At 53.3% G+C, this 69,624-nt stretch overlaps 1 protein-coding gene across 8 annotated transcripts; it reads left to right on the top strand.

Annotated features, from left to right (window-relative positions):
• Positions 1-10,726: 10,726 nt before the first annotated feature.
• ADCYAP1R1 (ADCYAP receptor type I) lies at positions 10,727-67,159 on the top strand. 8 transcript variants are annotated; one of them, XM_074367278.1, is made up of 18 exons: positions 10,734-11,400; positions 22,066-22,208; positions 23,629-23,734; positions 36,076-36,183; positions 38,796-38,816; positions 39,883-39,924; positions 42,390-42,499; positions 43,109-43,206; positions 43,674-43,806; positions 44,666-44,819; positions 44,957-45,088; positions 45,219-45,279; positions 45,854-45,923; positions 49,479-49,570; positions 56,131-56,211; positions 59,335-59,464; positions 60,768-60,809; positions 62,295-67,159. In XM_074367278.1, exons 2-18 carry the CDS (start codon positions 22,158-22,160, stop codon positions 62,481-62,483), a joined length of 1,620 nt encoding a protein of 539 aa, XP_074223379.1. In that variant the 5' UTR covers positions 10,734-11,400; positions 22,066-22,157; the 3' UTR covers positions 62,484-67,159. The 8 variants fall into 8 exon arrangements, with proteins under 8 accessions (XP_074223384.1, XP_074223379.1, XP_074223378.1 ...); XM_074367277.1 differs by having other exon boundaries at positions 10,736-11,400; positions 22,069-22,208; positions 56,128-56,211; XM_074367276.1 differs by having other exon boundaries at positions 10,737-11,400; positions 56,128-56,211.
• The last annotated feature ends 2,465 nt before the right edge of the window (positions 67,160-69,624 follow it).

The raw sequence follows: 69,624 nt of genomic DNA, 5'->3' as shown, positions 1-69,624 counted from the left end.
CCAGTGTCTGACCTTTCACACCTGCTCCTGGCAGCCCAGGCGGAGTAACTGACTTTCCACCTTGTAGATGGGCATTTCAGGCTCTGGGTCAGAGTCTTCTCCTCACCAGCCCGCAACATTGCCAGAAACCTCACGGTGACAGAGAATTGACAGTCCTCAGACCTTGCACTTGTGCCACACTGAAGGGCTATTTGATTAAACTTACAGGAAAAAAGGGAACCAATATACATGGAAGGCCTGCGCTAGGTCAGGGCCGTCTCCTGATTAGCTCACAGTCACCGGAAGTTGGTATGATCCTGTCAAGAGAAAAACGTAGCTAATTTATTATTGACTACTGCTGTGGTCTAGGCTTTAAGCAAATGTGAAGTAATCTGTAGATGAAGAAATAAGCTCAGAAGGGATAAGCGCTTTCTTAGCTTGCCTGATGTCACATAATCAGAAGGTGGCAGAGCTGGCGGTCAAACCGGGCCTGGTGACCCTCGCCACCTTCCACTTTGACCTCCCAGAACAGACACTGGCCATGTGCTGTGGGGACCCAGTTGAAGGAGGAAAATGTTTGCTTTCAAGGAAATGCTGGGCTGAGACACCCTGCTGGGGGACCTCCTGCCCTGACCTCTGCCTTCCTGAACCGCAGGCTCCTCCTGACCCAGAAGCTTTGGGCTTTTTCTTTTCTAGGCATTCACTGAAGTCACGTGTGTTCTTCTCTAAGTGCCCAGAGGCAGCCAGGACTTAGAGGTCCCCTTCCTCTCTCTGCCTCCCTCTCTTCCTCTTCCTTCCACCCAACCTAGAGAACAGCAGAGGTAGGGCAGATAAAAGGTGTTTCATAAATTCTTATAGTTTCATTAGTGACCGCTTTAATGTTCACCAAAAAACTTATGGTCTTGGTGGAGTTGAGTAGAGCTATTCTATTTTATAGAAGAGAAGATCAGCCACAGGAAGGCTCAAGGAAAAGGGGGGGCCCATCTGGAAAGGACAGATGAACCTATAGACTTCTCAGAGTTGCAATCACCTGGCCGAAGAAGTAAGAATGTGTAGCTCATATTCCAGGTGCTGGGCCAGCTGCACTACGAACGGGCAGTCCAGACAGGACTTCCTTACCTTTCTGTGAGTGAGCAGCGTGTGTCAGATGTCTTTAAGTGCCTACGGGGGAAGCCTCTGGTTCTGCTGTGCACCGTATTGACGGGAAGAAGGCAGCTGCCCCTCCATCTGGGAGATGCTAAAAAGAGAAGCAGGGAACACACAAAGATTCTGACCTATGTGTTATTTGGATGGTTACAGAGTTCCTCCTCCAAAAGCTCTAGGCTCACCAGGGAAAAACAGTGACCTATTCCAAGACACTAAAACCAGCCAAGCTACAGCAGAAGAGTAGGAAGGAGCGCAGGTGAGGGAAGAGCAGAAAAGTTGGGAGACCTGCGCCGTGTATGTGGCTATTATCAGGCTTATGAATATTCATCTGTATCAGCATCTCCATTTGTCAAACCACCAAGGCAGGCATCCCCACGGCTGTCTCTGCCTCCAACAGTCTTGACTCTGGGTCAGGTTAACCCCTGGTCCACCGACCTCCTTTCTGACTCTCTTTCTCATGATGAAAAGAGCTCAGGGTGGAACAGGACTACCTCTGGACAGAAGACAGCCCCCCCACCAACTACCACTCCCCCAGCAGCAAAAGGAGAGTCCATTTGCTCTGGGCTTGGAGAGGGAGTTCAGCCCAGGTCTTTGTAGCTGTTTCCAGAAGCCAGCGTGTCTCAGAGGTATGGGACTATTTTATCATTTTAAGGAATCCTACTGATCTTTTGGATTCTTTGAGGTGAAGCCTATTTTCAGAGATCTGTGGGCTCATGAGACACTGTTTGGAGAAATCTGTAGCTGAGATCAAGGCTTAGTCTCTAGAGGTCAGTCTGTGGCCAGGGCACGGGCTTCCTCTGGGATTGGGACTGGGGCCTAACTTGAGACAAGTTCAGGGTTCAGTGTTCAGCCTGGGTCAAAGGGCTGGCTGGAATTGAGTCGATTTTCAGTATAGAAGTAAAGTCAGTTGTCCATTAATTGAATCTCTGTCTCATATCCAGAATTCCTCACAAAGTACCACCATTTTATTCTGGGTCAGTCCATTTTCTTGAGGGATTCCTCCATCCTCTGACCTCTTGCCACATCCTCCTTTTAGCCCTGAGTCTCCAAGGGCTCAGGACCCAACTGCACTCACGCTCTGGGGTATAGACTTCAGAAAACGATGGAGAACCTTCTGAATCCCAAGCACTCTGCAGCCTGAGCCTGCCGTTGGAGGGGAGGGCAGAGCCAGGCCTGGCGCCGAGTCAGCCCTGGCAGCTGGATGGCCAGCTGTAACGGGATTAGGGCTGGCCATGCCCGCCCTCTGCATGCCACTTTCCCCTCCTGCATCCTGATTAGGATGCAGCCCTCAGCTCCACCTACTCAGCCAGCCTCGTTGTCTCTGCCAGTGCCAGCGCCTAGCAACCCTCACAGGGGAGCCCTTTCCCACCACCGTCCTGGCCCCTCTCCCTGCCCCTCAGCTCTGAACACCAGCACCCCTCGTGTTTTTATCACTGCAAAGAAGCCAGCACAGCAGAGCCAGCTGGTCTCACCAGATTCTCCCAATGACCGGGTTCCAAGAGTCTCTTCTGAAATTCTGGGCCTCCTCTCCTGGATCCCTCAGTCCAATCAGCAATGCTCAGGTTACATTCTGAGATCCCAGAGTTCCATTCTGGAATTCTCCAAGGCCTGGAGTCCATGCTGGGAATCCATGAATTCTAGAGTTCTAGGATTTTATGACGAGGCTTTCAGACCATTTCACTGTACTCTAGAATTTGGTTATTGTAGTACAGAGGGGTCTGTGGTTCCAGAAGTGGAGCCTGTGTCATGAATCAGGGTGACAGAGGTTAGAACACAATGAGGGCATGGGAGTTGCATTTTTATTCTCTTTAAATGAGAGCTTCTGAAGAGTACAGAGAGAAATGAAACCACCGCCTGCGAAGAGGGAAGGTGGGATTCACTCACTGATTCAACAAACACCATCCAGACCCTTTAGGTGCTGGAAACAAAGCAATGAACGAAGAAAGACCCTGCCCTCATGCAGCTTCCATTCTTTTAGAGGAGACAAGTAGTAAACAAATAGACATATTCGTATGCAACATGTCAGACAGTACTAAGTGCGATAAAGAAAAAGAAGGAACAAAGGAATTTTAATACTTTATGGTCCTTATTCTGTGCTAGATACGTTTTAATGCTTTACATCTATCAACTTATCTGAATTTTATAATAATGTTAAAAAGCAGATGTTACTATTTAGTCCCATTTTATAGATGAGGGAATTGAGGTGCAGAAGCTTCATAGTTTGTTCAAATGGTAGAGCCAGGATTTAAACCCAGTAGTCTGGCTTCAGAGTCTGCACTTAACCACTGTGTTATAATGTGGACAAGGGGTGGACAGTGATGGAGTGAGGACACTATCACACGGGGAGGGCAGGGACATCTGACCAGAGACATACAGAAGGCGAGACGGTGATGTATGTGCATCTCTGGGGAAGGAGCTCCCCTGGGGAGCGAGCCATGCCCTGTCTTCCAACATGAAGGACACGTGTTCTCTGTGTTTTAGGGCTGGAAAAAGGCTTCCCATGGGGATCTGGTGGGTGGGGGTAGGCTCAGAAAGATGCTTGTCTCTGTGGTCATCAACATCCTGATTGCCCACCCGGTCAGATTCTCCTATGTCCTCTCCTCCCTGGGCAGGCAGATGGGTCCCCTCCTTTCCAGAGAAGTGTCCCCAGAACATAAAGGAAAGAGCTGAAAGAGACAATTCCATGTGACAGGACTAATCAGGCTGGCTAATTATGAGTAATTAGCAGCACCTCTCCACCTTGTCAAGCCCTGGGTGGCCCAGTTTGCAACAGAGTGATGACTTCATCCCCCCAGGAAGGAACGGGGTGCGGTGGGCAGAGGCGCAGGGGAAGATGATCAAGCGTGCCCGACCATCCCCACATACCCAGCCTCCTGATGCTGCTCTCAGTCTGTCCTGCCTGCAAACATAGGCAATGCAGCGTAGAAAAGGGGGCACCGGGGACATTGGGATCGAGCTGAATGAGCTTGAGTCCTGGCTTTGTGATGGTGCCAGCAGCATCTCTGGACAGGTTACTTCACCTCCCTGAGACTTGGTCCCTTCATCTGTAAACCTGGGGTACTCATCATCCCTAATCATACAGCTTTACAATGATTCATGTAGCTAGTAAAGTAACCAAACGGCGCCTGGTACATAGTGAGTGCTCTGTAAGTGGTAGTGCTTATTGTGGTTTCAACTGCATCATCTGTTGCCTTGGATGATTAGAAAAAGTACTTTCCTTTCTCTGGCCTTGGCTTCCTCACCTGTGCCATGGAGGTAGGAGTTGGCGACTCACTTATTCAATCAAAAAAGATTTCCTGAGCACTGACTTCATGTCAAGCACTTGGATGGAACAAGACTGACGCGGGCTCTGACCTCAGAGAGCTTTGGTCAATAGGTGTTCCCACCCCATCCCTCACACGCAGTCTCTAGGTGATAGGGACTACGGTGGATAGGACAGTAAGGTCCCCAAGATCCCTGCCCCCTACAGACAAGCCCCTCCTCTTGGATGTGGGTAGAACCTAGAAGCACAATGGGATTTTACTTTCCTGCTCAGGGCTATTTGACAAAGGAGAAGGGATTTTGCCGAGGTTGTTAAAGTCCCTAATGAGTTGACCTTAAATTTGTCAGAAGATTTGTCAGAAGATTATCCTGAGAGGGCCTGAGATAATCAGATGAGCCCTTTAAAAGAGGGTCTAAAAGTCAAAGACAGAGGCATCAGTTTCTCTCCTGTTCGCCTTGAAGACGCAAACAGCATGTTGTAGAGAGGGCCACATGGGACCCTAGAAGCTGAGGGCACCAGCCCCACGCTCACGAGGAACACATTCTGCCAACAATCTTGGAACCCAAGCCTCAGATGAGACCCCAGTTCTGGCTAACACTTTGATTGCAGTCTTATGACCCCCTGAGCAGGAGACCCTACCTGCACTCCAGCCCTAGGGAAACTGAGACTGTGACATAATCAGTGTGTGTTGTTTTAAGCTGCTAAATTTCCATAACTTGTCATCCAGCAGTAGAAGCCTGCTATACAAACTCTGCCCCTGAGTGCACGCAAGGCTTTGTTTGGGTCAACCCCATCCTGCCAGTTCCAAATTTCTTCCCAGCCCACCCCACTCAGGGTCTAGAGCCCCCAGGGCCCCAGTAAATTCCCTGCAGACAATGCTCCCATCAGCCATGGCAAAGTATTGTTTCATCAGCTGCCAACCTGTTCCCAAAGTTGGTCGTCAAAGAATGTTCTATTTGCCCTACTTTTAATATAATTATCAGCATCATTTGCATGACACCGAGTCAGGGCTCAGCCTGTCACAGGCCCCCTATTATCCTGAGCTGCTTTTCTGGGAACGGCTGTCTCCATGCCTCACGCTTGCTGCCTCCTCCCACATGAATTATCTGTAATTTCCACACCTCCGTGCTTGCCGAGGCCCTGTGTAAAAGCCAGGCCCTGTGCTGGGCCGGGCGCACGGCTATCTTCAAGGCAGCCAAGTCAGGCTCTGAGGAAACTGGAGCAACAGCAAGTGGAACCTGACCCTGACTGTGGGACCTGCAGGGGAGAGGGGAGGGCAGGCAGAGGGGTGTGGGCGCCCACCCCAACAGGAGCCGGAACCCGACTGAGGGCAGTGAGCCAGCGCTCCGCAGTCCGAGGGCAGGGCATGAGCAATACGGCTCTTGAACACACACAATGTGGCCCGTTTGTAGGATGCCCAGGAGGGGGCGTTTCTTGCAGCAGCAGAATATTATACACCGACTCCAGAGTGTGCGGAAGGGGATGGAGGGGATGGGGGTGCAGGCAAGAAAAGAAAGCCCTGTGGAGACAGAATGGAAATAGTGCATCCTGCTTCAACCAGAGTTCCCTGTAGGGTATTCAGCTCCCAAGGGGAAACAGCTGAGTCCTTGGGGAGTGGACTAGGGCAGGTGAATGGGAAATGCCTCCCTCTGAGGAGAACTGCCTGACAGTGATGAACCTCTGCAGAGTGGCCCACTGCCTGCATTCAGTTCTGCAGGAGAGAGAACCCATTTGCGTAGAGACCTACTTTCACCTGGCAGATCTGTGGATGGAGCCCTCGTGTGTGCGCATGCTTGGACCCTATGTGACCTCACCTCCGGGCAAACATAATGGCCAGCAATGCTCATGTGCGTGTGTGCGTGTGCGCGTGTGCGCAGAGTATACTCATGTGCAGCAATAATACTGCGTATTTGCGTGTATGCTTATCCGGGCCGGAGGCTGCAATTGAGTACGCACTTGGCGGAAGGAGACAGGACATTTGGTTCATCACATGTTATCTCTCACTTTTGCTCCAGGCATCAAGGGCTCACCTCTTTCGACACCTATTCCCAATACACCCACACTTCCCAGGAAGTGTGTCTTCCCTTCTAAGAGTTATCATGGTTCAGGGGAGAGCTCTCAGGACTTGGAGTCCAGAGACCAGGTATGTGGCCCCATCTCTGCCATGAGTTAGCCTTATAACCTTGAGCCAGTCATTCCCGTTCATCTGTGAAATGGGGTGCTCAGTCAATTCTGCATTTAGAATTTAGGATTCCAAATCTCTGGTCGCCTGGTCCCCTCTTCCCTTACTCCCATAGTCCTCCCCTTGCTCCTCCTTATCTGCCTGTGGGGGACAGAACAAAGAGAACTCAGCTCTGAGGAGCCCCCAGGCAGCCCTGAAGACAAGTCTCCCTTCCTTTTGTACTCTAGGCTTCGGATAAGGCAGCTCCAAGGATTCTAGAGCTCCTGGAATGCAGTTTGAAAACCATGGCTCTAAGTAGCTTGGTGTTCATTGCCTTGGTTTCTTAGAAAATTCCAGTGGACTGTAAGGTAACTGAAAAGGTCCTAGAGGATATTGGTTTATCTGATGAGGATGCTGCCTCCTGGGTGAGACGGCAGAGGAAAGCGTGCACCAGACCTGCAGAGGCCTGCTTCCAGAATGGTGCTCTCCCAGGGGAGCCCAGGCCTTGCCACCTGGAACGTCCCTGCAGCCTGCGTATCTGCAGGAGAGGGGACCTTTATGAGGTAATGGGCTCGGCTTATGCACCTTCGTGGGACTGAGCCTTCCAAAGCCTCCCTGCTGCTCATCCTGTTGTGTCTCCCAGGCTTCCAGTGAGATGTGCCTGGGGCTTCTCAGAGCCCTCCTGGCTGTCTGACTCTAGCACAGATGCAGGAGGTGACCAGAGGGCCTTCATCATCAAACTTTCCCCAGTTTGTACAATCTGGCTCCTACTGGCTTGAGCAAGAAGTGACCCAAGGTCAGCATTTTGCTCCTCCATAGAGAGAAACCCATACTCCATAGCCTGCCATTCAAGGCCAAGACATTCCCCATATGTGAATTAAGTGGGCAAGTGCATGTAAGACAGCTATTTCCCATCCTTTTTGTATCCTGGAACATGCAGAGAATAAAAACATTTGTACAGCTCCTGGGGAAAGTGGAAGAGGCTGCTTATGTTACCCAGGGGTCTGAGGGACAGAACTTGGGCACACCCGTCATGGGTTCCGGACAGATGAGCATGTCACTTTGGGACGCGTGCAGGTAAAGCATTTAGCAGAGGGCCTGTGACGGTGGCTCTGAGCCTGGGCTGCACATCACAATCCCCCAAGGAGCTTTAAAAAAACACTTTTGCCCAGATCTCACTGCATACCAACTGTCTAATGATCGTGGTGGTGAGGAGCAGGCATGGGTACACTTCTAAAGCTCCCCAAGGATTCTGTAGCACCAGGAGTGTTGAGAAGCACTGGCTCAGGACAAGGTGAGCGTTCAGCAAATGTCAGCTATTTACAATAAAAATGCCTCTGTGTCTTTGAATGTGCTGTTCTCCTTGCTTGAGCAGCGTGAGGGCTGGGGTGGCTGGAGCCGGGTGGGGTATGTGGGGTGGGAGCCGGGAGACAGGGAGGCAATGGCTGCTCAGGAGAGATGAATGCTGGGTAGGGCAGCCTGGCATCCATCTCCCTCAGCCACATCTCAGAAAATTGAATTAAAACCCATCTTTTTCAGCTGCTGCCCGCCTGGCTGGCTGGCTTGGGGAAGGGAGCTGAGGCCGTGAGCACCTCAGGGTAGGGAAAAGCTGTTGAGGAGATCTCCAGCCTCCCACGTTAGGGGAGAGAAGGCAACTCAAGGGGTCCTCTGAGGGGAGACCATTCCCAGGGGTCCCTCGGCCTCCAGTCTCCCCGAAAGGGTGAGTGGAGCTGGCTGTCTTGGAAGAAGGTGATTCTGACCCTGTCCTTGGGGAGACCCGGTCTGGGGGTTCAGACCTGGCATAGCTCCTGCTCTAGGAGAACCAAGACTGAAGAGACCAGAGCCATACGCCTGCACAGGCAGAGGACAGGCAGGGGACAGTCCTAGGGGTGAAAGCACAGCCTGCTGCAGTGTGATAGGGGCACCCACCAGGTAGAACAATACTGAACTGGGCACCTGGACACAGGCTTTAGTCTCCAGTCTGATAAGTGTGTCCTCCGGCCAGTCCTGTAGCCCCTCTAGGCTCAGGCACTTCATTCATAGAGAAGGAGACTAGCCAGCCTTCCTGGATCCCAGCTCTGATGTTCATTTCCAGGCCTCACCCAGGCTGACGCTGCTGGCTAGGGCTGGGATTAGAAGCCATCTACAAGGGCTGCTAGCCCACGCACCACCTTGGAGAAAATTAGAGTCGCTCCCTCCAGGACCAACCAGAAAAGGTGCCCTTTTTGGGTGGACTCTGCATGCCTGGCTTGGTGGGCAGTGGTCTGGATTTCTACCCCTACCTGCCCCATGCAGGGCATGGATTGCACACTGGTACCTGGAGCCCTGACTGACCTCCTAGCTGTGGTCAGCTAGGCATCTACCATCTGGCTAGGGGCCTTGAAGCAAAGGGAGAACAGGTGAAGAGAATGCGTGTGAGCAGAGGACTGCGGGTTACCCGCCATCCACTGTCTGCTCAGGCAGAGAGGAATGGGTGCCCAACCTTTTCACTGCCCATTGTCCCACGTCTGGGACACAGAACAGAGAACAGGGGACCCAGACCCAGAGAGGGACCTGTAGAACTAACAGTATGGGAAAGGGAATAAAGCTGGCACTGAATGCAGACTCAGAGCCAAGGCGACCACTGACATTTCCAGGGAGAACTGGACTGCCTGCCATAGCTGATGCTGATTTCCACCCTTCCTCACTTTGTGCCTCCAACATCCCATGCTCCACGCTTACCTCCTGACTCCGAGACTCCTGGCAGCCTTTCCTTCCCCCCTCACGACGTTTCACAGTTTACAGAGCACTTTCACACACAGCATCTCATTTGATCTTCACAACACTGGAGTTGGAAGCAGATGGAGAAAGTAGGCTCTCAGGGGTCATGGGGACCATCTAGAAAGGGGGTGTATCCAGGTCCAGAAGGACTCTAGCATGGCACCAGGCCCTCCTCTCTCTAGAGTGGTCTCAGTCTTCACTGATAACAGAGAAGGACTGATATACTCCTCCTCCAGGAAGCTTTCCTGGACTGAAAGAAACAGAAGCCATGCAGACCATGGTGTAGCAGAGGGAGCCAGTGTTCACCGTGCAGTAGAAGGAAACCATCAACTGGATGAGTGGACCTTGGGAACTCCTTGCATCTCCCTGGGTCCTCAGATACTTCCTGTATAGTTTCCATTATGGACTCCTGCTCCATCAACCAGTCTCTCCTTCTCAGCTGGACTAGAATTCTGAAGGAAAGACTCAAGTCTATTTCCCCTCCCTCCTTCTTCCTGAGGCTTCCTCAACAAGGTGGCCACATCCAAAACCTGGGCCCACAGGAAGACTGGAAGATAACTTACTTGACTAAGGAAAGACAGAGCCTGGTTGCAGAACTGCAGACGGGGGTATGGAGAGAGCTCTTGGTATGCTGACACTTGGGGTAGTGACCAGAAACTGCAAGCAGGGGCAGGCGGAAGCGGTGGGTTGGCCAGTGGGGGTGGGCAGAAGGTAAGTGCTTGGCCTGGGAGTGGGTAACTGTTCTCAATTGGGCTTTGGCTCCACCACCAACTGGCTTTGTGACCTTAACCTGTTTAGTTCCCCTTATTAAGCCTCAATTTAACCATCTGTACTAGGAGGAGATTGAGCAGCACCACAATAACAGTAGCAACAGTAAGTAATTCATTGGTGATGAGATAAAATCGCTGAAAACATACTATGGGATATGTGAACCATTTTTATTTAATGCTGTTGTCAAGAGGTGTGGGTTAGGTACTAAGCTTCCCATGTACAGGTGAAGAAGCAGAGGCTGGGAGAAGTCACCTGTCCCTCACAGAGCTGGCCCTGACACAGCAGGGGCTGGAGCCCATGCAGTCTGACCCCAGAGCACCATCATTTTAAGTTGCTGTAGACCCCCCTCTAAGGCCCCACCCTCCCTTTTCTGGCCAAAGAGGCGCCGTTTTCTAGGGGATCACATTTGAGGACATCCAGGCAGGCACCCCAAAGCTAGCTGACCTCCCCAAGCCAGGGCTGGGGGCTGGGGGTGGGGTGGGGTGCAAAGAGAATCTCTAGGAGAGTCTGGGACTTGCCCTGTAAGGAAGGCTTCCAGGAGGAGGAGGCACTGGCTCTGACAGACAAGGAATCAGGAAGACCAGGCTCTGACAGAATCAGGAGGACGTGGGAGAGAGAAGGAAGAGAGTTTCTCACTCTGGGCATGTTGGGGAGGGCTGAAAGGAGGGAGGTGAGCCCCGGGGAAGGCCCGACTCTGAGCCCCGGAAGCCAAGCGACAAAGGGGGATTGTCGCCACCTCCGCATCCGCATCCTTGCCCCCAGGTCTCCGCGCGAAGCTCCTGTCTGCAGCGGGCGGGGTCCTGCTCCCCCCACCCCGCCCCCGACCTAACCCCTCCCCCGGGCGCCCATTGGCCTGCACCCCGCAGCCAACGAAGTGCGCGGGGAGGTGGGGGGAGGCGGTGGTCGGTCGCCTCGTGCCCCGGGCCTGGCTTCTCGGTGGAGGCGGCGCCTCTCCCGCAGAGCAGACCCGGCTGGGCGGGCTCGCGGGGCTAGGCGGGCGAGGGCAGGCTGGGGGCGCCGCGCCCGGGCCCCGGGCGGCGACTGACGGCGGCGGCGGCGGCCGCTCCAGGAGAGCGCGGTCCCCGCGTGCGCACACGCACACGCCGCCGCGCAGGGACCCACGGACACCAGCAGCTGGCGGACACCCGGACGCGGAGACCTGGGCTCGGAGACCGGGGCTCGGAGCGCGCTGTTCGGCGCGCACGCTCCCCATCCCCGGGCGGCGCTGGGCGCGGACTCGCCGCTGCGCGCCCTCCCCGAGGAGTCTGCCCCGGGCCGACCCGCAGCCCGCGGCCCCGCGGTGAGGCCCCGCTGGCAGCAGGTAAGGGCCGCCCGGCTGCCCCTGTTCCTCTGCTCCCCGTCCGTCCTCCCCCAACTCCAGAACCTTCGCCCCTCGGGGACCGCAGGACCCCTCCTCCAGCTCGGCGGTCCCCGCAAGCCTGGTGCTCCACCGACGGAGAGCCGGCCAGGGCCAGAGCGGGGCCACCTCCCGAATCCGAAATGAAGCCCTCTCCCGCCACTGCTTCCTTACAGCGCGACAGCCTGACATCCTCCCTCCCGCCCCCCGCCCCCCCCCTCCCCACAGCCCTCCCAATGTCTGGGATCAAGCTCGGGACGACAGATCTTTGCAGCCCACAGGGGCTGGGGTCGGCCTGGCTACCTTTCACTCCTCCCGGTGCCAGAAGCGAGTACCAGGGGCAGGGAAGGCACTGCGGCCAGAGGCATACAAAGAGACCTGTCTCCCTACTCCCAAGGAATACAGACGCGCCTACGCGGATCCTGATCGGGAAGGCGACGCTGGAGGGTCTTCAGGGGCCTGGGTACCGCAGTCCTTGTGGGATCTGAGGGGGTGGGCAAGCGATGTGCTGGGTAGAGGGTGGGGTATGGGCCAGCGTAGAATGGCTCCCTGTAGTGACACCTTGGGGATCGTTCAAAAGAGCATTATCTCTCGGTTTCCCGCCGCGCAGAGGGGCTGGGGTCGGGATGCGTGGGCTTCAGGGGTCCTGCAAGGAAACGCCCCAGGGGGCCTGTGGGAGAAACGCACCGGCCTCCCCTGGCTGAAGTGGGCCTGCTCGAGACCCCTGCTCGCCGTCTTAAAGGTACAGGCTCCTGCTGCAACCCTGAGAGACAGGGGCCCACATCCTGGTCAGGAAGGATCTTTGCAGATTGGGGGTGGGGGTGGGGGTGCGGAGCGGAGTAGTGTCAGAAGGGCCAGGGTGCTAAGGGATAGAGCTAGATGCTCAGGAGGGAGCCCAGCCAGAAGCATTTCACTTGGAGCTAGGGGTGGAAGCTCACCTCTGGAAGGTGCTCAGACCCGTTTTGAAAGGTGCTGGCTGAGGAATGGTGGACCCCTGTCAGTCCTCCAGATTACTTCCATGTCTTTAGTACAGATGCATCAGTCTCCTTTTCTTTACCTCCCCAAGCCTCCCTAAGAGAAAAAACACAGCATTTGTCTTTTCTGGTGAGCAGCCCTGCGTTGGGGGTGGCTAGGGGTTGAGAGGGGGCCACACAGTCTGTGGAGAGCAGCCTGTCTTGGAATCACTCTTGGGCAGAGGCAGACAAGCATCCTGAAGGTCAGGCTAGAGGCTTCTGAGTGGCTGTGGGCTTCTGAAGGGGATGAAAAACTATGCGTGAGCCTTGGTGGGGGGCAACAGCACCCAGATTTTCTCAGGGGGCCAGTCTGAGTTGGTGCTAGGTGAAGGTGGGTTTGGTAGAACCCCCAGTCCCAGATGAATCTGAGACTCCGCTGACCTTGGCGAGGGCAGGCAGAGCTGCCAGTCTGGACACAAGTCAAAATTTGAACATACAAATTAGAGCCAGAACACATTGGGCTAGGCCCTGGCCAGATCTTCCAACCAATCCATCAACAAGTGTGTGTGTGTGGTTGAGGGACGGGGGGACCAGAGAGGCAGACCTGGTGCCTTCCCTCCCTTGCCATGATTCTGTGTCTGGGACAAGACCCTATGATTCTGTTTGCCCCTATGTGCAATGAGAGCAGGTATCTGTGGGGAGCCTCTTGAAGGCCTCTTTCCTGCATTCTAAGGACTAATTAGGCTAAAGGATTCATTAAGGTTCTTTTTTTTTGTATAAGGTTCAGGCTGGCAGGGGGTTGATTGGAGAAACACTTTGGGATCTGTCCTTTTTCATGTGGCCACCCCTTCCTGACATGATCTTACTTTGGAACATTCCCTCAATTTGTGTTGAATAAACAAACACACAAAATGGATGTTTACAGATAAGTATATACACCTAAGAGGCTAGGAAAGACAAGAGCTAAGGCCACAAGGTGGCTTTCTTCCTGGAGACGTGGCCTCAGATTCAATGTCCCAGGTCTCCCACACCCAAGGATGAAGATTTCATTAACCTGGGGCTGGCACTGTTAAGCAGAGGACACCTTGTACTGTCTGCCAGAGGGCAGAACCAAGGTGTGCCAAGCGCAGAGCACGAGCTCCCCTCGGTGCCAGGAAGGCCTTGCTTCCCTGAGAGCCACCCAGCGTAGAGCTGACACCTGGGGGTACAGTGGGTTTCCTGTCTGGGGAGGTATGTGAGCAGAGGACCTCCGACAGGGGCTGCCTGGGGACTTCTGTGCTGGTGAGACTCGAGGCCCTGGCAGCCTCAGCTGCCTCTGAATGCAGGAATCTAAGATTTCAGGGTCTGAATGGGCTGGGCCTAGTGGTCTGTCTGCCTGGCAACCTGCAGGCTGGAAACTCTTCAGCTGTGGTGTGTTTGTACCGAGCCCTGGATGCCATCAGAGGCACATGGTGACAGCCACCCCCACAGTGACACACAAAAAGGGAGTGACACACTGCTGGGGAGGCATAAAGGCTTCCCATGACACCTTGCCAGAGAGCTGGGGCAAACAGGCAACAGCAGAGAGACAGTCGGACAGTGGGGCACACCCTCTCACACAGAACTGGACACACTCGGGGACTCAGACGTCTGCCCAACGAAGATCACAAAGTCTTTCTTAATGAGCGTTCAGATGCACATTGCATTGAATGGAGAATGTGTGTGTTGCGTGAGGCTGGAACGAGAGTTGGCAGCCTTTTTCTGTAAAAGAAGGCCAGATAGTAAGTATTTTAGGCTTTGCCGGCCATCCACTGGGTTACAACTGCTTCATTCTGCTGTCGTAGCGTAAAAGCAGCTGCAGATGATACTTAACGCAAATGAGCAGGGCAATGTTCTGATCAACTTTATTTATGGACATAAATTTGAATTTTGTAGTTTTCCTGTGTCATGAAATATGAGTCTTTTAATTTTTTTCTGATGATTTATAAGTGTAAAAACCATTTTTGGCTCCTGCCGGTACAAAAATAGGTGACAGGCTGGATCTGACCTGCCGGAAGCGTTTGCCAACCCCTGGGCTGTAGGTGAGTGAAGAGAAGAAGAGAGGGAACATAAGAGATGGAAAAAGAGAGGAACTTAGTTCTGGGAGCCCAAGCTGCCCTTGGATGCTTCCCTCCACCCTGCCTGGAGCTCATGGTGCCCATCTATTTCATGCCTGGTCCCAGCACCTTACTCCAGTGTCTATGTGATAAATCTCCCACACTAAGGACACCTGGAGACAACATTCATGCCTGAAAATAAAAGGGCATCATGTCACTTGAGCTCACCAAAAAGGTCCTGAGCCCCCATTCCCATTCAGCCTGTTTGCCCAGGTCCATGCCCACCTCCACCAGGAGGAAAACTACAGGGACCCACCTCTTACTTCCAGACAAGATTCAAACTCATGAAAAGCAGGATGAGACCTGAAACAGCCCAGGCAGGAGTGAGGGGCTTCTGTTCTAGGGCTGGTAGTTCTCAGAGGAGGGTGAGGCCAATGGATGTGGGTGCAGCCAGGGTGGGCTTCCTGGAGATGGTGGTAGGAAGTTGGGTTGGTTTTGAGGAATACCTGGACACTCTCATCCTAGCTCCATGCATTGCCTTAGCTGTCCTCACCTTTCCCCAGTGACAAATGGGTACTACAGAGGGGTGGCTGAAAAGAAAAAAAAAACCCAGCTCCTTTGTAGGCACCCCTGAATTTCCCAGCTTCCGATTTAAGGCTATGTAGTGAACTGGGTCCTGCCTTGGTTTCTTCCTATCTCTCTTGTCCCTTTCTGACATTTCCTTCCTGCCTTTTCCCTGGAGGGCTGGGCGAGGGACACTTTCCTTTCCCACTTACCCAAGTCTCTGAATTCTGACCCCCCTCTTTCCATTCCAGCTACCCTCCCCTCTCCAGCCCAGGCCCCCATCACCTCTACCCTGAATCCAGAAAACGGCCTCAGCATGGGTTTTCTGCCTGCACTTTTCTCCTTCCACTCAGCTCACCAGCCTTCTGAGGAATATTCCCTAAACGGGAAGCTTCTAACTTCACTGCCCTGCTTAAAACTCTGCAGTGCTCCCAGCACTCTCTCGTGGAACTAGGCTGCGGTGTCCCCAGCATCCACAGACTGGGACTTGCCTTCTACACTCTCATCCACCCCCACCTCCTGACATCTTGCTGGGCTTTGGACACCACCGAGTCACCTTCCCAAACCCAACCACCAGGCACCCCTTAGAGTTTTTTAGGCCCCCACCGCATGCCCTGCCTTGCCAGATGCTGGGGTACCTGAGAATCAGAGCTGGCCCACCCTTCCAGGGGCTCACACCCACTCTGGAGGAACTGTTGGTTAACAAGGGTCTGCACAGATGGCGAGATGCTCTCCATCCTACCGCTCCCTGAGTCTCAGCCCCCTCCACAACCCCAGCCTGCTTCCTGTTCCCCTCCCTCCTGCCCTCTCCCCCCACACTTCCCACTGCCTCCCATCACTTCCCTTCCCTCCTCACTCCTTCCCTCTTTTTAATCTTCTGTTTCCTCCTTGTTCTTCTACCCTCTCCCTATTCCTGGCCCTGGGGGAGGACTCCCAGGACCCCCGTGGGACAGGAGATGTGCCTAGACTAGCCAGCATGGAAAGGCTTTGCAGCATGACCTTGGGAAAGGCTCCTGGTCTCTTTGGGCCTCAAACTCTCACCTGTGAAATGAGATTTTACCACCAATTTGCATGTGTGCACTCCCACCCAGCCTTTCTCTGCCCTGAGCCCGAGGTCCCTATATGTAAAATGCAGGGCCTAGGTAGAATCATTGTGGGCATACTCTGCCAGGGACCTGGCTTCTGCCATTTGCTACGCACAGGACTCCGTGGCCAGGCTCTGAAAGGGGAAAGTTTGAACGCCAAAGGAGCATCAGCATTAAAGATTAATCCATTGATTGCCAGGACACCCCTCACTCTGGCATCAGGCTCTGACCTTTTTCAGCCTTCTCCCTCTGGACCCCTGTACTAGGAGGGAGAGGAGGAAGTGTGTGTGGGGAGGGGGGGTTGCTGTTCAGGTTTTATTAATAAAGGAAGCATGTGTAGAGCAAGGGAGGTGAATGATCCACTTTCCCTGGGTCATCTTTGGTCTGGTGTCCAGGCTTGGCACTGCCCCATGATGGGGATGGATGCTAAGTAGTCAGAGGATCCCAGTAGGAGATGCCCTCTGTTCCATGAGGGCAGAAGAAGGACCCAGGGCTATGTGGCTCCATGGAGAGGAAAGGTGAGGGTCTGCCCTCCCACCTTGGGGGCTTCCAGGAGGCAAAGGAGCCTGTTTTGCTCAGGGCTGCCCTGGAAGAACGCAGTGGAAAGACATCAAAGCTTATCCCCGAGGGCCCTGGACCAGCTGCTGGAGAGAGGTCAGTGCCGCAGCCCTGGTGCTGGACCAGTCTCAGCTGAGGTGCTGCGGAAAGGGTCCTGCAGGGTGTGGGGCAGCGTGGGGGTGGCTGCAGGGTCTCCGAGTCCCCTCCACCTCCATGCAGGAAGCTGGAGCCCAGTGAGTCACCACTGGCTCCGGTGCGCTGGCTGACGATGCCGTCTTCCTGTGTGCCTGGCGCAGGGGCTCACTGGAGGACACGGCTGCTCTCTCAGTTCCCGCTCTAGGCCAGTCTCTGGGCTTATGGGGCCTGCGGAGGGCAGGTCCTCCCATGTCTGGAAGGGGGAGTGGACTCCCCAACAGCCCAGGTATCTGTCACACATCCATTCTTGACAGCAAGGGCTCTAGGACTCACCCCTGTGTGACCTTGGGAAGTGTCTTCCGCATTCTGGCCTCAGTTTCCCTACTCAGGACCATGGGGAGATGGCCTTTAAAGTCCATTTCAGGTTTGAAATGCTGTGTCTATAATTAACTCTTCCTAAGGAGGGTGCTTCCGACAGAAACGTGGGTGGGGCGGGGGTTGGGGTAGGTAGCAGAGAGCCTGACCAGTCCCCAAGGGATGTGAGCAGGATTACTGATGGATACCGGTGGGCTCTAAGCTGATCTTCCTTCTGCCAGTAACAGAGAGTGCAGGAGCATATGGATAGGTGCACAAGTTTGGAGCCAGGCCGTTTGGGTTCACTTTCCAGCTCTACCACATGCTTGCTGTGTGACCTTGGAAAAGTTGCTTAGCCTCTCTCTGCCTCAGTCACCTCAGCTATAGAATGAGGACAATGCTAATAACGACTTCATAGGTTTGGGGCAGGTGAACTGAGTCAGTGCATATTTATTGCTTGGAAGAGTGCCTGGCACATACCAAATGTTTAATAAATGTTAGCCATTAGCAAATAAAAGCGCAGCAGGCCTGATGTTCCCGTTTGGAATATGACAGAGGGCTTCTGGGGCTGGAGGGGACAGTAGGAAGGTGAAAGAAGCAGAACACAAAGTGGTAAGGTAATAATAATAGTTAACACATGTATAGCCCTTGCTGAGAGCCAGGCTGTACTCTATACTTACGTAAATTGGTTGATGCTTCAGAGTAATGAAGTAGGTATTACTATTATTTCTGTTTTACATAGAATCAAATTGAGGCACAGAAAAGTTAAGTGATTTGCCAGAGATCCTTAGGCTTTAAACTCTAGTTAAGTGGTCCCTGAGCCCACCACACTAAATATCAGGAGGTAGAATGTAATTGTCCTCAGATCAGTTGCAAAAGCCGATTCAACCCAGCAGAGCTCAGACCCAAGAGCAGGAGCCCTGGAATGTCAGTGGCCAGGCTGTCCTGAGCCACAGGTGTATCTGGGTCGAAAGAGCCTACGTCCGTCCGTGGGGAGGGGAGAGACAAACCCTAGGCTGCAGTGGCCCAGTGGCCAGGCCTGGCCCTGGCCCTTAAGAGGGTCACTGGCCGCTTGGGGGAGTCCCGAGGAGGGAAGCAGCTAGGACGGGGAGCAGTGACAGGGCTGGGAGTGGCAGACCCAGGGGACACATCTTGGAAGGCTGTCCTGGGACAGAAGAGCCATGCATGTGATCCAGAGGAATATGAGGTTTGGGGCAGGTGACCTCAGACTAACCTCTGAACATTGTCCAGCAGGGGTGGTGCAGGGTGGCCTCAGGGCAAGAGGTGAGGGGAGAAGACCAGGGCAGGGGTGCTGAGATCACCAGCCTGGAGAGGCTGTAGGAGGTGGTCCCTGAGGTTCCCAGATGAGGTGGGGGAGTGGGAAGGTCAAGTCCAGGGAGCTCCCAAGTTCCCTGTCTCCACCTCTTGACTAGTGAGTGTCTGTGTCCTGATGGACGGAGGGTGGACTGTGGTGGGGGAAGGTGAACAAGAGAGCGCAAAAGTGGGAATCAGGAACCTGGGTCTAGTTCCAGAGGAGGCCTCATGTTGAGAGTTCCCCAGCCCCTCTGCCCTGCGGTACTGGGCTGGGAACACCTCTCTGCTGGCTCACATCATTGCTTGAGCTGCTTGGTGACAAAGCAGAGAGCTGAGGGATGGTTGGGCTGGGGCCTCTACTCCAGCTTGTTTGTAATCCGCTGCAGGGATAAGCATCCTGCAGGTCTGGGCCTCCCGTGTGTGTGTGTGTGTGTGTGTGTGTGTGTGTGTACCTGTACTGCATCTGATCCAAATAAATCTAACTGCATCTAAATAGCTGAATGCCTTTGCAGAATGAGTGTGGCTATTATTGTACGCATCTGTAATCTGACAAACATACCAGAAGATTGAAATCGCTGAGTGATGCATCTTCACATAGCTTTGTTCTGTGCTCTGTGTGTGTGCTCTGCATTTCTGTGAAGGAGTGTGTGTGGAGTTGTCTGTGGGTCCCTGAAAGAATCTCCACCTTTGTGTATTCCTCACGTGTGTGTTTCTATTGATACCTTCAGGTGGGTGCCCTGGGGATAAATGTCTGTCTTTGTGGAGCTGATGTGTCTTTATGCTCTTCTCCATCGACCTGTTTCTGTGTCCGTGTGTGTGGCCAACTCTCTTGCTTCTAAAAAGTTAAGGTTAAAACAGAGGCTTTATAATCCTATCTTATGAGAATCATGAGACACGATTATAATCCTATGACATGAGAATCACCTAAAGAGCTTTAAACAACACTGATGCCTGGCTCCCAGCCCGAGGGGTTCTGACTCGGTTGGGCAGGGGTGTTTTTAAATGCTCCTCAGTGATTCTGCTGGGCAGCCCAAGTTGAGGACTGGGCTAAGAGGTCAGAGTGCATCTTGGGTCCCGGGCCAGGGCTCAGGGGAGGAGGTCGTGAGTCTCCATTTGTGGGGGCCCTGTCCTGAAGGCATCTCAGGGTGTCAGGGCGCCCTGAGAGTGGTGAGCTCTGATGTCCTCTCTCAGCCCTCTTCCCAGGCCTCCTCCTCCAGGAAGCTTGCCTCCTGTCCCCAGGCAGAGATCTCTCCCAAGAGATACAAACAGTGGCCGGGGTTTCTGGTGTTATGTTGCCTGGAATCCAAGAGAGATGGCCTCCCAGAAATGAGCATCGTGTGTCCACTTGGTGGCACAGGCTGTGTACCCATTTCCTTCCTCTGGTTTTGTCTGGGCCCAGTTGGTTGTGAGGCAGGCCTAGGAGGCAGCCAAGATGAGGAGTCACCTTCCTCTCAGCTAAGAAAGCTGAGACCCGCAGAAGCAAAGGTCTTGACTCTGATCAAGAGCTGGGGCCAGAACCGAGGCCCAGGCCGCAGGCTGCGGCCCTGCCGGGAGGGTTGTTGGCGGTGCTGGAGGCATCCGGTGTTGTCCTGGGTGGGAGCCTCCCTGACCTCAGACCCCACCAGCCTTTGGCTTGACACTGTCCTATGTGCAGGAGAGGTCAGCCCAGGTCTCAGAGACCTTCTGCTTTATACTAGCTTCTCCAAGCCCTCAGCCTCCAGCACCTGCTGAGGGGCAGTGGGCCAGGCATTCCTCTCTTCCAGCTGTGTGGGTGGGGAGTGCCAGCTCTCTGCAGGCAGGGCCTTGGGCCCCTCAGGGATAGTGGAGATGACCAACCCCTCTGGGGACCGTCAGTGCCAGGTCATACCAGAGGCAGTCTGTGGCCACCAGGGGTGTGGAGGGTCCTGGGAGGGGATACAGAGGTGGAAGGCTGTGCTTGGGGTGCCCAGGGATGCTGTGGCCTGTGCTCTTCCGGCTGCTCAGTCCTTCGTGACCTGCAGGAGAGACTGGGCCAGAATCCCTGTGGCCCCCTGAGCTTCTGAGAGCATCTCTCGAGGATACAGAGGCCTCCCTCAGCATCTCCAAGTGGGCCCTGAGCAGGCAGAACAGCGGGTAGATAAAACGGGCCCCTTTCTTTGCCTTCCTGTGGTTGATTTTCTCTCTCCTTTTTGGGTCCTCGATTGTCACCAGATTGAGCCTGGGGAGGCCAAGGAGAGCTTGGAGAAACAAGGAGAAAGGGAGGGAGGGAGGCATGGGGAGGCCATGGGGTAACGGCAGCTCTGCCCCGTGGTGGGGTTGTGCAAGGACTCGTGGCTGGAATGCAGCCCCCATGGGCCTCTTGAACCAGGAACCTATGGGTTAGTGGTGGCCCTGACTCGGGCCTACTCAATCTTTTTAATAATGATTTAATAGTAATAATAACTTTTTAATTACTATATAATACTTCAAGTACAGCTATGCAGGGGCCTATTAACAGTGCCTGCCTGATGGATGGTTGGCTGCCCCCTTTTTTTTGCTGTAGATGCTATTTTGAATGATGCTGCAGTGAATATCCCTGAATATGCTTCTTTTTGTACAAGTGCAGCTATCTCTCTAGGATAGATACCCAGATGCAGAACTGCTGCCTGAAAGGGAATGTGCATTAATGATCAATTTTAGAAGCAGACCAGACTCTTGCTCTGGGCATGGGCCGGGGCTCCCACAGCCTCGTCACTCAACGCCCAGTGCCCTGCCCTGCCTAGTCTCCCCAGTAGCCACCCCAGTCCTGGAGGACCGCCCCCCTCAGGCTCTGAGGCCCGAGCGCATCCTCTCCAGCGGTCACTTTTCTTGTTTGTCTTGTTGGTAAAGGCTTTATCCTGGAGGCCAAGTGGGCTGAGGCGGAGTGAAAGGCGGCTATGTTTGCTAGGGGACCAGGCTGGGCTGCTGGAATAAAACAGCCCTGTGTGAGCGAGCAAGTTAGAGGGAAGTGCGGCTCCTCATCATGTAGCCGCCTGCAGCTAGGTAGACCGTCAGGCTGGCGGGGTGGCTCAGCTCCACGGGCCCACTTAGTCATCCCGGCTCCTTTTCAGAGTGTCGCTCCCCACCTCTCGGGTGTTTTCTTGGCTGCACCATCCAAGCTGGATCCGGCGTTGGGCTGGGGGGTGGGGGTGGGCGGGTAGAGCAGCAGTGGTGAGCACGCAATGCCTTCTGGACAAGTGGTGCAGAGGTGGCACGTGTCACTGCCACCCACGTTCCATGGTGGGAACCTCATCACATGCCCACACCTGAGAGCAGGAGGGACCCGGAAGTGTTCTATCCAGGTGGGCATGCTTGTGCCAGCTAAAACTCTGCCGCTGTGGAGGCAGACCATTCTTAGAATCCAGTGGGGGCCTGAGCCAGCGAGTTCCCTGCTGTATCCCCAGGGCCTGGCACTGAGGAGGTGCTCAGCCGGTATTTGTGGTTGTAGAAGAATAAAAAAGAGCATGGATGAAGGCATGGAGGGGGGGTTACCCACGAAGGCTAAGAGCTTTACTGTAGGTAGGGGAGGGGGACTGTCCCTGCCCCTCCTCTGCCACCGGACCCGCAGGCTTCATGCCTTTCCTTCCTTTCTAGGAGGTAGACAGACACCTGTGGCTGAGCAGCGGCTGCTCTGAGTGGGAGGCGAGTGGCCCTGGCCGGAGCCTTCTTCTGGGCTGAGAAGCGTCATGGCCAGCATTGTGCAGGCCTCCCTGGCTGCTCTCCTCCTGCTGCCTATGGTAAGGTCCCAGGACCCTCCCCAGGCTCACCTGAGCTCCCATCCAGACAACCCAGTCTTCTGTGTGCTCTCAGCCAAGCTCAGTTCACATGCCGGCACCACCACTGGACCATCCAGCACCTTTGTGTGAATTAGAAAGGGTGCTCCTTCCTCAAGACCCTGTACTTGACCCCAATTTGACCAGAAATTGTTACCCAATTTACACATCTATTGTGATGGTAACACATGTAGCAGCCTTTAGAGTTGTGCAGTGCACAGTCTGCTCAACTGTATGCAGGGGTCCTGGTCAGGGCTGTAGAAGGCTGTTTTGATCCTGGTCCCCAGCCCAGTAGTCTCTGCCAGGTTAGAGTGCAGAAGAGCTCTCTGCTCAAACCTATCCCTGAGCAGGGAGGGGGTTGGGGGTGAGGGATTCCCAGGCAGTGGCCCCTGCCCCTCAACCTGGGAACTCCAAGGAGCAGTAGCTGCACCTGTCTTCAGAGCCCCAGATGCCAGTCCTGCCTCTGCCTTGCCGTACTGTGTACCCACGGACAAACTCATCCCCTTCCCTGGAAGCTGCCTGCACATGTGAACAGTCAGAGCTAGACTGGATCCCTGAGCACTGCTCTCGGTAGTTCAGATGCTTTGTGCCTGCCTCTGTACTCACCAGCATCCTCTTACGGAACCATCCCTGCCCTGGAGTTTTGAGTTGAAGTGACAGCATTAGGATGCAGCTGTCATGACAGCGTGCATGGGCTTTGAAATTACTTGGTCCTACACTTAAATCCAGTTTCTGTCACTAACCAGCTACCTGAACTCGGGCAGGAGTTTCTTAACTTCTCTGACCCTGCTTCCTTTTTCGTAAAAGAGGGCAGCAGTAAATGAGAGCAACTAGCAGGCCCCACCGAATGTTACCACTGCTCCTTCGCCTGCAGCTCCTGGGCCCCCAGAGGAAAGAGGGGATGAGCTCTCTCAGCTCCCCCTCTTTCTCACCCCCTGCTTGCTCCCCTAAAGTGCAGTCGTAGCCTCGTGGTCTCTGGACTGCCTGGGTTTGAATCCTGACTATACAGTCTACTAAGAAATGTGACTCTGAGCAAGGTCTCCTTGCTAAAGTTTCACATCTGTTAAATGCAAAATGGTAAAAACAGTGCCTACTTTGTAGTACTCTTGAGACATACGTGCACGCATGTGACAGAGTGCTGCACACACTTAGTACAGTGCTATGTATGTGTTTGCTAATGTTGTTATAAGACGTGGGAGCTGAGACCCAGGGAGGGGGTGGGCTCTGCCCAGGCCACACGTTGAACTGGTGAAGGGGAGTAACCCTCATGGGCCCCTGCTGCTCTGAAATCTCTGTCGCTATCCTCTTCCCGCTCCTGTCACTCCCCTCCCCCATTGCCCCTGGGGCTTAAGTAGCAGGGCTTGACCACTATCCATCCCTGCAGGCCACCGCCATGCACTCTGACTGCATCTTCAAGAAGGAGCAAGCCATGTGCCTGGAGAAGATCCAGAGAGCGAATGACCTGATGGGCTTGAATGACTCCTTCCCAGGTGAGGAGGGTGACAGGGAGGGCACATCCGGGTCAGCCTTTAGAACTGATGTGCCAGCCTCTGGCCACCGTGTAGAAAGCGGTAGAGTGACAGGTCCCTGGGGCCTTCAGAAGGCCCTTTGGGGCAGTAGAGTCCTGGGTCTGCTCTGGGCAGTGACGCTGGGCTTACCCTCCTTGGGGACGGCCTGCCCTGGATGCCACCTGCTGGAAGGGGCTGTTCTGGGTGGCTGGATGTGGCCGTCTTCACTTTCATGGGGGCTGGGATAGAGCTGGTGTCTGGGCTGGGCAGCAGCTGTCAGAGAGCTCCTTAGCAGGCAGCCTAGGCCTGGTAGCAGCAGGGACACAGCTGTTGCTGGTGGCTAAGCTAAAGAACATCTGGTCAACCCAGGGCATGAGGTATGGGATCAGTTCCCATCTCCTCTGCTCACTCCATCAGAAGGCAGGGAGCGAGGCAGCAGCAGGAACCCCAGTCCTGGGCCTGTGTGGTGCGGAGCTTCTCCTGGGGCTGTTAACGCGGAAGGGGTGCTGCTTCCTTGTGCTGGATGGTGCCATGGACTGTAAGACATTTAGTGGCCTTAGGTCTCCCATTAGATGCCCATAATGCCTCCTGATCCCAGTGACAGCTCACAGTGCCTCACAGCATTTCCAAATGTCCCAAGGAAGTGACACACCCCTGGCTGAGAACCAGTGGTCCTACATAAGCCCTTCCTCCCAGCTCCCCCACTGTGCAGCGAGACGCTGAGGTCCATAGGGCAGGGGTGCCCTCAGCTTCCTGGCTCCCAGCAGGGCCAGGGAGAGGGTCTGCATGGGAAGTAGGGGATCTGGGGGTGGAGGCGTCACTGGAGAACTTGCCAGACTCACTCATGCTTCAGTTGCTGGAGGGTGGGGCTCTCTGCCCACCCTAGAGGGATCCACGCTCCCCTTGGATCCTCACCACTTACAGGGAGCTCTTCAGAGCACAGGCTGTTTAAACACTTGATTAGTCAGCAGCCGAGTTAAATGTAACGGTCCCTCTGGGCCGGGCTCCCCAGCCAGTCTGCTCAACAAACATTAACTGGTAATGGAGTCCCTCCCAGTCCTGCTGGCCTTTCCCTCCAGCCGAGATCTTGCTCAGCCGTAACTGTGGCCAAAGGTGGATTTTAGGGAAACTGGGACAGGGGGCCTAGATGGGCACACAGTTGCAGGAGACTCAAAGACTATCTGGTCCAGACCTCTTGTCTAGGGGGTGGGGTAGTGCAGTGGAAACCTGGGGGCAGTGACTCCTCTTTAGAACCGTTGGGTGGGGGAGTGTCAGGCTCAGGTGGGCCTGGAACCCAGATGTCTCCTGCCTCCCAGCCCAGGGTTACTGTTCCTGCGTCACAGGTCTCAGATACATTTGGGATAAGCAGTAGGAAGCATCTGGTGAGGAGGGGGTGAGGTGGGAGGTGGGGGAGGACTGGACACAGCAGGTGAGCTGTGTGCAGGTGAATTGCCCCTGTGGAGCCCTGGGCTGGGAGAGGACAAGAGGCCCCGCCCACAGGGGTGTCCTGGCGGAAGCTGGGCAGGAACCAGGCAGCTGTAAGGATGGACACCACCCTGGGAGGGGCAGGCCAGCGCCTAGAGGGGCTCTCGCCCCCAGGTGTGCTCAGGAGAGGATGAGGTCGAGAAGAATTCTCTGTGGGGAAGGTTCACGGAGAAGGTGGTGTATAAACTAGATCCTTGGTCCTCAAGCCTGGCTGCACATCAGAATCGCCAGGGAGCTTTTAGGAAAATGTACCCAAGACAGAATCCAAACCAATTAAACTAGAACCTTAGTCCACTGTAGTCACCATGATTTTTAAAGGCTCCCTGGGCAATTCTTATGAGAAACTAGGCTGAGAGCCCCTGAGTTGGGCCCTAGGGAGACGCAGGCATTTGATGGCAGGTGAGAGCCGAGGGATGGATGACTAGAGAGAACATTCTAGGTTGAGGGAACCACAGCAGCAAGAGGCAGGTGGGGGAGGGGAGTGAGTGACTCCCTGCGTCTGGAACCTTGAACTGGAGTTGGGGGAGACGGGTGGGCTAGAGGCAGGGTATGGCTGAAGGTCCCAAGAGCAGGTATCTGTATGTTCCATGTTCCCATCCACTGGGGTTGGAGGTCAGAGGGCATAGCAGGGCTAGCATCCCTCCAGCTTTCCCCGGGACCCTACCTGGCCCTCCCTCCTCTAGCCCTGTCTCAGAGGCCCCGTGAGTCAGGTCACCCCCAAGCCTGAACTTGGGCAAGGGCCTCCAAGCCTGTGGAAGAAATTCACTGACTCACTCATTCATTCACTCAGTTATCCCCTCATCCTCTCACTCATTCAACTCACATGATGACCTTGAATCTTAGGGGTCTGGCCTGGATAGAATGAGGGTGAGGCTGGGGATAGGGGCTGCAGAGAGAGAGGTTTGCACCCTGACAGCCCGGACTGCAGAGTTCTCCTGGGGAGTGGGGAGACATCTCTAGGAAACAGTGCAGTTTAGAACAATCTGGAAAGGCTTTCTGGAAGAACAGAGAGGCGTTGGGGACCAGATCCAGGCTTCAGAGCGCAGATGGAGCGGCAAGGGATGTTACAGGTGGGAGATGACCCCAGTAAAGGTAGGAAGTGGGCAGTGAGTATGGTGGGGGAATTGTAACAGCTAGCACTCAGGTACCAGGGACCAGGTTCTAAACCCTGACACACTCGCAACTGCATGACATAGCTCAACCTCGCCAGCCTGTGGGCTGGGGAGAGTTTTCCCTCCTGTTTTGCCAATGAGGCTATGCAGCCTCAGAGAAGTTAGGTTATTAGCTGTTACCTAGTAAGTCACACAGCCAGGAAGGGTGGAGTCAGGATGTGTGTTCGACAGTTCCAGAGTTCTTGCTCTTAACCACTGGACTGCTTTGTGGCTCGGAGAGGAGGGAGGAGACAGCTCCACCCCCGACTTTCCCTGGCTGCAGTGAAAGGTCACAGGGCAGAGGAAATTGAAATGAAGCTGGAGAGAGGAGTTGGGAGAGGACGCCTTACACGTGTCCTCCAGAGGCCTGCACTTTTCTTGGCTACAAAAGGCCAGAGGGTGTTTTTATTTCTAAGGGCCAGGGTAGCTTGAGGCCTCAGCCTCTAGTGACCTGCTTGGCCTGGTGGCCCAGGCCCCGGCTCCAGCGCTGTGGACAGAGAGGGGCTGGGCCACGGGAGGGCGTGAAGTGTCCACTCCGCTAGCATCAGGCCTGCGGGCACAGTAGCCCTTCTCTGCAGGCTGAGGTTGGAGGACCCCCACCTTGAGGGGACTTCAGAGTAGGTGGCCTCTGGGCACCTTCCAGTGCAGAAGTTCTGGGAGATGTTGGCCATACTGTCAGCTGCCAGGGGAGGGTGTGCTAGGGCCCGACACAAATCTCAGGCGGGGTCCTCAGAGCATCCTTGGCTTCTGATTCAACCTGCTTGTAAAGTATGGGCAGTGATCCATCCCATCGTGCTGTGTAGAGCCTTAGAGCCTCCGGGATCATTTAAAGATGCTGATGGCCAGGCCCTCCACATACCAGCGTGATTGGCCTTTGGGTGAGAGGCTTACTGAGAGTATGTGTTAAAGCCTCCAGATGATTCTAAAATGTATCCAAGTTTGAGAACCATTGGCTTGGCTAGAGAACAGAATCCCCCAGGACGCTCATGTCAACTCGAGCCAGAGAGCAGCCCCCAGGGTCCAGGCCAACCTAGCCGGGAGCCAAGAGTCAGACTGTAATGAAGAACCAACAGTTGTGCGATGTGTTATCTGTATCTGTGCTTGACGTGAACTGAGAGAGGCCAGCCCCTTCCTTGCACGGCTCCTGCCCCGCCCCGCCTGTCCCTAAGCACATGTGCCGTGCGCAGAATGCTGGCCAGGGGTCAGCCGATGTCCCTGCAACACACTTGAAAATGAAAAGGAAAATCTGCCAGCTTGTTTCAGTGACTGTGAGTGTGAATTCACAGCAATGCTTTTATATATTATATATATATATGTACACACACATATATATATTTATGTATTTATATATATTTATGTGTATTACCTGTGTGTTTCCACAATCTTTTAAATCCAACTAAGTGAGTATTGGAATGAGGACACTGACGTGTTAGAGGTGAGGTGTGTCTGTGCCATGTGTGTGTAGCTGGGGGGATGACAGGAGCGCTCCTGCATCCCCTCAAGTCCTTATCCCTCACTGGTCCTGGGACCTCCATCCCAAAGAGAACATGGGAGGGTAATGCATATAGTGGCCTTCAGAGTGGAAGCCGATGTTCAGAGATATGCTGGGGGAGACACCGGAGCTCAGCAGGCAGCTGAAGCGGGTAGAAAATATAGGTAAGGTAATGGAGATGAAAGCAAGATTTCTGACTGGGTGATTTTGTCCACAACATCCTTGATGTGTTTTAAAGATTTTTATTAGGACCGTTGTGGAGAGGGTGGGTACATTTAGCGGTTTCATCCCTCATTCCAAACCCCTGACGGCTAAATGGGACTCGAGACAACGTCAAGTCCGGCTCTGTCATGTGACGCCCAGAGAGGTTGAGACCAGAGGTGGCCGTCACTGGCCAAGTCAGCTGAGGGCCAGAGCCAGCTCTGGGACAGGACCCAGGCCTGCCGTCCCCACCAGGGAAGGCCCTTTGTGCTGCAGTGCTTTTGTGCCCTGAGAGAAGAAAGGACTCCTGTGCGTGGGAACCAGCGTCTCTGCTCTTGAACGTCCCCAGGCCCACGCAGCTCACAGGCACTGCCTGCTGGGCCGGTGGCTTTGTTCTCTTGGCTCAGCCCAGGCGGCCTGCCTGCCTGGGGTGAGTCTAGCCAACATCTCCTCTTTGTGGGGTTGCGGGCTTTCGTCAGCCTGGAGGCCTTCCCTGCATTTAAGTGGGCTGGTCAGGTGTGGTCCTCCGTGGGGGTCCCCCGCCCCATACTCTGCAGATGATGGAAGAGGGAGCCCGCGGCAGCCTTGGCGGGGGCAGGAGGGAAGAGGCTTGGAGGGAAGACAAGAAAGCCTGCTCATTGCTATTCTGACCCAGCCTCTGAGGCCTGTCCAGGGTGCAGAGTACATGTCCTAGCACCCCTCTCCACCCTTACCAGAAAAGAGGCCTGGAGGAGGGAGGGGGAACCACAGCAAGGCTGGGTCCAGGCTCCCCATCCCTGGAGCAAGAGCAGCTTCTTGTCTGTACCTCCCAGCTGCTCTGAGACTGAACAGGCACCCAGCATGGGAAAGGGGTGGGGTCCGCAGGGACCCTTTCTCTGAGGAACGCACTTCCAGATCTGACAGAGGGTTCCATTTCTCTCCAAATCTGTTTTCCTTTAGTCAAGTCTCAGACTTGACCCTGCATTGGAACCTCCTGGAATACTTGTTAAAACACAGATTGCTGGGTTTAGCCCCAGAATTTCTGATCAGTGGGTCCGGCAAGGCCTGAGCATTTGTATCTCTGGCAAACTCCCAGTGCTGCTCCTGCTCTGGGGTCCACACTTTGAGAACCACTGACTTCCCGAGGGGAGGGCTGTATTTTCACTCCTCTCTCCACAGCCCACCCTCCCGCTCCCAGCACTGAATTCACAGATGGTCCTCATTTTATGGATCAGAAACATTGGCTGTAAAGTAAATTTCAGTAAATGGAGTCATTTTTCACCATTGAATTGCATGCTGAAATGAGGGACTTGTCCTAACAATACCCAGGCACCTCGGGCAGCTTCTCGTAGGGAGGACTCTGCCTTTGTCTGAGTTCCCTTGGTGCCCCTGGTCTCACGGGTTTTGAACACTGTGTGGAACTGGACAGAATCATCACCATGACAACCCGAGATTAGCTCCTTATTTTGCTCCATTCGAGGCTAATGGCTCTTGCATTCTCTCTCCATTCAACCTGCCCAAGTGGTCTCTTCCTCCCCTGCCGTCACAAGGCACTGCCTCTCCTGACTTTGTGTATAAGCGTCTTAGTGGGAGCAGCCCCGGAGAGTGCGTCCAGCATTCTTCCTGCTCCTCCGCCCTGAGCAGGAGTCCCCCGATGCCTGAATTCCTCCCACCAACTTCCATACAGGCTTTTGGTGGGACGGATGGAGCCAGGAGGGCGGAGGCAGGCTTTGTGTAGAATTGGGGCCCAAGAGGAAGTGAATCAGGAGGCTTGGGGGTGTCCGAGTGGAGAGTTCTCCCAGGGAAGAGGACCGGTTCGGACTTCCGACCTCCTCTGCATGAGAAAGAAGAGGGGAAGAACTTTCTCGACCTCCCAACAGAGGCTGGTGCACTGGACCATCTCCTCCTTGAGGCAGGCTCTCCTGGCTGCTGTGTCAGCAGCCTCTTGTGCTTTTCCTTGTATCTCTGGCCACCCTCCTCGGTCTTCTCTGCCGGCTCCTCTTCTAATGGTGGCATTCCTTGTTCTGTTGGGGCCAGGTCCTAGGCTCTTCTCTTTTTTTCTTCTCAGATCTGCACCCTCTCACTGGACACATCATCTGGGTTCACTGCCCTAGCTAGCATCCCTGGGCTAACCACGCCCCATGCTCTGTCTCCAGTTCTCACTTCTCCCCTGAAAGCCAGCCTTTTATCTAACTGCCTACTTGAAATCTAGCTCCACTTGGCTCTTCATGTTGTCTCAGATTAAACACACCCCAGGTGACACTCGAGTTCCAGCTGGCCTCCCCACTGTGGTGAATGGCTTGTCCAGCCTGCCATCCAAACCCTCAAATCCAGGTGCCATCCTTGATGCCCCTCTCCCCTCCACTGCATTAGTCAGGGTAGCCTAGACCAAGCTGCAGTAACAAATGAATCTTAACATCTCAGTGACTTACGGCCATAACATTTATGGCTTGCACGTGTCACAGGCCCGCGTAGTCGTCAGAGGTGGGAGGTGGAGTTTGACTCCACCTGGTCCTTCAGAGATCCAGGCTCCTTCCGTCTGGGAACACTGCCACGCTCAACATGTGGCCTCCAGCGATGCTGTAGAGAAGGGAGAGAGAGAAAGGGTGTGGAGTCTGTGAGGAATGTTCTTGAGACCTGTTTGTCACTTCCCCCACTTACCACGGGTGAGCACTCAGTCATGTGAAATGGGCGAGCTCCGACAGTGCCTGGCTCACCAAGCCCTGTCAGTCCTGCCTCCAGACTCCCCTACACAGACCTCCTTTCCATCTCGGCTGCCATGGCTCCAAATTGAGCTCCCCAACCTCCCCCTGGACGGCTGCCATATCCCAACAGACATGTCTCCACGTTTACTTTCCTGCTCTTGAAATCTATTACCTTTCCACACAACTGAATCAGATCACGTGACTCTTGTCTTCAAACCCATCTGTGGGAGGCAGAATAATGCCCCCATCAAAGATGCCCACGTCCTAATCCCCAAAGCCGGGAGTGTGTTGCCCTAAATGGCAAAAGGGACTTGGCAGGAATAGTTAAGGATCTTAAGATGGGGAGAGTTGCCTGGATTATTCAGGTAGATCCAATATAATCACAAGTGTCCTTACAAGTGAAAGGAGGCGGCAGGAGGGTCAGGGAAGGAGGAAGATTTGAGGATGCTGTGCTACTGGCTTGGAAGATGGAGAAAGGGGCCACAGAGCAAGGGATGTGGCTGGCCTCTTGGGTCTGGAAAAGACAAGGAAACAGATTCTCCCCTAGAGGTTCTGGAAGAAATGCTGACACCTTGATTTTGGCCCAGTGAGACCCATTTTAGACTTCTGACCTCCAGAACTGCAAGGTAAGAAATCATGTCATCTTAAGCTCTGTTATAGCAGCAATAGGAAAGTAATATACCGTCCAAGGTCTTCTCTTTGCATTTTCATTAAATCCAAACTCATTCACATGAGCACCTGACTATAAGCCCTGTTCGGGGAGAGGCCAGGGTGGTTTTTTCACTCCAGTATTGCTCTTCGGTGTCTGACTCATAGTAGGCACTTAATATTTCTTGAATAAATGGAGAAAGAAGAGGGAGGGGAAGGCGGAAGTGAGAAGAAGAAAAAAAGGTGAAAGGAGGAGAGGGAGGAGGAGAAAAGGCATCTCCACCTTCCAGCCACAACAGAACTAGGCTTTGTTGGGACTAGAGTCTGGAACAGATGGGGAGAGGGAAGCTGGACGTGTTCTGTGGGCGTGAAAGGAAAATGATTGTCCTTAGTTGGAAAAACCCAAGGCGTTCTCAGGAGCCCAACTCCTGCCCTCATCTCCCTGGAAAGCTCTCCTGGGAGGCTTCGGCTGCAAGGCTCCTGAGGCTGGAGCAAGCCCTGTCAAGAACAGGAAAGTGACAGACCTCACCTCTCTTCCTGTCTGGGTTGGGCCAGGAGGTGATAACTGTAGGAGAGATGTGCCCAGGACATCCTGGGAAGCCCCGAGGAGGTGACCTGAATCTCCTGTGGCCCCAGTGATGTGGGCTAAAGGGATGGGTGGGTGGTGAGAGCTCCCCAAGGGGTCAGGGACATTGTCCCCTAAAGCAAAACTGTTTCTCTATTTGCAACATTTCTGACACCAAGTGTGTGAGTTTTCCGTACCCAGCAATTCTCCAGTTTCCCATGGACACCCACTGGATGCCCCTATAATTTAATTCAAACCTGACATTAACTACATGGAGTTAGCTCAGACCCTACAGGCTGAGGGTCAGTTTCATGAGACTGCTCCTCTGTTCCCCCAGTTCAGATCCCAAGTGCAAGTTGTGGGTCCCCAGGTTACTCACACTTCAGTCTGCCTTGGCTAAAAATGAGGGTTCCCACAGCCTCCTCCTCAGGCTCAATAATGTGCTATAATGGCTCACGGAACTCAGGGGAACACACTTACCAGTACTATAAAAGGTGTTGTAAAGGATATAAATGACCAGCCAGATGAAGAGGTACATAGGGCGAGGTCCGGAAGGACCCCAAGTGCAAGAGCTTCTGTCTCCCTGGGGTTTGGAGTGTGCCACCCTCCTGGCACATAGCTATGACTGCCAATCCGGAAGTTCTCCAAACCCCATTGTTTAGGGGTTCTATGGACATTCCATTATGTGGACATGATTGCTTAAATCATTGGCCGGTGGTGATGAACTCAGTTTCTGGGGGCCCCTCTCCACGCCTTGAGTTTGAGGGGTGGAGCTGAAAGTGCCAGTTCTCTCATCACGTCGTTGTGTCCTCTGGGGACCAGCTCGCATCTTCCAAGAGTCATTTTATTAGCATGTACTCAGATAAGGCTAAGAGGGGCTGATAAACAACAAAAGCTGCTCCTCTGACCCCACCATGCAGGATATTCCTGGGGTTTTAGGAGCTCTCTGCCAGGAATCTGGGACGAAGATCAAATGTATAATTCTTGTTGTGTCACAATATCACAGTCCCCTAAACCCAGACACTGGGATTGGGCCCTGGAGTTATAGGTTCTAGTTTTAGGCTTCCTACCTGCCCTGGTGCTACAGGAATTGCCCCTAGGACCCTTTGTCTCTGGAGGGGACCCAAACTAGGAACCAGGACGGCTTCCAGAGTGTGGCAGGCCAAGGGGTGGGGTGAGGGGAACTTGGCGGATGTCCCTTGGGGGATGTTTGTTCTGGCAGTGGGGCCAGGGAGGCAGCCCCAGCCTCCTAGCCATCCTTCTGGGCCCCCAGCAGGTCTTGAGTGAATCTCTTCTAGATTTGAACTCTAGTCACTCAGAGTTGGGAGGACCCTCCGAGACACCCAACCTTTGCTGTGCACAAAGGGAAACTGAGTCAGGCTGGAGGTGGGTAGAGACATGCCAGAATCATGCAGTGAGCCCTTGGCAAAACTCGTCTGCGGCCGCCATGCAAGTGTGGAGGGGACACCCTGCCGCAAATGCAGCTTCTCAGAGTTGTTTTCCGACCACTGTAGCCCAGGGCCTGATGGGCCCTGGCACATGGTAGGTGCTCAGTAAATGGTTAAGAGGATGGATCCCTGCTCTGCCTCCAGCCTGGGAGCCCCTTCTCCGACTGTACCATCCTCACCGGAGCCCTGCGTACCTCCTGCCCCTCCACCCTGGTGACTGTGCTCGCTCAATCTGATGTGTCCTGGGCCTCAGGAACGTCAGCTGGCAGTAGCAGCCGGCTGTGCCAGGGCCTAATGTTCCCCACTAAGGGAACATCTGTTGGCTGGGGCTCCCAGGTCGTGGGCCAGACACGGCCATGCTCCACGGCTGTTCCGTGGTCAACACGGGCCGTGGTGGCCGGAGATGTACTGTTAGGTCTCTTTCAAGGACATGTTATCATGGAGTCTTGCTGTGGTGGGTGGACAGGAATCATCGGTGACTGGCCTGGGACCCATCTCCCTTCTTGTGGTCCCCAGTGTCCTTGTGGTCTTGGTTTGTTGTCCTCAGAGCTTTCTACGGTGCCCCTGGCTCTCAAAGTCAGTCATTCTGGGAGCAGACACCACAGGCTAATGTAACAGGGTGTGAACTCGAAAATAGCAGGTCTGAATTCTGAGAGATAGGGTTTTCTGCACTTGGCAGCTTTGGGTGCCTTCTGGTCCAAACAGGACCCCAAAGTCAGTCATGGACACCAACAGAGAGGCTGTGAGCTCCTGAGGCCCCCACCCTTGCCCAGCACGTGCCCTGACTTCATCTGTGTCTGTCAGTGGCCCTCCACTGGCCTGTCTTCTCACCTGGTGGGGCTCTGTTTCATCTCTCTGCCTGGGCCTCTTTCAGAGGAATGATTCCCATGGACACCTAATTGAAGTAAGGAAATTAATGGTAATAACAATGGCGAACATGCATTGAGGGAGCCGCTGTTTTTTTGAGAGCTTTAAATGTATGATCTCATGAATCCCCCAGCAGCCTTGTGGGGTGGGATGCGCGCTGGCGGTCCCTTACCTGACAGAGAAGCCTTCTCCAAAGCCCTTATTTATAGACCACTTAGCAGGATGTGGTCCCGTTCCTGAAGCCCTGTCCTCTGCTGTCAGACATGCTACCCTGCCTGCCGCCTCCCTTCCCTGCCCTGCTCGTCTGTCATGATCTCACCACTCCGTGCACTTCCTCTGTCCACCTGGAAAATGTGGGGCTCCCTCCTCCGTGCTCCTCTCACGTCCTGTCCTTTCCCTGGGTGAACTCTCATCCCACGGCCTCACCCACACCCATATGCCTGAGGGAAAAGCAAGGGCCTGGCTTTGGGGACTTTGTTAAGGTACTGAGGTGATGGGACCACTGGAAGGTGTTCACTGGTGGTGGGGGCTATATGTCCCGGCCAGGTCTTCCTTTGGAAAAGATCACGGTCAGCTGTGTGGGGTCAAGTGAGGAGACCACTGGGGAGGCTGACATCATACTCCCAGTGAAAGGTGGTTGGCCCTTGGATGGAGAGAGTAGGGCATGGATTCCACAAATATTTGGAGGTCAAACCAGGAGGACTTGGTGACCAGTTGGCTATGAAGCATGAAGAAGGAGGCAGAGCAAGGGTGACATCAGGGTGCCAGCTGGGGCTGAGACAGGAAATCAGATTTCAGAGGAGATGCTGGGTTGCGTCTTGGACGTGCTGCCTGTGGATTGTCTTGGGCCTTTCAAGTAAGACATATCCAGCAGGCCACTGGCCACGGGAGACAGCCCTCCGGATGTGCAGGAGTCGGGGTTGGGAGCGGTCTGTATAATTCTGTCCTTAAGGCCACGAGCTCAGTGATCTCGTGTAAGGTGAGTGAGCAAGGGGCTGAGGACAGGGCAGATGTGAGCGCCTGCGTTCAGTCAGGGTTGGGGGCCGGTCGGGGCCCAGGCCGTACAGGCAAAGAGGTGGCTGGTGGTGAGGTGAACGGCATTTCAGCGGAGAGGAAGGACGGAGTCAGACAAGGGGTGAAGCGTGAAGGGGAGGTGAGGAGGTGGTGATGGGGAGCACACAGAACTCCACCGAGAGGCTGGCAGGGCTGGAAGGAGAGCGGGCAGAGGAGTCAGAGGGTCCACTGAGCCCCCTAAATCTGAAAATCTGGTCGTCAAGCTTGGCTTTGTCTCTTCCTCCCAGCTCACGTCCAGCGACTCACCAGCCTTAATGATTCTCAGATACCTGTCAGTGCGTCATTGCCCCTCTCCATCCCTTGGCACTCGCCGGATCTGGGCTGTGCCCCCCCACCACAGTGGCCTCTGGGGTGGTCCCTGCCTCCTGTCTCTTCACGCTCCTTTCATAGTTCTGGGACTTGGCCGTGTAGACCTCTACTTAGCTGACTCCCCCCTCCTCCCCATCTGGCCAATTTGTGCTCCTCCTTTGGGTCCCAGCCCCACGCCACCTTCGTGGAGCAGCATCCTTGGGCCAGCCGGTTCCTGCCCCTCCCCCAAGGGAGGGGGGCCATCAAGGAGGTCAGTCTGGAGCTGGACCCCACAGTGATGGAGCCTGGGGATGTGGGAGAGCTGGTGCAGGGTGATGTGTGTGTGTGTGTGTGTGTGTGTGGTTTGTGTGTGTATGTAGGGGACTGGACACCTTCTCACCATGGCTCCTTTCCCCACAGGCTGCCCTGGGATGTGGGACAACATTACCTGTTGGAAGCCTGCCCACGTGGGTGAGATGGTCCTCGTCACTTGCCCGGAACTCTTCCGAATCTTCAACCCAGACCAAGGTGGGTTCCCTCTGGGGGCTCTTCAGGCCATGCTCAGTCCAGTCTGCTCCCCGCACTTGGACCCCAGGCCTTCCTGGGAGACATGGGGTGCTCTGCAGACAGATATTTCCCATTCCAGAGCTCATGTGCTGGTGGGGAGATAAAATCACAGAGCCTTGTGCACACAGGGACATAGAAACCCCCTCAGACATGGCGAGTCCACGTGGATATGCATTATCACGGGTGGGGCCAGGCTGGGCTCTCGGATGTGGACTCCCTCACTTACCCAGCTGGGGACCCTGAGCAGGGCCTTCACCCCTCTGTACCCCCATTCCCTGTCTGTAGTCTGTCAGATGGGAATGTGGCATGGTGACTGGGTTGAGCTGGCTGGCCAGTGAAATAAAAAGTTGGGTCATTTGAAAAAAGATGGAAGATGCTGCTCCAAGCAGAAGATGGAACTGGGCATGCCTTAATGGTCAGCGGTGCATGTTAGCTGATGTTGTTATCATTATCACGCACACAGAGATGCTCAGAGGCCAAGAGAGACACACAGACACACAACAAAATGCCCTCAAGTGGCCGGCCACAAAACACAAGACACTCGCCATGTCCCACGGAGGTGTGGGCACAGGGCCCCAGACCCTCACAGCGGCTCAGCACACACTCATGGTTGTTAAACAAGGTGTGTTCTTGGTCCTCGCTGCCCTTATACAGCTGTGAGGAGGAGCTGGGGGTCTCCGCAGGGGCCCGTGGGCTGCCCTCGGAGAGGACACAGCACACGTGGGAGTGGGGTGGTCAGTGACTTGCGGGTGCTAGCTTGGATGAGTGTGTGAGGGCACCGTGCCTGCACGGGAGGGCTGTGTGGGTGTGGGTCGTGAAGAGGGAAGTTTGGAGCATGCCTATTGAAGTGTCCTGGAGATATTCAGGGGCTCCACACCTACTTGGGAGTCCTTGAGCGGGCAGCAGCTAAGCTTTGTGACTCAGGATACAGAAGTTGGGGCAGGAGAGAGAGGGCGGTGCTCTGCCCACAAGCACAAGGTCTGAATGACCGCCTCTTCGTGGTGCGGGGCCTAAGGGGAAAGGGTTCTGGTGGATCTCTCCTTTTTATGAGTCTGGTGGGCTCTCCAGTCCTGTCCCTGCCTTCTGTGGAGACCTCGTGGACTCCCAAAGAAGGTTGGTATCCAGCTAGTCCACACTGACACTGGGCGGGGCCTGGAGGCAGACTCTGGCCCTCCAGCTCACCCCTGTGGGTGTCATGGGAAACAAGGTGGCTAGGTGAGGGCACTGAATTAGGCTGCCTGGGGAGAGAGGGTGGGGCTGGGCTCCAAGCAGGTGATGTACTGAGAACCACCCACATGGGGACCGCTGAGCCCTGGTTGGGGCCTTGGTTTGAGAAGGACAGAGGGCTGGGGCTCCTGAGGGGATTAGGAGGTCTGAGGCAAGTGTGTGGCCATGCACAGATTCCTCGATACCTGGGCCTTAGCTTCCTCCTTCACCTGCCTAAGGCTTTAGCCAGTGTCCTTCGAGAAGCAGAGTTTCCAAGCTCCACTCCGCTACAGAATCCTGCCTGCCTCAGTCCCCTCGCCTGTCTGCCAGAGGCAGAGGCAAATTCTTTCACACCTGGAAGTGCAACAACCTGGACTCTGCCTGGAGGGGAAGGTTCTTGCAGGAGGTGGCAGGGAGTGGCAGTCTGCTGGGGTACCAGGCATCTGTCTCTGGCTCCCCTCCCAAGACCAGAGGAAGCAGGGTTTCCCTGGGATACACCCCACCATGCCTCCCCCCACTTCTCCTCCCACCTCCAGATCTCCTGCCAGCCCAGCAGGAGGGTGGCAAACTCTCCCATCTGGACAACGTGGGGACTAGGTGTGACCCAGGGCAGGATGGGAAGTGCCGAAGTGAGAGACACAGTGTGAATGGTGGGCCTTGGGAGCCCGGTGATTCAGCCTAATTTCTAATTCATTCCTATAGAAACCAACTTAATCACTTCCTTTATTCACGTACTCCTTTCGCTCAGTCATTTATTTAAAGTTTATGGAACTAGATCTACTCTGGGTCAGGTACCATGGCAAGACTACTTCTTTTCAACCACATGAAAAAGGCAAAATGAATCAACAGTAAAATAAGATTTCCTTAAGATAAAGTTTCCTGCAGACTCTATCCCACCCTCTGGCAATTGCACAATGAATGTGTTATTTACACCTGCTTCTTAGTGGTTCATTAAGGCAGGGCGTTTTAGCATCTCCATTCACAAAGCTGGATTAGTGAGACTTGCCTTAAATACTTAGAAAGTTGAGGATGGCAATTGTCATCTTACTTCTTAGTTCCCAGGGCTGAATCTCGTGCTCATTGTAATAGTTGCTGCTTTGCAGGCTATTGGGGATATAGGAGCTCCGATCTTTCTCCTTACAAATGCCTCTGATATTTCTCTTGAACTGTGTTCTGTTTGGGGAATAGTAGAAGTCTCCGGTGTCTGGCCCATCCCCAGCTTGGGGTCCTGTGCGTCTGGGCCCCCCGCAGAGCCTCTCTCCAGAGTCTGGGAATGGGAGGGAGGAGGAATCGTTGGCAGGACCCAGAGAGAAAAAATCTGACTTTAGCCTCCTTGCTCACCTCTGTGTTCTCTCTTTCTGTTTCAGTCTGGGAGCCAGAAACCATCGGTAAGAGGAACCTTGGAGAGGACAGACTGCTGATCATCTGTCCATCTGTCCATCCAGCAGGAGCCCAGCTCTGACTGCTGGGAATGGGTGGGGGTGGGATGAGAGGCTCATTAGGGACCAGGTTCTTCTCTCCCTCTCCCCCTTCCCTCTTGGCCATCTGGAGATGGGGGACACAGGAAGAGGGAAGACACAGCCCTTGGCCTCAGGATGCTCATGGGCTTGTTTGGGAGGATGAGACCTGCCAATGGGAGGGGTTAGGAAAGAAGCCCACCTGCGTGCATAGGCACATGCATGTGTACACATGCAGGCCTGACTGTGTGCATGAGCCCACGTGGATACTGACATCTCCAGTGGCCTTCGAGTTGGAATGTTTGGCAAGCTCAAGAGTAGAAGAGACCTAACCAGGTAGCATGCAGGCAGAATAATGAAGAGATCAGAGGAGGCTTCCTGGAGGAGGTGGCTGGACCTTGGAAACAGGATTTGGAGAAGCAGAGGGGAAATGGGAGTTCACTGCTAGCAGAGGATTCAACCTAAGAAAAGGGTGGAAATAGGAATAAAGAGTCAGTATAGAAAGAGGAAAAAAATGTCTGAGGAAGAAGTCTTTGGAGTCCTAGATTCCCTTTAATGAGAGTGTTTTGGGGGCTGAGATCAAGGGTTGAGCACCAAGGAAGAAATCCAAGCCCAGGACCCATATTGCTATTCTTGGCCATTTTCTTGGAAAGGCCTAGTTACCCTTTTCCATTCCTCTCCCACTCCAGAGGTCCTCCCATCCTCTGTGTTTCATTTCCACTTCCTGTGGTCCAGCAGGGAGAACTGAGTCATGGGCCAACATTATCATCACAGAATACAAAGCCAGTGAGTTTGGTACTGGATGGTGCAGTGTGTCAGCTAGGTGTGTACAGCTACTGAGTGAGATGCTGCGTCTTAGCTGAGACTCCACCTTCCCTCAACCCCCGTCCTCCAGACCAGGGGCAGCTTTGGCTTTCCAGGGTGCAAAGCCAACAGTGTGTGGCCCTGGCAAGCTGATGGTTAGGTGTTCTGACTCATGCCCACATCCGTTTTGCAGGAGAATTTGGTTTCGCTGACAGTAACTCCTTGGATCTCTCAGGTAAGGAAGGGGATGAGCTGGGGTTGACTGTGGACTGGCTGGAGGGAGGATATCTACTAATGTGTGAGCTTGGGGACTTACATGTTATGCTAGGCTGGGCTATGCCTCTCTGTGGCTGTGTGATCTTTGGCAGATTGCTTTCCTTCTCTGATAAAGTTGTAGATTTTCTCCATGGAAACTTGCACTCAAGTGCTCATACAGAACAGTGTGCATCCAATTTCAGGGGAGCACAGAGCTCAGCGAAGGACTCCTAGATTAAATGGCCCCTGATAACTTTGCGTTCCCACATGTAGAATAGTGGTTCTCAAACTTTAATTGTGACCACAGTCACCTAGTGGGCTTTTAAAAACAGAATTCTGGACCCCACCCTCAGAGTCTCTGATTTAGTTGGCCTGGTTTGGGACCCAAGCATGAGCGTTCCTATTCAGTCTCCCAGGTGATGTTGCTAGGCTGGTCTGGGGCGGGCACCCACTTTGAGAACCACTGCCTTAAGATTCTGTGCTCCTACAAAGTTGCTGGGGCAAAACAGCCTAGTGAAGTAGGTGCAGCCACTGAGGGGTTTTGACAATCTGGAGAGTACTCCATCTTCTGGAAATTTCTACAGAACAATCGAGTGGCAGATTCATGGACTAGTTCTGAACAAACAGGTTTATACTTCTCTGAGCCCACAGTGTATTGTAAAAAGGAAAAGAGAAAAAAAGGAAAATAAAAGAAAGGAAATGGCTTGCTTCTCTAGGATACTTAAAAAAAAGTGTTTTTTAAAGCAATTTTCCTTTCCTCTTCCCACCATCCTGATATGGGCAAAGCAGAGAGGAGACCCAGGGAGGGGAAGAGGCTTGGCCAAGGCTCTGATCCCCTAGGACGTGCAGACTTTCTGAAAGAAATGTTCAGAGGGACTTGGAAGGAGGTTGCCAGTAGCAGCCCGAAACAGATTTGCTGGAAGAAGGAATTGTTTGGCATCAAACTGAGGGACAGAAGTAACCCCTTCTCTCCCTGGGCCTGCCAGACGTCCTCCTTGTCCTGTGTCATAGGACTCAGAATCCGAGAAGTGACAGCCGCCATTCTCCCCACTCTGGGCAAGGCTCTCTTTATGGCAGGGTCACCCACCCTCTGCTGCTTCTCAGAGTCCCAGGAAGTGCTTTTCTGACTCTTGGCTAAAAAGAACTGCCTTTAGATCTTCCAACTCAATCAGCAGAGACATGAGGTTGGAAAAGTGGAGGGGTCTCCTATCTTGGCCTCTGCCCTTGCCTTCTTCCTGATCTCCCCAGAGGTGGCCTTGGTCACATGGGTGCTGGAGCCCCTTTTCTGCAGGTGTCTCTTGTATACAATTTCTTGGCCCCTGAATCCTGTGAAAGTAGCCATCCTTGTGTGTCCTAACACACCATCCTGTCTGGGAAGAAGTGTCAGTCTGGGGCCACATTCTGGGGCTGGGATGGAGGCAGAGGGGGCTGCTGCCTTCTCCCCTCCCCTAGACACCCGTGGTTTACCCTTAGACAGTCAGGAGTGGGGAGGATGAAGTGAGCAATCATGAAAGGCTAGAAGGCCCCAAGTGGGGTGAAAACCAGACTGGACTCCACTCTACAGCCAGAAGATGAATCCTGTCCCCTCTAGTATCCTACAAAATGGCCTTTAAAGTCAAGCAAAAGGAAAGTAATTGACATTAGTGATAGGAAACAGATCTCTAAACCTGGGAAAGCAAAAGGGTTTGTTTTTTTTTTTAAACTGAAATGTATATCTTAATAAGATCTGGTGCTAGGTTAATGGCAGTCTGGTCCTTGTTAATTAAGCAAGCTGTGTGTCCCCTTGGTGCGGGATATTGCAGCTGCTGGAAGGCCCAGAGCTCCAAGCATCACTCAGAACTGACTTTCTGAGGATGTGACGAACTCCTGCCCTTCTACCATCTAAGATAATTCCTGGGCAAGAGTCTTGGGGTCTGGAATCTGCATTTGTGATCCCAGGTTATTCTGCTGCTCACTGAAGTTTGACAAGAGCTGACCCAGGGCTGAGGGGAGGGGCTCAGTTCTTTCTGGGAAGGAGGCTGGATTGAGCCCGGCTCAGTCCCCTCACCTCTTGTTAAGAGATCTTTTGCACCTTGCCCCCCCCCATCCCCTACATCCTTTGTGTAAAGGCTGAGCAATCACTCTCCTCCCTCAGACAGTAGAGGATCTCATAAACCTTCTGGTGCCATGCTTCTCAGATGGGCACGTGGATTAACAGGAATTTCCACTTAAGACGTAGTTTTCTAATGAGAATTTCGGGGCCCCTTTAAGGGGAGAGTATAACTCAGTATTAGAGTGTGTGCTTAGTGTGCACGAGGTCCTGGGTTCAATCCCCGGTACCAACATTAAAAAAAAAAAACTAAAAATAAATAAATAAACCTAATTACCCCCCTCCCCTCCAAAAAAAGAATTTCAGCGCCCTCTGAAATCATTTCTGTGCCTCACTGAGTTTTTGTTCTGCAACAGACATGAGAGTGGTGAGCCGGAATTGCACGGAGGATGGATGGTCAGAGCCATTCCCTCACTATTTTGATGCCTGTGGGTTTGATGAATACGAATCTGAGACTGGGGACCAGGTGAGTGTCTGCCCCCAACCAAGAGGCAGAGAGGGTGAGGCTGAGGAGGCGGGTGGAAGGGTGTTTCCACCAGGGGCCTTGACTCCTGATAGAACTACAGGAAGCTCGGGTCCAGAGGCAGCATTCAAGAGTGTCTGGTATATATCCATGCCAGACTTTCGTGCACTCATTCTGGGCTGAGGAACAACTAGTTTGCTGCCTGAGCTCCTCCATCCCCCACCATGTGTCCCCTACCTCCCTGGCTACTCTTTCTTCCAAGACACTCAGCTTTTCTGTGGCCCAGCAATTGAAGGGTTAATGCCGGGCCCCGCAGGGGGCCTCCTGGACCCACCCTCAGGCTGAGGCTGGTGCCCTTACTGACTGGTCCGTGGTCCTGCACTCACCAAGCACTTACTGGGCTTCTGCACAGTGTAGACGCTGCAGAGGGGAGGAAGCAGCTCAGGGGGGAATTGTGGGTAGGGGGTTGGGGGGTCAGTGGAGGTGCTGATGGACAGTGGAGGAGATGATCAGCAAGAAAAGAGAGGAAAGAGGAGCTGGGCAGCAGGCCCAGAGGTGTGGACGGGGGGCCAGCCCCACGTGGAGCCCTGCATGTCCTGTGCTCTGCTCCAGGATTATTACTACCTGTCGGTGAAGGCCTTGTACACGGTTGGCTACAGCACGTCCCTTGTCACCCTCACTACTGCCATGGTCATCCTGTGTCGTTTCCGGTGAGACCCCCCAGCAGCGATCGAGCGAGTGTGGCCCACCCCAGCTCAGAGCCTTTGCTCCGTCCCTCCCATCCCCACTCCCTCCCCAGATGTCAGCCCTGGAGGACCCTTGGGAAAGCATTTCCCCCAGCCCTGGGATAAAAGATGAGAAATCTGGCCCCAGAGAAGGCACACAGAAAGGCAGACCCTAGGCAGGAGACCTCTGTTCCTCACTTTACCTTCCTGGTCTAGGTGAAGAGAGGTCACAGGAGGGAGGAGTCTGGCCTCCTCGTGGAATAGTGGGGCCAGGTGGCAGGGCCCTGGAAGAGAGTGAGGGTTTAGAGAGGTGGGAAGAAGCTGTGATCTAGGTGGAGGACCCCACTGAGATGAAGCTGTGGAGTTGGCCCAGAGCGGTCCCTGGGGTGGAGGGTGGAAGGCCATGGGGCTCCTTACGTCAAGGCCTCTGCTCCCCCGGCCCGCTGGTGTAGGAAGCTGCACTGCACCCGCAACTTCATCCACATGAACCTGTTCGTGTCGTTCATGCTGAGGGCCATCTCCGTCTTCATCAAGGACTGGATCCTCTATGCCGAGCAGGACAGCAACCACTGCTTCATCTCCACCGTGAGTGCGCGGGCCCTGCCGGGGCGGGCCCTCCCTGCGACGCCCCACTGTCCCAGTGTTTTCCTGCAGGTTAACGCTCTGTCCTCAGTGAACATGGAAGTGCAGGAATGACCACGAGGTTACTAGTAGCCAGGGAGACCCTCAGTGCCACGTCACTTCCTGTCCCCCAGCCTGTGCATGTCCTTGGCAGAGCAGTTGAGGGGGTTCGGGTGGAAATGTCAAGTCCTACTAGACTGAGGAGGAAACTGGGCTCGGAGAGAGGGCTGAAGATGGTGCCAAGGAGCTGACTGGCTGGGCTTCTCTCCAGACCACCTCCCCAGGCCTCATACCTTTGGAGGTAAGCAGAAAAGATAGGCTTTGATGGAAAGAACAGCTCAGACAGAGCACAGGGCCCTGACCTGAGAGGGCACACTTGGAGGGGGGTCTCTATGAGATTTCAAGGGGACCCAGAGGTATCCCCTTCACCTGTGTGGTATCTGAAATCAAGACCTTTGTTTTACCAAGCAACCTCCTGCAGGGTCCTTCTTATTCACCTCTCCTGTGGGGGCCAGGGAAGGGGCAGGAAAGTTGGGGAGCATGAGCCTGGAGAGAAGAGGGGTTTCTGTGCTCACCTCCCACCTTGTCCTTTTCTGACATGTGCAGAGCTGCCTCCATGGGCAACTTCCACTCACACTCACAGGATGCCGCAACTTTTGAACTCTGATTCCAAGAATGTTGAGTCTTTCAGAACCACGGGGTGTTTAAGCCCGAGCACGCCAGGGCTGAAGAGCCCTCAGGATTTTCACCGGTCCTGCGGGGCTGGATTTTCAGGGTTCGGTGGGGGCTCACGCCTCCCTCCCCCTCCCCGCTCTCCCTGCAGGTGGAATGCAAGGCTGTGATGGTTTTCTTCCACTACTGCGTCGTGTCCAATTACTTCTGGCTGTTCATCGAGGGCCTGTACCTCTTCACCCTGCTGGTGGAGACCTTCTTCCCGGAGAGGAGATACTTTTACTGGTACATCATCATTGGCTGGGGTAGGTCTCAGGCCTCACGGCCAGGTATGTCCTTGGTCCCCATCAGGGAGAGGTGGGTCAGATGAGGGAGGCACCACCCTGCCCCGGGGCTGACAGCACACTCCTGGTTCTTGGACCCTTTCTTGTTCTTCTTGTAGAAAGCCCACCGCCTGAGGGAGGCGACATGCGCAGGAGTCCTTCTGAGAGGCGAAGTAGCCCAGGGTCTAGGGGAGACGTGGACCCCCCCAGGAGGCCTGAGTGCGGGACAGTTAGGGTCCCCAGGGCTCCAGGTCTGAGAGGGAGACATGTCCCATGGGTCGGAACCCCATATCTGAGGAGGGACAGTGGCCCTCAGAAGCCTCAAATCTGAGGGGGACACTGGTTTTCCTATTATCATGGGGCTCCTTTGTTTGCCTCCAGGAACCCCAACCGTGTGTGTGTCTGTGTGGGCTGTGTTGAGGCTCTACTTCGATGACACAGGGTGAGTACGTGCCCGAGAGCCGGGGCCAGAGCCCCGAGTAGGCTCTTACAGGTGGTTCTCAGTGTCTGCCTTGACCTCCTGTGAACTGTCCCAGACAAAGCTTCCATTGCCAGGCCTGGCTGCACCTCTAGCCCTAGGCCCACTACAGGTGGGCCCACCCAGCCACATCTCAGCCGGGACCCAGCCAGAGAATGTGCAAGCTTTCAGAGCCCTGCTTTTCTTCTGGGCCCGGCTCTGAATGTCTGTTTTCCTTTAAGGGAGGGGAGAAGTGTCAAGGGTGAGGTCGTGTCCCCAAGAGCTCTAAGTCTGAAGGGGGAACGTGGTCCTTGCCTAGGAGCCTAGTGGTGACCCTGACTCTTGGGCTCCAATCCCTGTCTTGACAGGGGAGCAGCGGGGAGGACCAAGGCACTCGAACCAGGGCTGGGCTTGGGTGTGCAGCCTGCCCGAGAGATCTCCTTCCAGCCAGCCCCTCAGTGTGGCAGGGGAAGAAGCACCACCCATGGAGCCAGGGACCCGGTCCTTCAGGGGTCCCGGGCCCCAAGCAAAATCTCTCTTCTTTCTCTCTGTCCTACAGCTGCTGGGATATGAATGACAACACGGCTCTGTGGTGGGTGATCAAAGGCCCTGTGGTTGGCTCCATAATGGTGAGTGTCCTTGGGACAAGGAGCAGGGAAGGGACAGGGGCCTGAGCTGAAAGGCAGGGGAGGAGGAGAAATAAAGAAATCACCATACTAACCAGCCTCCTCCTTTTTCGTGGCTGCATTATATTCTACAACATGGATGCACAGGTTATTTTGCCCTTGGCTAGTGTTGGACATTTATCTTATCCCATTTTTCCTCTTTGTGAAAGATGCTACTAAGAACCATTCTGTGCATAGTTTTGAGCACATGTGACTATTTCTGTAGACTTAATCCCTAGAATTGGAATTGCTGGGTCAAAAAGGGTATCCCATATCATTGTCTGCACTTGTGATGTCAATCATTTGAATTTTTGCACAGCTTTGTGAGGGATAATGGCAGCTTATCATTTTAATGTGCATTTCTCCAAATTTCTAGTGCAGCGGAGCAATTGTTCTCTAACATTTATTGACAATCTGTTTTTATTCTGGTTATTACCTGTTTATTTCTTTGCACATTTTTCTGGCCCAGTTGTTATCTTTCTTACTGTTTGATAGAGAGTAGTGCTTCATCTGTAATACATGTTGTAAGTGTGTTTCCAAAGACTACCTAAATTTTATACAGTTAAACTGTCAGACTTTCTCATCGTGAATTCTGAGCCTTATTCTTTGTTTATGGAGGCCTTTCCTAACCTTAAGATATAAAAATATTCTTACTTGTTTCATAATGATTTTATAGATTGGATTATTACATATGTGTTTTTAACCCAGCTGAAATTTTATTTCTCTGGCTGATCTGAAATATCTAATCTTAACTAGTTTTTCCGATGGATAGACATTCCACCCTCTCAATTCTTTTTATTGAATAGGCCATTATTTTCCCATTGTGTAGAAATGTCACTTTATCATCAACATTCAATGCACTCTACTTGCGTTTAGTTCCGGACTTCCTACTCCACAATTCTAATCTGTTTGGCTATTCCTGCAGCGAACACTCCATTGTGCTACTTACTGTAACCTGGTAGCGTGTTTTGATATCCGGTGTGCTAATATCCCTTTATTTTACTTCCTTCAAAATTTGCTTGCACATGACTTTTTCAGATGGTTTTTCAAATTTGTCAAGTTGCAAATTTGTCTAGTTGCAAAAAAAGCCTGGTTGAGATTTTTATAGGAACTCTTGTGAATTTATAAACCAATTTGGAGAAGTGATTTCTTAAAATACTAAGCCTTAGCTTCCAAGAACATGGCATAATTCTCCATTTATTCAGTTCTTCTCACAGAGTCATTCTGTACAGTTTTTTTTTAAGTTGTCTCGCTAAGTTTGCCTTTATGGTGTCTCTCAGTTTATGCTCGCATTGTGGCTAGGAACTATTCTTTCGTTGTATTTTCTAGTGGGTGTATTTGTGCTGGTGTTTCGGGAAGCTATTAGTTTGTTTTGTTTTTTTTTTTTTTCTTTTCTCAGTTACCTTTCAAAGCTCTTTTATTGATTCTTACTTCTTTTCAGTTGGTTCTGACAGAAAATTACATAATCTGTATATGAAAATACATTATATTCTTCATTTCCAATATTTATATTGTTCATTTCTTAGTTTTATTGAGAATGATGTTTATTGTAGTTTTGGGCCCTTATCCTTCACTGAATTAGGAAAGTTTCTATTCCTGGCTTGTTTCAGTATGTACTTTTTAAAAATCAGGAATTGGTGTCGAATTTTATCAGATGTGTTTTGGAGACATTAATTGAAGTGATCATTCCCTTAGTGATGGGCATTTATAACATTACAGTTCACCTTTATGATGAGCAATGCTGCAATGGATAGGTATGTGCATGTCTTTGATTATACGTGAATATATCTTAAGAGTAAATCTCCAGGAGTGGAATTTCTAAGACAAAGGGTGTGTATTTTTTAACATTTTCACAGATATCAAATTGCCCTCTGCATGCAGAGTACAAAAGGGCTCATTTCTCATGTCTTTGTTGATGTTTCGATTACTGAACTATTCACCAATCTTATGGAGGTGGGTAGAGGTAGATCCTTGTTTAAATCTGTTAAATAAAAAATACTAGTAGACTTTTTTTGCATTCCTGGATTAAACCTTTATGGCCATGGTCTGTTCCTTTAATGCACTGCTATATTCTGTTTGTTAATATTCTGTATGTAGTTTTTGCACTGTTCATTGTAAGTTCTCTGGTTTTAGGTATGTACCTGTGCTCGTGTGTGTGTGTTTGCACAAGCACGTGCTTTCTGTCCTTGTTTGGGTTTTGTAGCAGTGTTTCATTAGCCTTATAGGTAATTTGGGAGGTTTTCTTTCTATTTGCTTTTAAATAATGAAGTAGTATGTAAATTACATCTTCCTTTAAAGATACTGTGAAACTGGCCTGTAATATTATTGGGACTGGTACCTACTCATGCACGCATCTTTGATTACTTTTTAAATTTCTCTTGAGGTCTCTACTCTATTCTGATCTTCTACATCTTCTTGATTTAGTTTTGTTAATTTGTATTTTCCCATTTTGTTATGTTTTTTTCCATGTGATTTAAAATATTCTATGCATCTCTTATGTCGTCTACTTTCTCATCCCTAAATTTGTTAAATTTTGCATTTTCTCCTTTTGGATTGACTAATATACACAGTTAACAGTATATACTGTGCTAAATACCAGGTACTGATTAGACACTGGGTGTGTAGGAGAAAGCAAGACTGTCCTCCAGGAGGATGCTTTATCATTCTACTTGATCTGTCAAAACAAAACAAAAAATTTTATTGTTATTGATCATGTCTACTTACTTTCGTATTTCTTTAATGAATTTTTATCTTTAATTCCCTTCTTATGTAAGTTAAATTAGTGGTACTCTTTCCCTAGATTTTGATTTGGGTGCTTAATTCTTTCATTTTCAGTATTAATTTTTTTTTAATAAGTTCGTGTTAGGCTCTACCTTCATTCTTTTTGAGCGCTGCTTTGCTGCATCCGGAAGACGTTGCCATGTAGTCCCCTCGTGTGACTCGTTTCTGTGTATTTGCTCCTCCCCCTCCTCCTTTCTCACCATACACACAGCTTCCCACTTTGTTTAGAGAGCTTCCGTCCCTGACCTTTGTCTGAAGGTAGATGCTACTGCTGTTCCCAGGCAGTCCTTTAATTAATAATGCTTACAGTCATCCATTCTGATTCTCCATATTCAATGACTCTGAACTTGGAGTTTCTCCAAAGGACAACTCTCACCACTGCAACAGCCTCTTCTCTAGCTGTTTGGCATTGTGGTTTTTCCATCACCCTGATCCTGTTTGTTCTTTTCCAGAAATTGCTCACTTTTCTGGCTTGCTCATGATAACCTATTTTGCTATTTCTCAGTGCTCTTATGGAGTTCTTTTTCATCTCTCTTTTCTGTCATTCCAGTGATATTGTGGGAAGCTGGGGAGATACCCGAGTGTTCTCACGCTACCATGTTGGATAATAAGTCTAGATGAGATCTTGACTGGATGTGGGGAAGGCTCTGTTGGGGGGAATAACAGCCAATGTAGAGTCAGGGGTGTGGAGAGTCCTTGCTCAGAATCATTTCCATCTGTTTTTCCTTTGCTTTTCAGGTTAACTTTGTGCTCTTCATCGGCATCATTGTCATCCTCGTGCAGAAACTTCAGTCTCCAGACATGGGAGGCAACGAGTCCAGCATCTACTTGTAAGTATCATTGTGTGAATGTCATGGTCACTTCCACCAGCTGTGTGGGCCCTGCACTCTGGTCGCAGGAGGAGAAGGGCTAGGCTTTGCTGACGGGGTACCCCAGCATTGGGCATTGGCAAGACTTCTTTCGGATTAAAGTACCTTTAAAATGTAGTTGCCCTGCTATCCTTCAGCCAGCCCGGGAGCCCCTAATCTGCATAGTGATTACATGAAAGGAGAAAGAGAGAGAGGAAGAGCTAGATCATGTGTCTCACTAGGAAAATCAAGATGGAAAATGCCAGATTCCTTAAGGTAGTTAGAGTCTTGGTTGTTTAGAAGTGGGATTTCCTTTGGGGATCTTGGTTCTGTGGGTAGCTCACATACACCGCTGGATACAGCGTTGCCTGATGTCCCCACCCCAGCCCAGTGTGTGCGAGTTCCTGAACTCCCGCTGGAGAGTCAGGCGGACAGTGTCCCTGGTCTGGGTACTGGAAGAGAGATTCTTTCTCTTCTCCACCTTCCCTCGGGGTAGTTCTGCTTCTTGGTCTGGTCTTCTTCCTCCAACTCTATCCTCCCTGAGCAGAGATGCATCTGTTATGTTTGGGGTTGATGGGGTCCATGGGCAACCTCGCACCCTTGAGCGCAGGGTTTCTCCACTTCCACGGCCATTTGGTTTCTTTCCTACCAGTGTTCCTACAGCCATGTCCCTAACGGCTTATCCCTGCTTACTCTGTCCCCCTGTCTCCCCGCCCTCCACCCGTTCTGAATCAGACCAAGCGTCTTCCATCTCGCCCTTCTCGCCTCGTGATCAGGAGCATGACCAGCCGGGTGTGTGGGGTGTGGGCTCACTTCCGATGCTGGGGAGGAAGTCTGGTCCCCAGTGGTTTCCTGGAGGGGCCAGGTAGGCACGGGGAATCTGAGGATAGTCTCTGGGTAGAAGCCATATGTGCTGCTTCCTAAGTTTAAGAAGAGGTTAGAAGGAACTCTTGTATCTCATGGCATCTGTGGGGGCTGAGATCCCAACCTGGGGCTCAGAACCTTGATGGCTCCCAGTGGACAAGTGGGGCAGCAGAGAGAGTCCAGAAGGGGGCGCCCCAACCCAGCCATTCTCAGGGAGAGAGGGAGAGGCAGGAACTGCTCAGAGACCAGTCCCAGATCCTTCCCTCAGGCTCCCTGAGGCTTCCCCAGGGAAGCAGAACTTGTCTTTGGTCCCTCGGTTCAGCCTGGGTATCTCTTCTCATGGAAGCCCTCCCCCCTGGGAGCGGGCTGGCACAGGGCCTGGCTGGGTCAGACCTGTTTTCCCCGGGTGTAGGGTGACTACATTGACTGCCCCCTCCCCTCCTTCTTTTGGCAATCCACTTACTGTCTTATTTTTGTCATATTTTTGCAAATTTTTGCCAACCTTTGCTTATATGTGTATATTCTGTAGTGGAAAATCGTTCATCTATTATGTAGTCTGTGAGGTCCTGCACTGAGGAGCCAGTGGGGCCAGCTGTCTGCAATTAACTCACTGCCCCGGAGAGATTATTCCTGCCTTCGTCTCCAGGAGCCACAAAACAGGGCCCCGCTGCACCCCTCACCTTCCTGTCCAGTGTCAGAAACCCGTCCTCGTGTGGGGTCCGTTTCGTCTGCTCAGGGATGGCTTGGCTCCCACACTAACAGTTATCTCGGGCCTCTGAAGCCCACAGGTGGAGAAGTCAGCCTTGTCTCGCCTTCAAGCTCTGAGCAGCCTTAGTTCCACACACTTACGCCCCCACCCCCCTGCCCTCCAGCTTGCTTTTTGTTAGGATCTGTTTTTCATTCTGAGGCCCCTGGAGCCTCTCCTCTGGGGCCTCTCCTGGCTTCCCCTCACTCTGCCTGTGCAGGGACATGTCACAGGGGCTCAGCTGCAGCCTGAACAGGGACACTCTACTTACTGACCCCAGAACACACTTTCCCAGCTCAGACGTCCCGCCCCAGACAGCGCGAACCCCAGGGTCTGGAGGGAGGGAGCGTGGGGCAGAGTTTTCAAGGTAGAAAAAGTCCAGTTAGGCCTTCCTAACACATAGGTAAGAACCATCTGTAACCGGCACCTGGTCTATACATTTAAGTATAAACGTTTAAAGAACCAGCTACAGACACACCTCATTTTATTCCTCTTCCCTTTACTGTGCTTTGTAGATATTGCCTTTATTACAAATTAAAGATGTGTGGCAACCCTGTGTTGAGCAAGTCTGTCGGCCCCATTTTTCCAAGAGCATTTGCTCACTTCATGTCTTTGTGTAGCATTTTGGTAATTCTTACATTATTTCAAACTTCTTTATTATTATCATATTTGTTGTGGTGATCTGTGATCAGTGATCTTTGTTTCTAGTGTGACTCACTGAAGGCTCAGATGATTAATGCTTCTTTTAGCGATAAAGTATTTTTTAGTTAAGGTATACACACAGGTTTTTTAAGACATAATACTATTGCACACTTAACAGACTACCAGGATAGTGAAAACATAACTTTACATGTGCTGGGAAACCATGACATTTATGTGACTCGCTTTACTGCAATATCCTCTTTATTGCTGTGGTCTGGAACTGAACCCACAATATCTCAGAGGTGTGCCTGTAGTTGGTTTGCTTTTATTTTGTAAAAAATATCCCCTTGACTGAAACATTATGCTGTACACCAGAAACTGACACAATATTGTAAACCGACTATACTACAATAAATTAAAAAAAAATCCCCTTGGAATCTCAGCAGGTTTGTTTTTTTTTTTTTTTAAGAGAAAGCTAAACCTGTGCTCATCTCAAGCCCCAAAGTTTAAACCTGAGATGCATATGGTCTGCCAGCCAGGTGGGCGGGCTGACACAGGACAAGGGATCAGCTTGATCCCATTAAGTTCAGCAACACATTTGAGTATTTCCAGGGTCAAGGAGACCCCACTGGTGAAAGTGAGGGATAATCAAAGAGACAAAGCTGCTGAGAACTGCAGAGCATTTAAAAACACTTGCCATTCAGTCCATGCACGTGTAATGCTCACAGATCCCCAGCAAATCTGGATTAAATGTAATCCCCATTTTATAGCTGAGAGAGCTAGTTAACCAGTGAAGTGAGATGAATCCAGTGGGAAAGAGGGAAGCCATAGCCAGCAGGCCCTTGACTCCAAGCTTGACCGCACCATCATTCCTGTCCTCCAGCAATTTACAGGCAAGAAGATGGTGTTAAACAGGTACATAAACGAGGCTTCCTGGAAGAAGAGACCCCAGTGGGTTCCAGTCTTGCATAAAACTGTCTCACCCTAGAGTGCTGTGAGCTGGGAGGTGTCTGCTGTGGGGGAGGGGATGCTATGGGGGGCATTATAAAGAGCAGGACATGGTGGGAGACAAGAGATTTCAGGGCTATACTGAGTCCCCTTGGGCCACTAGTTATGTGTTGAGCTGAGAAACCTCTTCAGATGTGCCTACAATAGCTATCTGGTTTTCCCCTCTGTTTTCAGCCTGGGAGTCCCCAAGAAAGCCTGAGAGGACCCCCTGCCTGTGCCCTCAGACCAGCATTCACTCCGTTTCCTGTAGGTTGGTTCCAGCTGCTCAGATGATAAGGGTTTGTCCTCCTTTGTAGACTGAGACGGTGCTCCAACCCAGCGTCAGAAGGACCTGCCAGGGGCTAGGGCTCCTGCAGGGGGCAGGGGCCCTGAGCCACATACACTGTCTCACCTGATGGTGGAGTGAGTGGCCAGGCTCAGGACCTGGGCAGTGCCGGGCACAGAGTGTGCACCTGGGTCAGGGCTCAGCATGTACTCAGGCTTGACTTGGTTTGGCGCAACTGGTGAGGGCTCAGCCCCACTCTGGGGTCAAGGCTAGCCTGCCTTTTCTTGGGGTTATAGATGGCAGCCCGACCTTCCTATAGAAGCACAGCAAAGCCTTGACAGAACCAGGCCTGGGAGCCTGGGCTCCCTGACTCCAAATGTGGGCGTGAGCCCAGCATGTGCTGTGGGGGCCCCCAGCCTTCAGATTCCAGCTGATGGTGCTCTCCAGCTGGCCTCCTCCAGTTCCCTTGTTTGAGTCTCTTACCCTGCCTTGGGTCCAGTCAGGACTGAGCTGATCAGCCAGCCTCAGTTTATCTCTTTCTCTTGATTGAGTTTCTTTTCTTTTTCACTAGTTATAAGTGACTTTTCAAAAGATCCCAATGTCTCTTTATTTTCATGCTCGTCTCTGGCTTTTCTGACACCCTCTTTCCTTTTTATTTCTTTTCATTGGATCCTTTTGAACAGGCGTTGGAAGCTTGGGGGAAGGGGAGTGTTTGGGAAGAAGGGCCCTTAACTTTGTCCCCAGATCCTTCTCCTGAGAGCCATCCCAGGCATCACGTCCCCCTGTTAATCTGCCCTCCCTGTCCCCCTCAGAGGCACACATCTTTACCAGGGTCTGATTTCCCAGCTAACTTGCCACTAAATGGCCTTCAGTATACTTTGAAGAAATTGGAGGAGTCTATATTTACTGTATCTAGAGCCCAGGAAAAGCAGGGACAATTTGGGGGCTCAAGGAGGAGAGGCCTCAGAGGACAACAGTTGAAGCTTTAGAATTCAGGATGAGGGTTTAAGCTTGATGTGTAAGAGGTGACATCTGAGGTTTGGGCTCTCAGGCACCTGGACCCTGGCTTCTGTGTGTCACCCAGGCCAAGGTTGAGGGATCAGGCCACTGGCTGTAGGGGAGAGCATTCAGCATTCAAGGTTTCGGTCTGGGCGAGGCAGAGAATAAATTTGAAGACTAGGATGGCTTTCGTGCCTGAATACCAGATTAAGCTCTTTTAATGATTGAGAAAAACATACTTACATGTGTCCATCTGTTTCTCTGTATGTATATTAAAACAGACGTTTGACGTTCATTGAGGCACATGAAGAAACTTCTCAAATACATGACTTCCTCACCACAATGCTTCTGGAAACTTGATTTGCATGTGGATCACCCAGGGATTTTGTTAAAGTGCAGATTCTGAGCTAGCAGGTCTGGGGTGGTATCTGAGAGTCTCCATTTCTAAGTGGTGCTGATGCTACTGGTCTGGGGACCCCACTCTGGGGAGCAGAGCATCATAACATATCTCGCATCCCTTTTCTGTAAAACTGGCCGTTAGTGCTTATCTCACAGTCTGGTGTGAATTGAAAGATGCTGTTTATTAAGTGAGAGCCACAGACCTGGCGGAGGCAAGGATACTGGGTGGACCTCGACTTGCCCCATCTTTGAAGTGTGTGATTCAAATGTTTGCCTAAGCAAAATGACCTTCAGGCTTACTCTGAAAGAGTTGGAATCACAAATTACGATCCATGAATCCCAAAGGTCTGGCCTCTTCATGTGTATCTGTTCTCATGGGCATCAGATCTCTCAGTTCACCGGCAGGTGCCAGGAGCTCAGCACTACACTGTGCCTGAGGAGGGCGTGTGAAATGGGCGACTCGTTTGCAGTTTGACAAGACGACGTAGCTCTTAATGCATCTCCTATGTGTTTGTCAGAGAAGGAAAAAAAATGGGTTGAGCCAGCCCAAGCACAGGCAGACCGGGGGAGGCTAGAAGAGATGGAAATTCAGCCTGAGACCTCTCTGAGGAGGCAGGCACTCTGTGCCTCACGCGGTGGGAGGCAGAGCTGGACGGGCTTCCTAGGCCCACCTGTGAACGGCTCCTTAAGATGCCGTGTTTCCTTCAGGCAGTGGGGCAGGGTTCAAAAGGTGCCCTCTCAGCCTTCAGCCCCTGCCCGTTGAACTTTTATCTAGAAGTCGAGCCAGTGCTGTGCAGTAGACCTCCTGGCAGTGATGGCTGTGCCCCAGATCTGTGCCATCCAGCGTGGGACCCACTAACTGTCTGTGGATGTTGAGTCCTTGCAGTGTAGCTTGGGCGACCAAGGAGGAGGATTTTTCATTTAATTTTAATTCACGTGGCAGATGCGTGGTGTCCGTCACATTGGATAGCACAGGTCAGACTAATTAACAACCTGCTCCTTCCACCCTATCTCTGCTCCCCCTTAGGCCCACACGGACGTGCCTGGGGGCTCAGACAGGGGAAGGTCCAGGCGGAAGAGGGAGAGGTGTAGAGGGGGAGGACCAGTGGACACTCAAGCTGGTTTTCTCAAGCAAACCCAGAACTGGCCTGATTCTGGGTTTGGCCTGCCCGGTCTGGGCCAGTGTGAGGTCCATGAAATGAGTTTCCAGCTGCCCATCTCACTGAGCGAGCTCCGGCAAGGCCATGCTCTAAGCCTGGAGCTGACCCTGGAGACAGCTCCTGGTCCTGCATGGGAACCAGCCAGGCCTCATCTTCTGAACACCTGTGTTCCCTCTGAACCCCCTCCTACCTGTCGGTCTCCCAGTGTGAGTGCTCTTGTGCATGTGTGCCTGTGCACACACGTGTACATGTAAGGGGCGTGTATTTCTGTGTCCGGAGCTGACTGTGTCTCGGCCCTCGGCTTCCTCCTCCTCCTCCTCTACCTCACCCCCTGGCCCTGCCTCCACACCCTTGGCCTCTCTGCCCTCCTCATGAGCCACGTTGCTCTCATGCCATCTCAGTTTCTTCATTGCCCAATGCCCCCGGCTGACAGAAGTGCCGATCTTGTCACACCCAGCAGCTGCGTGCAGAAATGCTACTGCCAGCCACAGCGGGCTCAGCAGCACTCTTGCAAGATGTCAGAACTGTCCACCATTACTCTGTAAGTGTGCGTGGCGTGGCTGTGGCCGGGTGACCTGGACGGGAGGGGGACGCATGCTGCCACCGCCGCCCAGGCTGCAGGAGAGCGGAGAGCGAGCCTGGGCCTCCAGCCCCCAGCCCTTCCCCGGCTGTTGCATGTGGACATCTGTGTGTCTTGTGAGTTCTCTGCAAGCTCATGGCCCGGGGCGGGAGGGGAAGTTGTGGGGATGGGGCTGTGGCCGTTGCGGGAGCAGTTGGCGCTTGGCTGGAGCTGAGGAGAAAGCAGCTTTGAAGCCTCTGGGGCTGCTGCCACAAAGCGTCGTCCTCCCCAACCCGCCCCCGCCCACTTCTGTGGGCTCCAGTCTTTGCTACCGCTAAGGGCCTGGAGCTTGAGTTCATTTAGACTGTCCCCCTGCCGGGGCAGGACCCTCACCCTGTGCACCTCTCTCGCCTTCACGTGCTGAGTGACTTCCTCCCCTCGGGAACCCTGTGCGGTGGGTACTTGTATTACCCTCATTTTACAGGTGAGAGAACTGAAATGCTGGGAGGTGAAATGACACTCAAGGCCACGTAGTTGGCAGGATGAAGATTTGAACCCAGGCAGTTCTAAGCACTAGGTCCTGGAGCATCTCTAACTAGAGCCTCAGCCTCAATTTGGACATCCGTGTAAAGTAGGGGAGCCCACTGTCATTTGGGCGGCTCTGACCATTGGAAACTCTTCTTGGTACTTTTTAGGCCTCTTCTGCCCATTGATGTCTTCTCGGGTCAAAAGGACAGAGGCTAAGGCCCTGGGTCACTGTCTCTCTGAGTTAATCAGATCATAGGGCGAGTCCGTGATTCCTCAAAGAAAGATCCCAAGGCTCACAAGGGTCCCCAATCCGAGGCTTACCATCGGCTCTGAAGGACAGAGGTCCCAGAACTCTGGGCCCTGGTGACTTCTTCATCTGCCTCCACTGCCCTGCCTACCAAAAGTAGTCATGGGGATGCCCTGGGTCTCTAGCAGGAAACCGTGGTTATTCCAAGGCCGCTGTAGGGCCGCCAGGGAGGGAAGGCATTGCCCTAGGACTGCCCTGTAGGATGCCCTGCTGCATTTGCTATGATCTGCCTGGGGCTGGGAAGGGCCTGGAAGGTTGTGTTTCTTACATACTGAGCCTGTCCCATCCACTGGAGAGGTTTGGCCTTTTGGTTTCCAGGGTATTTTTCAAATTGCAGGGACAGGTCCCTGGAAACAGGCCATCTGGGAGAGATGAGGCAAAGAGGGAGGAGGGCAGGGACCACAGGCATGTCCCCGGGCTGCCTTCCATCTGCAGCTCCTTCAGTTAAGCTGCTCTTTTAAAGTAACCCCTTTTCGGCAGGATCACAGAGGGCCCCCCACGATGTCAATGGGCCTGCATTTCCAGGCCACTTTCCTTTTCTATTCAGACTTCCATTCTTCTGCCAACGCTCCCTGCTGCCCTCTGGCATGTGGCTCTGGGTGCCCGGAGGTGAACAGGACCCGGGCTCCCAGGTCACGCTCAGCATTAAGGGCTCCAAGGCGTTCATATCGGGCTCATATGCTCTGTTTATCCCTTCGCGCACGTGCGCTTTCCGAGTGTGAGCCCTGGGCCTGGCCTGTGCTGGCTAGGGCAGGTAACAGAGATAAGTGAGGCACCACGCCTGCCTTCAGAGCCACGTCTGAGGGAGGACAGACAGATGAGAGGAAGGATGGGAGGCTGGACCACTCCAGGACTGTGTCTGGGCTCTGAGTGGGACCCACTTGGATCCTTTAGGCACCAGTTTTGGTTCAGGGACTCCTGGGGTCCTACAGAACCGGCTGCCTGTGAGCAGGGGGAGAATCAAGGGGCACTGGCACTCGACAGGCTTCTTCCTTCTGGAGCTGGCCTTGGTCCACCTGAAGGTCTCCCTGGCTATTCCTTCCCTGTCCTCCACGTCCCCTCCCCTGCTCCCCCCGCCACCCCAATTCCTATGCCTCTGAGTAGACACCGGAAAGCCAAGGACCTCACTCATTTGAGGCCCTCTGTGGCTTCTGCTTCTCCTGAAACCTGGAGCCCCCACATTCAACAGAACATTCTCTTCCAGAAAGGCTGGGATGGGGGACAGGGAGGGGCACATGTTGTAACTGCCCCAAATCAAGCAGCCACCCCCACACCAGCTCTCCACCCCGTTGGACTGAGCTCTGCCGGGAGAGGGTGAGGCTGAACCTCTTGCTTGCTTCCCCTCTCAGAGTGCCCAGGGGGCAGACTGCAGGGGTGGGCGAAGGTGGGGCCCCACTCTTGGAGACCCTCTGGGAGTCCCCCTGCCCCCAACAGAGCAGGACCTAGAAGAACGTGTGCCATGGTGCCTACTCTTGATGTCTTTCCGTGGCTTCTGTGGGAGCAAGCAGAGGAACCCCTGAAGAGCTGGCCTCTCAGGGCATGCCAAGGTCCCTTGGGCCATTTCTCCCCTCCCCATTCCACCCTGACCCGAGCAGACAGCCTTCTCTCCCTCTTATGGTTTCCCGCGTGGCAGGTTCCTCTGCTCGATGGTGACTATATGCCCAGAGTCAGTCAGTCCTTCTTGGGATCCCTCCCAAGTCTCTCCTTCTGTGATCTACCCGCTGCACCCCACCTGCCTCCCTGTCATCAGCACCTCCCCATCACTCTCCACGAGGGTCCCTGGCTAGCCCCAGGCTTAGGAAAGCTAACTGTCTCTGTGGCCCCCTAGAGGCTGCTCTTTCCAGGAACAGAGAGCTTCCTTTCAGAGCAAGAGAATGTTTGTTTTGTTTGAGGACACATTATGTTGTTCTTCCAAATCCTATCCCAGTGTTTTGCCCCAACTTCACTTTTCCCAAGAGTTTCGCACCTCCCAAAAGAGGCCCATGTAAATCACCTACTCACATGTGCTCATCTACAAGGCTCTGTGTGTCCTAGAGGGATGGGCACCTGCAGCCTGGGGGAAGTTCCCAGGGAGTTCTGGAAGCCTGGGCTCTGTCAGCCACCATCTCTCCCAGGCCCGTGCACTGGGAGAGAACCCTGAGGGGGTCCATGGACAGGGTCCCCGGCTTTGGAGGAGAGTAGGGGGCTGGGACTGGAGTTCTCTGCCCTCCATGGCTCTGGCCCCCAGCCCTGGCGGCCCCCAGAGCAGATGTCTCACTCTCTCCCGACAGACGGCTCGCCCGGTCCACCCTGCTGCTCATTCCACTGTTTGGAATCCACTATACCGTCTTCGCCTTCTCCCCGGAGAACGTCAGCAAGAGGGAGAGACTCGTGTTTGAGCTGGGGCTGGGCTCCTTCCAGGTGGGTGTGGGGCGTGTGGAGGGCAGGACTCTTGGGGAACCAGGCCCTGGCCTCTACCTTGTTGGTGGTTCCAGACACATCTTTAACCTAGACTCCGCGTTTCCGTCTCTGGGATAATAGTAGAGACTAGAAGGGAGCTGGGAGAGCCCTTTCTGCTGTCTACCCTCTGGGCTCCAATGAGAAGACACACTGATGTCTTCTGGTTACTGTGTCTGGGTGTCCTGAGCCAGACCTCCCTTCTGCGATCAGAGATGGCAGCTCTCCGCCCTCATCATCACCCTCACGAGACCTCTTTGTGCACATCCTGACTTCAGCCTGTAGACCACGCATCCCATGAGTGCTGGGAGCTCTGTCTTACCCGAGCTGGGGTCCCCAGCACAGGACCTGGTCACAGGGAGCTGAATGAGCTGAACAGGGGGATGAACAAACAGATATGTAAATAAATGATCGAGGGAGTGACCGAGCAGGAGGACTAGTGACTCATGCATGAAGGAGTAAGTAGATGGGGCTGTAAAGGAGTGAGTGAAGGAGTGAGTCAGTGCCGGGATGCATAGAGAGTAAGTGAACAGATGGGTGCAGGAGTGGGTCTGTGAAGGCAGAGGTGACCCTTGAGTGTCCCCAGGACAGAGCACCTCTCCCTAACCCAACTGTTTGGAGGAGGATTTGACCTTGACAGTCAGAAAGTTACACTGTGTGTCTGAGTTGACTCTCTCCCTCCCCACTTTTTAATTCAAAGCCATTTTGCCTGTTCAGGCAAAAGGGGTTCCTGTCTAAGCACAGGAATTCTAAATGCACAGAATACAAGTAAAGAACATGTGTAGAAGAAACACCTACTATGTGCCAGGCACTTACGTGGTGTTTTGTGTGATCTGTGAGCATGGGTGTCTGGCTGAGGGAGGCGGGAGTGGGGAGGTGGTGGTGGATAAAGACAGGTCTCTTCTGTCCTGGAGAAGTGCTACCCTGCAGGCTGTTTGAGAAGCTCAGGGAACATTCTGGGGCATGAAAGTGGGTTAGAGCTGACCTTTGGGGACAAGAAGAATTTGACTGAGGGAATGTGCAATCCGAAGCCAGGGCTGTGGTTGGGAGGGAACTCCACACCCGCCACTTGACTTCATGAATGTGGCCATCTTGGTGGAGCAGAACTTTCCCCATCTTCCCCCAGGTTCCCAGACAGATGCCCACATCCAGATCATCTTATTTCCCTGCTTCCTGGTGTCACTCCCAGCTCCCGCTGCCTCCCACACACCCCGTGTGGGAGGTTCCTTGCTAGCATTCTCAGGTTTTGTTTGTTCTCTCTCCCTAGGGCTTTGTGGTGGCTGTTCTGTACTGTTTTCTGAATGGAGAGGTAAGATCCTGGCCTCTGTAATGGTGGAGGTGTGGCTTACTGGGAAACAGATAGAGGCGTGGCCTGCTGGCCACTCAGGTCTATCCTCCAGACCAGGGCTCTGCCAGACTCCCAGCACCTACAGAAGGAGGACGGCAGCCGTGCTGGGGTCTCCTGACAGCCTCCCCCGTGCCAGAATCTGTCCCCCTTTGCCTGCTGTGCAGCTGAGGCCATTAGCGAGGGGCTCCACCTGTAAAGGCATCAACTGCTGAGCGCAGTCCCTCCTGGGGGGGTTTTCTCCGTAAGACACACCTTAGTAAAGACGAATTGAAAATGAGGAAGGACAGGGCACAGGAAATGGCACCTCCAGTTCCTGAGGCTGTGATGGGCAGGGATGCTGAGTGGGGAGCTGCCTGAAGTTCAGCACCGCCACCAGCAGGTCAGCCTGCCTGCCCAAACCCATCCCCTGTAGAATGCGGACTGTGGAGATTTGGAGAGACCCTGGGGAGAGGCGTGGAACCTTCTAGTGATGCTCCATTTCTGGAGCTGTGGTCTTCGGTTCTCCTGTGCTAGCCTTTTAAGGTGGTGCTTTTGAACAGAGCACAGAACAGAGGTGCTGAGATGGGAGCAAGGGCTGAATGGGTGGATGGCTTAGAACTCACTGCATCAAATGCTAGGGTGGTGGCTGCCTGACCCTGTGGCTCCTCCCCTTTTTGCATCTGAGAAATAGAAGATTGTCTCAGACAACCTACACAAGGGTCAGATGAGGATAGATAAGGAGAGGCAGACAGCCCTGCAGGGAGCAGCTGGGAGAGCTGAGAGGGAGTACAAGGAGCTTGCCAGGGCCTGTGGTGGGAGGGGTTGCCGGCACTGCACAAAGGTGCTGGACGAGGGGCTGGGCGCATGGGCACTGAAACTGGGCACGCCCCGCACGTACTGCTGTGGGCAACAGGGGGGTGTGTTCACCCAGAAGAGTGCTTTATTCAGTGATTCTCATCCTTAACAGCATATTGGAATCCCCAGGAAGCTTTAAAACACATGGGTGCGTCACCCCCGAGGTTTGGATGTAATGGTTCTGGGGTACAGTCTGGGCATCCGGGGGTTAAAGCTCTCCAGGTGATTGTCTTCTGCAGCCACTCTTGTGGGCAGCAAGGGCCGGGCTTCTGGCCGTGACCTATCTGCCCTAAGGGCCTGCTTCAAAGACCGCCTGAGCTAGTCTCTGCCTGTAGGACACTGAGAGCCAGAAGCGGAGGCCCGTGGGCCACGAGATGCCATTAGAGGCCTTGCTCAGACAGTGACTTGGGACGGGGCCACGGTCAGCTCCTCAGGGGCCTCCCTTTCCCTCGGGTGACCTCCAGGGCTGCAAGCGGCAATTTCGGCAGAGCCGGGGAGAGGGGGTGTGGGAGGTGGCAGTGCCCACCTGGAAAAAGCCCCAGGGCACCCAGGCAGGTGGGTGAGGCGTGAGAGGGCATCCATCCAGCAGTGACGCCCACGTCCCTCCCGCAGGTGCAGGCGGAGATCAAGCGGAAGTGGCGGAGCTGGAAGGTGAACCGCTACTTCACCATGGACTTCAAGCACCGGCACCCGTCCCTGGCCAGCAGCGGGGTGAACGGGGGCACCCAGCTCTCCATCCTGAGCAAGAGCAGCTCCCAGATCCGTATGTCTGGCCTCCCGGCGGACAACCTGGCCACCTGAGCCCCCCGCCCCCTCCTCTGCTCCGCGCACAGGCCGGGGCTGCGGGCGGGCGCTGGCCCACGCATGTTGGGCCTCTTCTCTCCCTCCGGGCAGGCCCTGGGCTGGAATTGGGCCCCCCGAGGGGGGAGAAGGATGCAGGGCACAGATGGGTATCTCCCCTCCCCGTTTTGGCACTGGCGCCATCACCATGGGCCCCTGGGCCCTGACCCCAGACATGTAAATACTCCTTAATTTTGGAAAAGTTGTCCCATCCCTACCCCTTCACCCAGTGTCCCTGCTCACCTCAGGCAGATCCTCAGCGCCATCGTGCCCCCTGTCCACCAGCCTCAGTGATCCCCTGACCCTGGGTGGGAGGCCTTGTGAGCAGAGACTGATGACCTTGCTTTGGGGGATTTGGGGTGGGGCCTGCCTGACAGCACCCCCTTGCAGTGTCTGACTCTCAGTGTGGACTCCTTGAGCCGGCTCTCCCCTCTGGGGCCCTTTTCAGGGCTGGCCTGGTCCCTTAGGCCATCAGAGGTCCAGCTTGGATGGCCAGAGAGGTTTTCAGTGCAGGCCAGACCCATGCTCACCCAACATGTTGGTGTCCAGTTGCCCAGCTTCTGGGTATCGGGACAGTGGGACAGCTCCAGGGCTCTTCCAATCAGAGACCTCAGATTGGGTCTGGGGCTAAGGTCAGAGAAAGCCCCGGTGCTTTTCATGTGGCCCAAGAAAAATTGCCAAGAGCCAGAAATGTGGATGTGATTGGAACGGAGATGGAAAGAGTTTGGAGGGACCCATGGAAGAAGACCTTCACCATTTCCATTATGTTACCCCTGACTCCACGTGGGCAGGGTTCATCTGGTAGCCTCCCTTCTGCCCCTCTGGCCCCGAGGCATCAGCTGCAGAAGGTTGAGAGATGGACGCCTCAGAGATACTGCTTCCCAACCACACCTACCACATAGAGCCCCGGAGCCCACCCTCTTCCCATTTCCCCTGAAGTCAAAGCCATGACTCCGATGAACCAGCCGCCTTCCTGTGATATCAGTGAATCCTGAAGCATCTTACACCTCCATGTGCCCACGTCCAGGGCCCAGGGCTCCCCTTCACCCCCTGTTCCCATGGACAGTGAGGAGCTCTGGCCCCCAACTCCTTGGGCTCAGCTACTGAGAACTCTCTGAGACCTCTGCAAAGACTTTCTCTGTGTGCTTGACATTGAGTCAGCATGGATGCTGGGATGTCCTAGGGTTTGGGAGGGGAAGCCACACCTGCCATGCCTGTTAGCAGAAACTGCTGATGGGGGAGTGGCTGCACCCCGACTCCTGTCCTGGCTGCCCAGCCACAAGTTGCTCGCCCATAGCCTAAGAATTTGAAATGGGGCAGAACCAGGTTCAGGGAAGGTGGAGGAAAGTACTTGCGGGCCACGGCCTGCGTGTGGGGCCTGCCTCATTCAGTGTCAGCATGTGGTGTTCCTGTCCATGTATATTTGTGGGCTTGTTTTGTGGTCATGTTCTGGAACATGTGGAGAGTTTGGGGGCAGGAAGAATGTTGCTTTGCTTGGTTTTATAAAAAGGAAGAGGCCCCGGGGACGTGGGGACCTGTTCTTGAAGAGGCCTTCGAAGTGATGGGAGGAGGGCTCAGTGCTCAGTTTAGAGACCAGCCCCATGTCCCAGTGAAGCACTGTGGACCCCCGGGCTCAGCTGAGCCACAGGGAGAACAGGGCCTGCTTGCCCTTCCCTGGGCACGCTGGCCACGGGGCGTGTGGTGGCCCTTCTGTCCTGCGCCTGCCTCTGCTCCCCTCCCCTCCGGCTGGGAGCCATGTGTGTTACCTGACGGGGTGTCTCCTGGACTTTGGACACTGGTGGGGGGCCTGAGCTGCTTGGAAGGAGCCACGGGCTGGGATTTAGAGACAGAATCTGCCCCAGTGGAGCTCGGACTGCTGAGACTGGTCATAGCGCTCCGTAGTCTGGGCTTCAGCTTCCCCATTTGTGATGCTTCTTGAGCTCTGTGCTTTGGGAGTTCTCCAGTTCAAAGCCAAGGCAGGTAAAAGGGTGCGCATCATCGTTACATGTGTCATCTAAGGTTCAGCAGTGCCTTTGTTTGTTTTTGTGTGGAGAGGGGGGCAGCACTGTGCATGTTCCCTTTCTCAGAAGTAGAACATCTGTCTCTCCCATGTGGACGCTACAGTGGAAGCTGGAGGGAAGGATCAGTTCAGGGACAGTTGGACAGGTGCCTTGGGCACGATGTGCAGACCCAGCCGTGTCCCAGCCGGAGCAGGGTGGGCAGCAGCCACCCCCAGAGCCTAGGAGTGGTCCCCTGAGAATGGACCTTAATTTTCATCCTTGCGCCCACCAGCAGGTCTGCTTCACCATGGAAGGAGAGGCTTTGATTTTATAGCCGTGTCATCACAAAATAGCAAAAAACAAAACCCACCCTGAACCCCCATGCCATGCTGACACCTGAGCCCCGGGCCTGCGTCCTCGTAGAGGTTCCAGGTTCCTGTGGATTTGCTTTTCTCTCCGAATGAGCTGTTACCAGCCTTGTGAGCAGACACCCCCAATGTATTTTGAATGTTTCAGGAGGTTAGGCAGCTGTCCTTCAGGATCACAGGCAGTGAGGGGATAGCATGGGATCTGGGTGAAGCCCTTCCCTCTCTGACCCTTTGTTTTCAAATCTATAGAATGGGCAATAAGACTAAATTGTTTGTATAGCCCATCGTATCTCTGGAATTCTCATCTGAACACCAGCCATCCACTGGGAATGGGCCCTAGGCAAGGACTGCGCTGTTTGCCCTAACCAGGAACGGGTAAGAAATCACATTGAGCAAGGAGGGGTTGAGGGCCTGAGGAATGGTGAGGCTGGAGAGGAGCAGAGTTCTCAGACTCCATGTCTCTGAAAGGGGCTTGTCTTTGTTCCATGCAATCCTAAAGGATAAGACTCACCCAGGGGAGGCTGAGTTTCCCTTGGAGTAAAGAAATCTCTCATCCTCTGTCATGACATGGAACACACAGTGTCAAGAGAGAGACTCCAGCCCCTGGGGAAATGGAACTCCAAGTCATGGGTGCTGAGGCCTCCAGGAAGCCTGTGAGGGCTGGGAGTGTGGGAATCGGGGTGCTCAGGGGTTCTCTGGTGGTCCCCAGCTTGTCTGAGGCCAGGCCACATTCTCTGTCTCAGTGGGCAGCTCCGTGACCGTCCTTGGCACATCCAGTGGCCTGCAGTGATTATTTCTCTGACCGTACCCCTCCCTGAACTGGCTTCTCTGGGGAATAGAGCCAGGGACCTGGAGCCCAGCCCAAGGCTTGAAATACCCCAAAGTCCATCATCACCCACCAAGGGCATGACTCACCTCCTCCATCTGACCCTCCCCCTTCCCAGAAGGAAAGCTAGAAGAGCCTTTCTTTGTAATTCAGTGAGTGCCCTTGATCGCCTCAAGGCTACTCCACAGTGAAAGCAGCAAGTGCTTTGTCATCATAAACTCCTCTTGGCCGCAGTGGCCGTGGACGCCTGCTGGAGGAGCCCTGAGCAGGGAGCGGGAGGCCTGGCCGTCTCCCAGCTTGGCCACTGACATGCTGTTTGGTTTGGACCCCTTCTTCATCGATCTTTGGGGAGACTCACGGAGTACTAGAGCCGGGAGGACGCTTGGAGAGCTGCAGGTCAGACCTCCCCGCTGGGCTAATGGGGAAGCGCTCACAGGAGGGCTTAGCGCAGTGGCTGCGCCATGTCAGAATTCAGTATCTTTACAAACCTGAAGGAGGAGGTGGGCCGATGAGCGTCCAGTCCTGTGCATGAACCAGAACAAGACCCCCACTAATGCTTCCGAACAGAAAACCTTCAGCTTTGTGCAGGAGAGGGGCTCTGGCTACGGAAGTTGTCAGGACTCCAGGCTGCAGGAGGAACAGTGGCGTCGGTGTGATGTGGGAGAACCGCGTTCTCGCCTGGGCTTCACCACCTGCTCTGTGCTCAGGGCTGAACCTCTCCAGGCCTCCGCTTCTGAATCTGAGAAATGGGAGGACATGGGTTAAGGCCTGCCCGCAGGCCAGGGGTGAGAGTGAGGTGAGATGCTCTTGTATGGGAAAGAACTTTGAAAACGATATAGATGTGAGCTGATTCCTGGGGTGAGGACCCCGGAAAGGGGTCTGTCAACTGCTGTCAACTGCTTTGAGCCCTCCTGGGTTAACCTTTGCCCCATTTGTAAAACCACCAGCACTAAGGGGGAAGGGGAAGTCCAGTGGGCTCTGATGGACACAGAATTCCAGGTTTACCCGTCAGTTGATTGATTGTTCTTGGGTTAGAACGGGGCGACTTCCTTGTGGGTGATGTCAGTGTTTCCACGTTACCCCCATGGGAACCCTTCAAGGATCTGGGACATCCCTCAAGTGGGCTGTGCGCCCATCATTCTCCTTTCCCTGAACTTGACGTCCTGGGATGTGTCTGCTTGGCCATGTGCGTCTTGTCTTATGTCTGTCTTCTGTAGCTTTGCCCCTGTGAGGGCTGGAGTGGGGAGGCCCCTGGCATCCCAGAAGTGGCTCCAGGCTCGCTGTGGGAGCCGGGCCCGCCTGGGTTTCATCTCCCACGATAAAGAAAAGCCCCACAGAGCTCCTGCTACCGCTGTGGCCGTCAGTGCTGTGCTCACACCCTTGTCCGGGATTTTAAGGATGTGAAACTGCTGTAGATGACTCAATAAATGTCTTACCGTTTTCCCTGGTGGCTGTAACTTGGCAGGAGTGGAGGGCAGGGAGGAGAGGCGGTGGAGGGGGAGGAAATCTGGTCCCCCAGAGTAATCCAGTCTACAAGGCTCTGTGGCCCTTTAGAGTTCAATGGAGAAGTATGCGAATGGGCCTGAGTGAGCTTAGAATGGACTTGGAAGAGCAAAGTCCTGGCCTCAAAAGGACCCTCAAGGATCATGCAGCCTCAGTGGAATCGAGGTCACTTGGGTGTTTTGGGTTCCTAGAAGTGGCAGCAGCTCACCTCACAGTACTTCATTATTTTATGAGCGTGGCCATCAGATATCCCCAAAGCCTGCCTGCGGTGAACATTTCATTCCACAGGTAACGACAGGCTGCCAGCATCCCATCCCCCAATGCTTCTGGATACTCAGAGCCATCAGCCCCCACCAGACCAGATAACTGATTCCAGGTAACACCCATTTCCTTGAGGGTCTATTGATTTTACAACTTTCAATGCCCATTTTTAGATTATTCAGAATTTTTTGTTACTAGCAACAGAAGATCATTTTGGCTGATAAATCAGAAAAGGAGTTTAGGAAAAAAGATGTTGGGCAGCTCACAGAATTCTCTTGAGGCTGGAGAAACCAGAAAAGGTGTCTCAAGCCATATCATGCCATGGAACTGAAGACAAAGCTGTTGACTGGGGCAGTGTCTCTTCTGTGCCAGAGACTCCGCCTCACAATTACCGTTTTTGAAAGCAGAGAGCTTTGCTGTCATTGTCCCCAGCAAGTCTGACTCCACGTGCAGCCTCTTTCCTCTAGTTGCTCGCCTCTGAATCAGTCTCGCATGAGTCTGTCAGATTGGCTGTATTCTAGCTGCCGTGAGGCTGGAAATTTGACCTTCCTGGGTTTTACCTTTGGGAGGTCAGGTTCATGTGTCTGGAGAATTTCTAGAATTAACAGCAGTATTAAAAACTACTGAAAGAATAATGCCTGCCCCCACAGGCCTGAGGGCCACCACAATTGCAGAGCCAGCTCTGTCCGGGGTTCAGGGGGGCCACTCTGATGAATCCCAGCCCAGCTGCACGTGAGCCCTGCAGCCAGACAGACCACGCACTGAAAGCTCCCGCATATCTCGTGGGGTTGTTCCCCAGCTGGGAGGCTGCCTGCCTCTGCTTCCTGAGATCACCCCGGCTCTTTCCTCTCCAGGCCCATCTCTGCTTTCAGTCTGCAGGGGAATTATCAGGCTATGTCACATGACTCATTTAGCAGGTATCTTGAGGTCCTTCTGAAATGGAACCTACTCTCAAAGGGTGAACATTAATCTTGGGTGTCAGACTATGCTCACACAGACGACTTCCCTGTGCTTAGAAAAATAATCTCATTGATGTGACCATGATAAATTGAGGTTTCATACGTTTCATTCTGAGAGGTCACACTCACGAAGCAAAGATAAAGAACCAAAAGTAAATGGAGAGGCTTGAATTCCATTTTAGACTTGGATTTCCTGGCATCTAACGACTTAGTCCTTATGAACACTAATTAAATCCTGTGTCCTCTATCCATTCCTCCAAACTCACCAATGATTCCAGCCCTCTTTTCTCTCAAGCCTCACAAAAGAAAGCCTTCAACCTTTCCTGATGAGGCTCTTGGCTCCTGGTAGTGTGAGCAATTCCTCTTGGGTACCCATTGGTTCTCAAGCTTTAGGATACATCAGAATCACTCGAGGGGTTGTTAAAATACAGGTTGCTGGCCCACCCCCAGAATTTCTGATCTAAGTCTGAGGGAGGGCATGATCATTTGGTTCTAAACAGTTCCCAGGTGCTGCTACTGGGGATCTGCAGACAACATTTTAGGAGCCGTTGCTCTAGACATCCTAGCTGAGGACACCAGCCGGGCATCACAACTCCTTTTTGTGAACCTTGGGGTTTGACAATGATTAACTAACAGCCGGGGTGGGGGGGTGGTGAGGACAAGCAGGAACATCAGCAGCATGAGCTTGGATTGGTGCTTCTTCCCAGACCACTGTCTAAGGACAGGAAGCAGGAATGTCCAATAGAAAGTCATCCCATAAAAATACAGTCCATTTATTTTCAATCAAAGTAAGTATAAGACCATCTCTGAACCACCTAGGATCGAGTTCAGTGAGCTATAAGAGGAAAATCCCAATAAAAGGTGACTTACATAAGGTAGAAGTTAATTTTTCTCACATTAAAGGAGGCCAGAGGCAGGCATTCCAGAACTGGTATGGAGGCTGTACGCTCTCTGTAAGGATTCACGCTTCTCCCTCTCAGCTCCTCCATCCTCAGCATGTGACTTTCAGTCTCAAAGTCACCTCACAGTCCCAGATGGCTCCTGGAGGTCTGGATGTCACCGGATGTAGGAGGATGTGAGAGAAGGCAGAAGATCCCTTCTCCTAGTTTATTTTCTTTTAAGAAGAAGCCTCACATCCACCTATATCTCACTGGGCAACAGTTAATCACATGCCACACTTCAAGG

The sequence above is a fragment of the Camelus bactrianus genome, chromosome 7 (genome assembly GCF_048773025.1).
Source record: "Camelus bactrianus isolate YW-2024 breed Bactrian camel chromosome 7, ASM4877302v1, whole genome shotgun sequence".
NCBI lineage: Eukaryota > Metazoa > Chordata > Mammalia > Artiodactyla > Camelidae > Camelus > Camelus bactrianus.
The sequence above is the reverse complement of the archived record's forward strand: the minus strand, read 5'-3'. Positions and strand labels throughout refer to the sequence as shown.

Coding starts and splice junctions, on each gene's coding strand:
- ADCYAP1R1 (XM_074367277.1), top strand. CDS start 22,158: ATGGCCAGCATTGTGCAGGCCTCCCTGGCTGCTCTCCTCCTGCTGCCT. Junction 43,207..43,673: donor GTCATCCTGTGTCGTTTCCG/GTGAGACCCCCC, acceptor CCGCTGGTGTAG/GAAGCTGCACTGCACCCGCA. Junction 60,810..62,294: donor ACTGTTTTCTGAATGGAGAG/GTAAGATCCTGG, acceptor TCCCTCCCGCAG/GTGCAGGCGGAGATCAAGCG.